This window comes from Coccinella septempunctata, chromosome 3 (assembly GCF_907165205.1).
Source record: "Coccinella septempunctata chromosome 3, icCocSept1.1, whole genome shotgun sequence".
NCBI classification, from domain to species: Eukaryota; Metazoa; Arthropoda; class Insecta; order Coleoptera; family Coccinellidae; genus Coccinella; species Coccinella septempunctata.
The window spans coordinates 26,265,852-26,337,940 of record NC_058191.1 but is presented as its reverse complement, the minus strand read 5'-3'; the positions used below and the strand labels follow the sequence as shown (position 1 = coordinate 26,337,940).

Here is a 72,089-nt window from a genome sequence, read left to right as displayed (position 1 = left end):
GGTTTCAGGTGAAAGAAAAATCTCTCTTTGTGTTCATCTATAACTATGCGTACATATTATTAGCTATTCCAGACAGATATAAATCTTATCAATCTTTGCTCTTGTAATGATTTGTTTCAGTTTTGAGTAGGAACCTCTCCATTTAATAATATTTTTGAATATCGTCAGAGGGCTGGCTGCATTGGCGTCGTTGTGAGGGAGGATGCCTTGGGGTTTAACCCTTCTCTAACAAACTTTTAATATAAGGTATCCCTAAAATTAGAGAAGAAGAAGCAAAAAAATTTTACCAAGATGGAAAAGAACTTCTAATGGAAAGAAAATTTTGATTCCTCTACCGCACTGTGGACCAGTGATCATTAGGTGGCCTGCTTAGGATCAAGATCAGGCTCAGGAGTGCGATGGTTAAGAGACAACTCAACGGTTTGGCGATGATGAGCAAATAAAAAAAGAAAGTATTCTGATTTTGTTTTGCCTTACTCCCTTCCCCCCAGACTAACGGGTGGCAATACCCTTGACTCGCTGCAAGAATATCTGAATGATTTGTTCATGAGTCAGACTGACAGATTGTTGGGAAAACGCAAACTGTACTATCGAACTTTTCCATTCGCAAATCCATAAATGAACAACATATCGCGTATTCGATGTTTGAAAAGAAAGGCATAATTTTCTTGATTTTTTCTAGAATACTAATCAGAAGTTCAGTCAACTCGTTAGATCCAAGAAAATGCACTGACACTCCAAACTATTGAGCGACGGAAGCTCTCAAATTTTAGGTTTTAAGTTTACTTTGATATACAATCACAAGGAGCTTCAAAATAGATCAAATTAACGGTCAGTTTCATGATCAAACTTAAGGTCCCTTTAATTTCAAAGCGTCCTTCAACCCTACTAAAAATGACACTAAAGGTAGCTTTAAGCTAAAAGTGACTCAATTTGATTATGAAACTGGACGTAAGGTGTATGATTTCTCGTCTTTTTCACAAAGAAATTCTCATCTTGTAGCAAATGTAATGCCGCATCCAGATATGTGGTTAAATTTGATGAGACTTCAAGGAAAACTGATTATTAATTTTATGAAAAGAGTTGAAATATTTCGTTAAAACAAGAAATAACAGTCAACATTTCGACTATGCATATGACATTTTTTTGTTGGAAATGCTTTGCACCTGTATGACCTGTAGTTTCTTCATATTTGTTCATTGCTTAGTCTTTCCAACTTGAAAATTCTTGATGTAATCGTATAATTAGGACTGATTTCAAGAAATCATCATTTAGTAGATACTAGGTTTTTTTGTAGTTTGTAGTGGTTTGCAACGGTTGTGAACTGTACAGAGCAAGCGCTATTCCATTTTAGGGTATCGAAAATCCATTTGCGCTTGCTCTGTTCAGTTCAAAACCGTTGTGAACCACTCTACGAACAAGCCTACTATGTATTAGGAAATGGCACTACCACGTCTTGCCTTATAAACAAGTAGCTCAAAAAATATTATTTTGTCTCAAACGATGAACTAGTGGTATGCAATAAATATAAAAACAGACTAGTCATAATCGCTTTCAAAAACATCAGGATCTGGTTCAGTGAGATCAGGAGTGCTCTATTCTGTGTTTTGTTGTCTTTGTCGATCTTGCTGTTGGAAATATAAAAGTTATGTTTTGGTCGATGTGCATATGCATATGCAATTGAATGTGTTCGAATATATTTTCATTCGTTCGTCTCAAAATTCTCAAATGTTCTCTACATACTAAACCATGAGTGCAAAAGTACTTCCGAAAAAAATAGTTGACTATATTTTTGGAGAAGTATAGATATAGATATAAAAAAAATTAATTCCAGTTCATCCTTCCATAAATTTCTATTTCAAAGACATTGATTCACCTTGAATTGTGGTTTTTCATTCCAATTCCAGGAAAGCATTTCCAACTATTTTTGTTCAATGAGGAAGAGAAGTAGTTACATTTCTAGGCACAAAGTTTTTCTGGATACAAATATCTCTTCATATTATGTATGTTTTATTGAAACAAACAGGGTAAATTAATGAAAGAATTGAGACTTTTGTGTCCAAGGCACTGTATAACAAATCAAATAACGAGAACAAAATGGAACAATAACATAACATGTCATCAGTCAAAAGCTATATTTCTATCCAACGGAAAAACCTCCATCAACGAAAACATATCTTATAAAACTTTGACTAATCTAACATACGTGATCTGGATAGGAAGGTATACGAGGTATATACAGCAGACGATGGTCTGCATCGCATCGCATTACTTTAGTAGACTCGGAAGGGACAGTGATGAATGCCTGTCGCATGATAGCATCAAATGCTCCATGAACCCTGATTTTTCAGACGTCTTCCACCACATATTAAATCAAAGATAAGACGCTCATTCTATTTTGTTGGGTTATCTGGGGTTTGGGTGTTTACTTTCGGACAGAACGGGTAGGTTCCTATAATAAATGATCACATAACTATGACAGCACATCTTTTAATAGATTGTTGGGAACATTGCCAATCAATACATGTTCTTGATCCAGTTTCGAACTGAGCATTGTTAATCTGAAAAGTTCATTCAATCTTTTTTAGATTGATTCTGAAATTTGTATTTGTAATGTTGATTGTATTGTATTTTGTTAGTTATTGGGTGAATTCTAATATTGTTGGTGTTAATTGCCGCATTCGAATAACAAGACAACCCAAATGACCAGGCCAATATTCGTCGTACCTAAGAATATTGGAGATACTGTTCGGGACTATCCCAACTACCCGATAATTGGAAAAAATGTGCACTACCTATCCGATCATAGTTCTTGATACTATACAATGTGTCTCCTCATTACACATAGTGAGCTAAATGGAATGAATCCTGAGAAAATTTCATATCAAGTATCAAGTAAACGTTTTGATTTGAGTATAAATCATCCGGAAGAATTCAAGAACCCATATTGTTAATTCTGAACAATATTCTGATGACTCTATTATGAATTAATTGATGTTTTTAACTGTTATAGAAAACATGTCTCCCTCATAATTCATCCATTAGCACCAAGAGAACTACTCTAAGAAAAAGGTACTTCAAAAACATCGATTCCGTCGACCTTGAAATACATAAAAAATAAACGGTTGATAAAAATACATCCTGTAGAATCCAGGGTTTTTTATGTCATGTGGACCATGATAAAATTTCCTTTCACAGTGAGATCCACTTAAAGAAATTTATGTATTTTGTCTCATCACTTACAATACATTGGTTGTATTGATAGCTGAAGGTTACCCTGTACATTTAACATAACATGAATCATCTGGTTAATCATTGTCCGATTTATAAATTTCAGGATGGTTTTAGGCTATACATACAATTTCCGATTTATTTTTTTTCTTTGAATTGGGTTGTTAATTTTAGGTCAATCTGACATATTGAATCTAATTTTATTATTTCCCTTTTTTCTGCTTGTTTTCTCTCTATTTCAGATAGAAGTTTCTGGTATCTTGGGGAAGAATTTCTGGATTTTCTTTTTCGTTGAAAAAACGATCAATTTTTGAAGTGAGAGATGTCCTTCAATATAAAATATTTCAGCTTATTTCGTGAACAATTTCATTTCTTATAATCCACTACACTCACGGAGAGAAAAGATTTTTTTACTGGGGTTTTTCCCTAAGCTCTTCTATCAACACCAAATTGTATGGAACCCCGTTTTTGCTAACCTCTGCTAAAACCAAATCTCATACACATGTTATAATTATTGTTTGCTGTTAAAGATCGCAATGCTCTGTATCGAAAGAATATAAATAAATACATCGACAAAAATCGGAGTAATCTGAAATTAACAGAAGTTGGTCAAATTTTAGGTTCAATCATTATTGTATTGTATACTAACTATAAGGAGTCTAGGTTCAATAATATTGTTCTTGCAGAATGGTGGAGGCGTCGGTTAACAGTATATATCAGATTTTCCAATCAACTTGGATTTACCAAAACTGTATCCACTATTTCAGAGGATAATCAACATGTACTCTTCTCATATGTATATTATGTATCAATAATTCAATTTATCTTCATAGCCAAAATAAATATTTGAACAAAAATTGCTTTTTCCATGCATATAACTAGATTATAAGGAATCCCTTCAATGAGTTTATATAAACGATAATTTTATTTATCACATCTTTTCGAATTCATTTCCGTTCTATAGAATGTGGAGTTTGTCAAATTCCCAAGGCCAAACGACTGCTTTTGTAATGGTGAATGGACTATAAACCGAATACAAGCAGTGTTTATATATTTCAGAACACATAATTCTAAAATTTCTAAAGGAAGATGGTTGCTTTCTGGCATCAGAAGTGGAGTATCCTATATTCAAAAATCACATTCTACCTTAAAATGACCTCCATAGTCGAGGTCAATATCAAAATTTTAGTCATCATCACATGGTAAGGGAAAAAAGCAGAAAACTCTATAAGGAACATTTTTATAAAGCGTGATCTCTATCCAAGTTATTCAGCCATTCAGATACTTCTTGAAGATCCTGTATATATCAATTTACGCTCCCCAAAAAAAAAATGGAATCACATAAAATGAGCAAGAATTGAGACTAATCGAAAGATCGGCTCGATTCGATCGACATTTCCCTGAGATATATCTCTGTTGCCCAGACAGCCATTAGGAAAATAAGTGGCCAATTTGTCCTTCTAATTCGGACACAAATAACCAGAAAATCAGGACCATTTGCGTTAGGCGAATGATGGAAGTGACCAGTTAGTTTCAGCTGACCGCCGCAATGTTTCAGTGTCGCTGATCGGGATGATGCTGGTGTACGTGGAGTGTGCGGACCATTGCTTGCAGACCAACAGGCTTAATGGCCTTAACTGGACCGTTATTTAGCTGACCAGTGTCTCCCCAGTTGTTTATGTTACACAGCTTGCATTATAATAGTTTCGAAGTTGTTATATATCGTTTAAACTGTCTCGAAAATCGCATCTATCGAAATATGATAAGAATATAGTTCGAAAGGACATCTTCGTTGGATTTTAGTTTGAAAGAATGAAGTCCACTCACAGTACAATTTGCAGGATGTAAATCTTTAAAACTGAAAATAGCTTCTCTCTATCAAGTAGATTATATCTTTGTTTCTGCTCATTATTGAATACTTTTAAAAAATTCCTTGACAAATTTTGCAAATTCTGCTGTTCGATAGAAAACGCTTGAATTGAGCAAACATTTGCTAGATGATAAATAATTCATTTCGTTTTATATATGGAATAACTGTACGAAGATCTCCAGAAGATAATATATGATTGGAGACAAACGAATCTGCTTCAATTCAATGCAAACCCAAACAAAAACTTTTCCTTGTGACTTCTGACTTGCTGATGGAGGATTAGGTACCTCAACCAAGAGAGTTCATGCATTTCCTTTGCGTGACTCTCAGTCCTTCTGTAGGATGAAGCAACATACAGTCCCTGGCCATATTATTAGACGCATTGAGTCGATGCAAAATCTCAATATTGAATTATTAAATTGAATGTATATGTTACATATACTTCATCTGTAAATGGTTTTCTCATAAAATATATCATATTCAATAAAAAATATTGATTTATTGATGATTAAACATGGAATTCTAATATTTTGCTGAGCCACCCTGTGTAGCTATGAGAGCTTCATACTATCAATGCAGAATTGCTCGGTTTGCTGCATTCGAGGATGATGATTTCTTATGTGGATTATCGAAATAACGTCCGAACCTGCAGAATGCAGGACGTCCACTGGAAGACATAGTACTGATTCATACTTAAGTACTAATATTACATCATCAGAAATAAATGCCAAATAGAACAATTTAATGAGAGTCATAGATAAAACTGACATTCTGTGGAAATGAAATTCGAATATTCTGCTTTTTCCTCGGGCAACACCAGTAAATATAAAAAAAAACCTCAGTGCGTCTAATAAACTGGCCAGGGACTGTATATGCAACATTGCGAAGTTCTCTGCAAATAAACTGGCATAAGTGCCTGTTCGAAGCTATGGAATATCCCAGTAAACACAGGACATCCATAAGAGGTCCATAATTGGTACACATGGACATGGACATCCTTTGGACATCCATTGTACATCCATTCATGGGCGTACTGTAGATATCCAATAATGGACATCCATTGTAGGTACATCCATTCATGGACTTACTGTAGATATCCGCTAATGGACATTGTACATTTATTCATGGACGTACTTTGAATAACCAATAAGGGATATCCATTGTACACTCATTCATGGACGTACTAGGAATATAATGATCTATTCTTAATTATTGAAATATTTCGTTAGCTGAAATAGATATGCATATCTTGCCGAATATCAATTATCACCAAAATCGAAGCTTAACTTCTTCCGTCATTGAACTCAAGAAATTAATAATTGAATAAAAGCTAAGTAGCTTGATGGGAGTAACAGTCGATCGTGAGAACTTTGATTTCTGCAACTAAGGAAAAGATTTTAGAATCTTTTTGTTTTGGGCTTTGTAGTGCGAGTACTTCAGGAAAAGAGGCATTTACATCGTTAATCCTACAGGATGGTTAAGAAGTGAAAGTCCAGTCTTTAAGCATAAACAGCGGTATATACTGAAATAATTAATTACGAAAAAGCCGAAGGCCAATCAAAAATACTACGAAAGAAAGCCAACTCACCATGATATGATTCCAACCGAACTCTGCATGAAGATCTTAATATCCCATACTTTGAAGATGCCATCAAGTGTAGAAGCCTACCAAGAAGATTACAGAAACATTGGCGAGCTGATCCATAATGAGTTTCTTTCAATAAGGAGAAACTTTTCCTACTATTTTTTTTTCGGGAATTCAAATTTTGATATCAAATTAATTTATAGATTGTACATTCTGATTCTATTTCTATATAGCAAAATATATCTTCAGAGCTTCTATCTGAGGTTGTATTCATGAAATTCGGTAGAACAGTATAATAACTCATAGAAAATAAGTGGTCTATTTATTTCATAATGTTTGAGGAAACAAACATATTATGATCTTATTATGCATTAAAAACTCATACTCGTGGAAATCTTGTTTATTCAATTATTACTTTAACTCTGTGAACCTTTATTCACCAAGAATCCTTCTTTCCACGAAATAGAAATTTGAAGAAAACGCCTTCAGCTCATGTTGGTATCTGTCAGATTGAAATCTTCAGTATTTCAGAATGAGAAAAAGTCAATTTCCTTCTTATGGCATGATCTAGTGGAATAACCATTTTCCGAGCGGCAAAATATCAAAAGCATTAGCCTGATATAGGCCGCTAATGACGAGTACCTTGTGCTAACAACTTTCCGTTATTATCCCAGCTAGTTGCTGAGAGAGAAAACTGGAAGTGCTCCAATAGTTATTTATGTACCAAGAACGAAAAACTATCTATCACAGTCGAGCCTGCAAATTGATAGCTGGGGCGCAGCCGAGGATAGCAAACAGGCAAGACAATATATGTAGACAGTTTTTTACCGAGGTGCATATTACATTTTTTCGTCGACCTCTCATATCTTTATGAAAGTAAGAAGTTATCCTATTTATGGCCTCATGTAGATGTTCGTAATTGCCGATTCCCTGAGCTCTGGTAAAGTGTTATTGTTATCCATATCGCTATCACTATCCATTCTTGATTATGATGAATACTAAAATTCAGATTCACTGGTAAAATCTAGCCGATTTCGTAAAGAAGTGATTTGAAAACATCAAATGACAGTTATTGTCACAGGCACTTATGTTTTAATCATATTCTGTATTCACAAAATTGATTCGCTTTGAGATCTAATATATTTCTTAGTGACGACAGCCGGACTAAAAGTAAATCAGTACGAAAGGTGAATCAGTACGAAAGGTACTCGCCTTCAAAAATAGCCGACTTTTTGGTTTAGAAATTAGTACGTAAAATGTCATTTTTTGTTCAGGTCGACGAGAAAATTATTTTTCAATCAATTCATAAGGACGCTGTTTGCTTTATTTTCATGATGCCTTCTCCTATAGACAAAGCATAGAAGAAATTCAAACTGCTTAAAAAATGAGAATTCTGAAGCCAAATGAACTCCTCAAGAAAAGTTTTATGTCAATTCTATTTGAATCCTTGTGCGCGTATGTCGTAATAATTGATACCATTTTTAGGTTACATCTATACTTAATTGGTTCCGAATCTAAAATGACAGAACCGAAATCACTTATATCTGAAGAACCTGATAGAAAATCGTGCATTGGCTTTTATCGTGCCGCTGAAGTGCGAAGCTCATCAAATATCGAAAGGAAAATCACCGGAAAAAATTAACCTTTCTTCTCGAACGAGGTTGTCAATTATTATGGGGGGATATAACCTTTCTGTTTATTGGCCTTATAATTTAATCAGCAGCTGTTGAGCGAAGAGTGACCTTTTCGATATCATTGCAATTCCATTCTAATATCACGATGACATTATTATCCAGACGCAAATGGGATCGCCCTCACGCCTGACGGCTTACCTAATCATAATAGAAAACAATTCCTTTGAAATGAAAGAAATGGATTTTCCTCACGATAAATGCCGTGAAATCTTTTCCGTAGATCCTAGAATCATTCACTTGAGTTCGGTTTCGAAATAAACTTAACTGAGTAGATCCAACAGTTTTCCTACAATTCTATCAGAATTTCATAGGTTATCTTTGAAAGGCTTAGGTTTCATTTATAGGGTAAAATAAGGTTTTCCTGGGAGAAAAATGGAGAAACCGCCGATTGCAAATGTAGATAGTTAGTTATGGTTGGTCCATCTTAAATATGAAAACAAGTCAGAAGTAAAACATCGTTGGCAGACAGTCAAAATAAACCTTGCTCCTTCTGCTGATATTAGAAATAACGAACTTTAGAATTGGAATGATGAAATGGAAGATTAATGAGGACTCATTTTTTTGACACAAATACTCTACATAAAGAATGATGTTTCATTTTGTGATTTTTTTCAGTAACATTATTGCTCTTACTTGACAAAAAACTATTTCAAAAAGCTAAGATTAAGTTTGGGCTGAAAGAATTTTATTAACAAAGAAGCTTATCAAAATCTTGATCTGAACTGTACGACAACTTTCAGGTCTTTAGGTACAATTAACAGGCTGAACTTGAACGTCTTTCTTAATCTCAATTCACTTTCATTCCATTAAAACTTGAATTGGCATGCTAAACATTATTATTTTTACTTAAACTGATATCTTTTCTTGGTAACATCAATATAACTGAATGAGCAGGTAGGGGAATGTCGGGTAGTACCGGACATAATACGAAAAAATAGTAAAATATAAATTTATTCTCGAATTTTTTCAACAAACTTAGTTTCAAATGATTATTGCACATATACTTCACATGTCCTGAAAAGGTACAAACATACACTTCATGAAATAAACATACATCGTTCAAAGAAAATAATTGGGTTGTCTCTGCTCACAACACTAGATCCAGTCTTCGTCGAAACATTCATGGCAAATGAGTTTCCTGCTCTCGTGTTCTTTCTTTTGGATGCAAATTTTAGTTTCTGATTTAAACTTTCGTTCAAATGTTTTTCACTCCTTTAGCCTCATTTTCATTTTCCTCTTCCAAGTCATTTATAATGGAGTGCAAGTGAGCACTTTTTTCAAGTATTTTTTTTTTATATTCTGTGTTCTGCAGCATTCGGAACAGGCAAAATTTCTTCGAGATTATCACAAAAATTTTTTTGATGAATTCGTTCATTTTAAAATATTCTCTTTTTGACCATTGGTTTCTAACTTTGGTGGATTGTGCTGAGCATAAAGTATTTTATTCGTTGATCTTTGTTGGAGTATTTTGGTTTTGAGATTTTCTAAAACCTAATGACTTCGGCATTCTTATAACAAAATATTGAAATTATTTTTGTCCGGTCATGCCCGACGTGCTTGTGTCCGGTGACACCCGACATGCACCTTGAAATCAATTAGCCATTTACTGGGGAGATATTTGAAGTGCAGGGTATTTGTACACGTTTTCTTCCTCACTACTCATTACCTAATGCTGGCACTATGCCTAGGAGACCATCTGAAAACCTACCAGTCAAGAGAAGACAGTCCTCAAAGTTTATTATCTCCATGTGTCAATCACAAAAAATCACAATTTAGCGTTTATCTATCTAGGTCAACTGAAGATATGTTTGTGCTTGCATATAATCAATTCGTTTGGCCATTCAAAGGAGGGAATAAAATGATAAATCCAAGAAAACGATGAATGTCCGATGAATAAACAATAAATAAATAAAAACTGCCACTTTTACCTTCATTTCTCCCTCATGTAGAGAATGAAAGAAGCTTTTACTAGAGCTTTGAGGATCAATTTCTGAAAAGTTCAGAGGAGACATTAACATAACGTGGTTTATTATACGTTAGGAATATGGATAGGTTAGTACGGAACAAAAATATGACTATGGATGGGGATAGAGAAGCGAAGAAAGTTATATTAAATAATGTATTCGATTTCAAATAACGAAGTTTGTAGTATTTTTTTCGTGCGAATGGCAACGTTGCAACATTGGGAATAGTTTGGTCAGGTACCTAGATCAGAAGCGTAAACCCTAGTTCCCAAATTTTCAGAACAATCCTATGATCCGTTCTCCGTAAACGTTTAATAGGCCACCCACCGTGGGACAGACTGTATATAATATGTTTTTTTGTTAAAGAGCATAACAATTTTATCATCAAACAATAATTAAAGCCTCTACATAAGTAATAATCGAAAACAGCCAAGGTCAAAGTTTACGGATTTAAACAAACTTCGAGCAAAACAAAACGATTTAAATAAATTGCTCGAGCACTGGCAACATAGCAAAGTGTTGACAACATGAACTGTGAGAAATTGCTGGGTTTTGTGCAAATTCCAAGGTCGTTACTGGTTACAGTTGGCATGACTGATCAGCTGTTCGTGAGGTAATTTCATACTCATCCTGAATCGATTTTCGATCAAATGATATCTCAATGAAAGAACTTCGAATTTTTCAGTTATTTAAGAGGATTTGAAAAATCTGTTTTTCATTGAAGTGAAAGTGGACTAAATTTTTCATTCTTAAAAATAGCCAAATTTTTAAGCATAAATAATTCACTCATTTCCTTGTGTAGAAAATAAAAACAAAACTTTTCAATAGTTATCTACGAAAATCATTGCTCATATATTTTAGGTTCAATTACTGGTAATAATCGCTTCGATAAACCATAAAATTTCGCCCAATATTCAACGTCCAACAATGTTCTGAATCCCATTCAAAATCATCCGTCCAAGCTTTCCGGATTGACTTCAGCAAAAATTATCGCGTCCGGAATAGCCCCACATCAAGCGTTTCAGGTTATTTAATCCTCAAATATATATAGCGTCAACCGGAATCTGTCAATCACATGTCCTTGGAAAAAGCCAAAATGAAAACACTGGAAAATTCAACCGAGCACGCTGTGACAGCTGTCGGAAATTTTCAGTGGAGGCAGAAATTACCGGAATGAAAAGTCGGGAAAGTAATACAATTTTCGCCATATTCAGACATATTTGGTCGGACAATGCCACATGAAAGATGAACAAATATCGGGGGAAGGGGCATTTGTCACACGCAGAGAATCATGACCGGTTAAACAAGGTAGTGACACGTGTAAAATATGCAGGATCACACGTATTTTGTATGAGTTACGACTGGGGATGCTTGATGGAAATGGCCATAATTTTTTCACTGTCTGCCTGGATCCTGAAGGCCGATTAGCAATGTTGATCCACAGGTTTCCACCCCCGCCTACTTCAAGCACAGTACATTATTTTCCAAGGCTCTGAATTATTGAATGGCAACTTTTTCCGAAGACTTTTCGATATAGGCGGTATAAACAGTGAGTAAAAAGTAACGCACAATATTCACACTTTTCATACCTTCGGAATTTCTGTTCTATAAAAAAAATGCTGGAACGAATCAATGTTTTCTTGAATTATACAACCTTATGAATAATTGAGGAGTTTGTCCTCTACCCTCTGCGATGAGTGGAGGGTAAATTGAGAAATAAATGAACATTTAATTCGTTCGATTATTACTACACTACGAAACAGGTTCAATTTTACAGAGTGAGTTAGAAGTATTATAACAAGAGTTGAAGAAATCACTATGCTCCAGAAGTCTTGAACTTTTCATGTATCTGGTGTCATGAGATTTTTATTGAAGGAATCGATGGACGTTTTGTTTTGTTGCTGCGTCTGATTTGGTTGTTGGTGGGCTTTTTCATCAAACCTTCTTTATTATAGGGATTGCAGTATATTCACTGCTTCCAGTAGGTATATGGATGAAAAAATGTATTCGACGCATGTTGAATATAATATGACCAATAACTGGATCTCGAAATCAATACCGGTATACAGGGTGTCCCACGGTGGGTGGCCTATAAGACGTTTACGGAAAACGGATCTTAGGATTGTTCTGAGGATTTGGGTACCACACTTCTGATCTGACAAAAATATTTTCGATGTTTCAACGTTGCCGCAGTGCCACTTATACGAAAAAAATCTAAAAATTTTCTTATTTCAAATGAGGCAACTTATTTATTATAACTTTTTTCGCACCTCTATGCCCATCTGAGTATTTTTGTATAGTACTTCTCTAATCTCTATACCCGTTCCCTATAAGGTTAAGGTTGCCCTTTAACATTTCAACTACACTTCACCCCTCATATAAAGCCTATATATCTTTTCAATTATACATGAGTTGAAACTTTACGAGCAGAGCACTAAATATAATACACAGGCTATCCTGAGTTTGTATCAGTGGAACTATTAGAACATACCCAACAAGGGCATTGGAGATCATTACAGATCTCACACCTCTTCATATTGTGATACAAATATCAGCCTTTAAGGCTATCCTAAAACTTTCCAGCCCAACAATCACAACATACAGCAACTGTACAGATACTGCATTACAAGTGCCACCTGAATGCAGCACAGAAATTGTTGTACTGAAGCTGCACAGTTTGTATTTATCAAATACTGCATTGATAAAACGCAGTATTTCACATGCTTTCTACATAGTAAAGTAAAGTAAAGTAAAGTATATATTTATTTCAATAATTATAGTGGAAACCACAAAAATGAAACATGTCAAATAATCAATTACATAATATCATCGCTTGCAAAAATTTACAAATTCCTCAAAATCATATGGTTCACAACTCAAAATAAACTGGTGAATCTCCTTCTTGAAGCTATTAAATTGTTTAATTTTCTTGAGCCTTGCAGGTAATACATTGAACATTCGCATCGACATATAGAGAGGATGTTTCTCGAAACTTGAGAGATTATGTTTGGGAAAAAACCATGGAAAAACTCGCCTAGTATTATTTTCATTCTTAAATTTATCAAAATACTGCTGATGCCTGTGTAAAAACAGTTATGTTCTATAAATATACAATCCATGTAAAGTTAAGATTTTATTTGCTTTAAATAAGGATCGACACGATTCTCGATATCTCAAGCCAAGGATAGTCCTCAAAGCCCATTTCTGTGTAACGAATATCTCATCCATATGTGAGGAGCTTCCCCAAAAAATTATACCATAAGCTGCCAACGACTGAAAGTTTGCGAAATAAATTGTCATTAAAATCTCCTTATCAACTGAAGATTTGATAACTTTCAAGCTGTATACCACGGAGTTTAACCTTTTCCTGAGATTTTCTACATGTTCATGCCATTTCAAGTTCTCATCTATTATAACTCCTAAGAATGGAACAGATTTCTTCACTTCAATTTCATGACCATCATTTTTAATGCTAATGGGTGTGTCTTGTTTCGATCTGTCTGTGTAAAAATAAGTGCATACTGTTTTCTGCACGTTTAGTACCAGTTTATTTTTCTCACACCAGTTAATTATGTCATTGAGAACAGTTTTGAGGGAGTCAATAGATGCTGGGATGCTATCACACTCAATCACAGCGTCAGCGTCATCAGCAAAGTTCAGAAATTTACAATTTCTTGGCAACACAAGATTCAGATCATTGATGTACACTAAGAATAGTAGGGGTCCCAATATACTACCCTGGGGAATACCCAAGGTTATTTCCTCGTCACTTGATGTAAAGCACACTCCTTCTCTAATCATCATTACTCTCTGTATCCTGTTCTGGAGATAACTTCGAAAAATATTCTGAATGCATTTTATAAATGCGGTATTTGTTATAAATGCGGTATTTGACATACAGTTTACTGCACAGTTTATGTTTTGTGGTGTCAAGGGCAGGTAAGATCGGCACAGTATACGTTAAGCGGCCTATTGACGAGCAACCTAGTTGACAACTTTGTTGTCAACACGACGTGTTGACAACCAAGTTGAACGTCTGTGGGCCGGTTGGTGGTTGATATTCCTTCAACCTCGTATGGTTTACAAGCTCGTTGACAACATAGTTGTCAACTAAGTTGCTCGTCTGTGGGCCGCTTTAGTGCCAACGTCTTTGTTAGTCGTTGGCCATATTGTATTAAATTTAAATGTAGAGTTAACATTGGGTTATTACATATTATGATTTGTGTATGCAAAACTATTGAACTGTGTGAAATATTGAACAAAGTACGTTTCTAGTTGTGATAATTGTATGCAAAGTGCATTTTCAAGTGATGATGAATTCAGAATTCACAACATGCAGAAGGGACTATTAAACATGGTCTAGTCTAGGAGAGAGGTATCAGAATCTCACATAGAGAGAGATAGAGGAAGGGATAACTAAATAAAAGGTAATATTCATATATTCTTAGCTTCTATTTATTTTTATTCAATTTTTTTTCATTATTTTAGACTATGCTAAATATAATACTCATTTTCTGCTTTGCAAACTTGATACTCTGTATACTGTATATATACAGGGGACCTTCTGTACAAACAGAATATGGATGCGCAATTGTAGTTTCAATACAGTTACTACAATAGATACCACTGCCGCATTTGAAGTGCACCATTGCTGTACAGTTTTTGTTCAATGCTATAATTTTGAGGTTGACTTTGACATCAAGAATTGATATGTACAGGGTGGGCAAAATTGGTGATACCTGAACTACATCTTTTTAACCCAACGAGATGAAGAAAAATGAATGTGTAGTGCGATACTCACAGCCTGTATATCGTCGGTGACTATGTTTGTAAACAAATACCGATATATAACTAGCAGACTAGTCGATTCAGATCAGTGTACTAATCAAACGGTAGAATAATGAAAGCCACTACAAATGTACCATTCATGTCATCTTTTTTTGAGAAACTAATAATGCCATCAACTGCATTCCTCTATCTTCTTTTGTTTTTGAGTTAAAGGCCAAAATTTAAATTTGGGCGATTTCAACTTTGGTCATTATTTCCGTTTCTGTTTGTGCTAGGATGTTGAAATAAAGACATTATACAGACACTTTTTTGATAGCAATGCAGTGGCGTACTATGATTTTTTCCTACAGGTTCATTTGCTGAGCTATAACATGAAGTTGTGTTTTATCTTATGAAAACAGTGAAAGAATCGTCATTTTTTTACCGTTTCAGAAATATATTATACTTCACCCTCAGTCTTTCCAAGTCATTTTAAACTACTGTTTCCATAGGAAAAAATACATCTTTATGTTATAGCTTAGCAAATATACCTGTTGGAAAAAATCATAGTACGCCAATGGATTGCTATCGAAAAAGTGTCTGTATAATGTTTTCATTTCAATATCCTAGCTCAAACAGAAACGGAGATAATGACCAAAGTTGAAATTTTAATTTCGACCTATAACTCGAAAACAAAAGAAGATAGAGTAATGCAGTTGATGGCATTATTAGTTTCTCGAAAAAAGACGACTGTAATGTGCCATGCATTTTCCTATATCTCGTTGGGTTGAAAAAGTTGTAATTCAGGTATCACCAATTTTGCTCACCCTGTATATTAGAAGTGCTGCTATGGCATAGGAGAAAAAAGTATAATGTAAGCATACTGAGAGGTCTAAATTGCGTTTTTATCGATTCAGTCAAAAAGTTTTTATTCCATTTGAAGATATAGTTTTTGAGGTGAAATGCCTTTTGTTCTTGCAATCCTTCGGGAATTAAATTCAGTTTCAATTTCTTGAGGGGTTTTTCGCGATATTCGAAAAGACAGCTACCCAATTGCATTGACAATTTAAACTCAGTAGCAAGGGTGCATGCACGGCAAGGGAGTAGTGTACAAAAAAAAAGTCAGCTAGAATCAATCAGATAGTATAAGTAAAGTCCCCTGAGACTTGCCAATTATCCCCACCAAACTCGGACTCTGTATGCGCCACCACTCAGTAAAAAATGATTCGGTATCTATTTCCGAAAATATTCGCCAAACTACGCAAACATTTTGGGAAAGTCTTCAAAATATTACTTCAGAGTACTTATTTATAACACGATCGGATTTGGAATTTTTAAAGGGGCCAAAAAACATTGGACGAGTTCAGAACATAGATGGTTGGTAATTGAGGTTTCATTTTCGATAAATCATTCAGGGAAAGCCATTCAAATACTCATAGAATAATAGGAAGAGCGAGGATTTCAGAAACTATCATAATACCTGCCAACATCCCAACCACCCCTCCAATGACTAAATTGACATCGGTGTGAAATGCCACCGCTAATTCGCCACAAGAGGGGCGGAACAACGGGTGGTGATTTCCACCCCCAGTTTGCCTCCACAGCGACGTGTCTAATAACACAAATGAACCACCTCCGTTGAGTCAACTCCATCTGATTTAATTCTCAGATAGCGTCTAATATGATATACGTAAATGTATTCCGCAGCTTTGTGAAGTAGAAATCATAACTGGATTATGTTCCTCCTGCCAGACTGATAGAGATGTTGTTTGGGTAAAGTTCCTGTTAAACTGTCTAGGTGATACAGACTTGAATTGATTATCTGATTCTCACCTTCTGACGAATCATTGCTCGATGTTTGAAAGCTGTTGCCTCAGTTCAGTTCTATACATTTAATCCTTTATCAGCTCATACAAGATGGGTTAGAAATCGGAAATGACATTCCTGAAGCAGTTGCTATAGTGCATGGTTATTCAAACGTAATACTAGATATTGAATTGGGCCAACAATATGGAAAGCATAAATGATTGAAAGTTGAATCCAACAGAAAATTTCATACCAAAAATTATTTCAAGAAAGCATGAAACATAATGAACGAATCCATAAAAAAAACTATCAAGTACCTTCTAATGAGAACCTGCTAAACTTTTCCGAACCATCAAACAGATCAAGCGAGGATAAAATAAGAAGATGAATACGCAATGAATACTTCAGCATTGACGAGAAATATCGGTCTGAGTATTTGTTGAATACCGAGCATATAAGAATAGGTAACTTAAATAAAGATTCAGAAATAATTCATAGTGAAGCTAAAGAATTATCACGAAGTTCGGAAATAAAAAAAAAACCTAAGTTATCGCCAGATCCACTCGACAATCAAAAATGCTTATTTCAGAGATTCACAAAATTTCACTCCTTGAGAATTTGGTATACAGGGTGTCCTCAGCTCAGACCTCAACTGTCGATAAGTCATCAGCGAAATTTAGTCAAGTTTTTACTTTCGATAGTTTTCGTTGAAATACCTACATAAAACATTCTGTATCTTTCAAAAAAATACAGTTACCCATCTTATCCGGGACACCCTGTATACAGGGTGTTTTCACAGGTGAGGCTTTTTTTCAAAAGGTAGAGCTCATCAAATTGTCTGTATAAAATATACAAGATGGCTCAGATAAAACTCTTATCAAATTGCCTGTATAAAATATACAAGATGGCTCAGATAAAACTCTTATGGTAAATATCCACCTGAGATAAAATCTCGGGAGAAAGTTTCGAGATTAATCTCACGGAGTTGTTCATCTGCGCACTTGAGACACGTTCAGTCTCGGAGACTAGTACTAACTTGTATCGGAAAGTGTTTGAGTCTGCTCTCGAGACTATTTTGTCGCAGGTGTACCATTAGAAGTTGAACAAAATTTCATTGAATTTCAAGTACGGGACTGCGCAAGGTGACTCTGGCATCGGAAAAACGAAACAAAACATAAACACATGGCTGGACAACAATGGTTCAGTACCAAGTTCATCAGATTAGATGCATCAAGTCACTTTTGAGTGAATCATAATTACTGTATCGTGCAATTTAAAGTGAAAAAAAAAATATAGAAAATCGAGGCAATTTCTTGAAAGTGCTTATGTTAGTTATGTTGAAAAAGTGCTATGACGTTTCCCCATAAAATCCCATTTTTACTACGATTGTTGGAATGTTCGAACAAGAAGATTGTGATGCCCAATGTGAAAAAATTCGTGAATAATTTGGACGAATATTACAGGTGAGATTTTGAAGTATTATTCTATTTTTCACACTTGTTTCCTAAGTCTCTTCTGTCAGTTGGTATCGAAATGAGCCATTTCATAAAATCGTGTAAGTTACTTAAAATTATAAGAACAATTCGGCAATCCTATATTTTCATTATTTTCATTAGAAAAAATCGAACGAAATCACATGGTCGAATCAGGAGATATGTTTTTCCATTACTTTGCGATAACTCAGCTAACAAACAGTCTTGGGTCGTATTAGGATATATTTCAATAATCATTTCAATGTTTTTTCAACTTTGTCATTTCGAAAGTTTTGTATAGGTGAAACGCTTCATTTTGACCATTTCTACCTTCTGTTGAAAAAAAAAGCCTCACTTTCAAATGAACCCTGTATTAAGGATAAGAAGAAACTAAACATTTAAAATGCAGTGGAGAATGCAACAATATTCTAAGGTCTCTCAAAATGTCCACCATGCATGTCAAAAACTGGATAATCGCTTTGCAAAATTCGCCACCATATTCTATAGGAAATTCTCAGTTGAAATTCATCCACAACTAGATACTCAAGTGTATTCATTTTTCAACTTATTCAAAACCAACCATTAGAAGAACAAATGACGAAAGAGCGTGTACATATCTGTTTCACCAACTACCTGATCTTGATGGCGTGATCGCAGACGATTAACGTGGTCATTAGCAAGAAAAAGGATCCGTATTTTCAGAGGACGAACAATACGCCAAGATCTCACTGCACGCTAACATTTGGGGCTTGCACCAGATAACTCTTTTCGTGCAATCAGGAGGATACCAGATAATTAACCGACTGAGATAAATTGGATAAAGGGTGTTATTTATGATCACAATTTAATTAACACCACCAAGTGTTGGAGAGTTCGAATATTCAGTAAGAATATCACAGCTGGAGAACTGATTTCATAACTAATACCTTATTTTACAAAGCTTGATCTTAGAAACGTGATCTTGATCAACATAGATTGGTTTTCAATCAAGAACTCAGACGTAAGAATTCAGAATATCATTGTTGATTCAAATTGTGATCCATATACGTTAATTTTGTACTATTTTTCCTTCAGGAAAGGCAATAGCGCAATACAGGCTGTATTTGAAGGTGAGTAATGAAAATGGAAAGTTAGGATTGCCGAATTGTTCTCATTATTTTTCAGTAACTTACACGAATTTAGAAATGGCTTATTTCGATACAAACTGATAGAAGAGACTTAGGACACAAGTGTAAAAAATAGAATAATACTTCAAAATCTCACCAATAAAATTCGTCTGAATTATTCACGAATTTTTTCACAATAGGCATCACAATCTTCTTGTTCGAACATTCCAGCAATCGTCGTGAAAATGGGATAAAATAGGGAAACATTATATCACTTTTTTTAAATAATTAACATAATTATTAATTTTCTAATTAATATGTTTAATTAACTTATGCACTGTCAAGAAACTGCCTCGATTTTCAAAATTTTTTTCTTCACCCCGAATTGCACGATACAACAATTATGATTCTCTCAAAATGAATTGATGCATCTAATCCGATGAACTTGGTACTGAACCATTCATTGGCCAGCTACATGTTTATGTTTAATTTCGTTTTTGCGATGACGGAGCCACCTTCCACAGTCTCGTACTTCAATGAAATTTTGTCGAGCTTCTAGGGGCTGTATCTCAGCCATCTTGGATATTTTATATAGACAATTTTTGGTTGAACGACTTATTTTGGTGAGTTCTACCTTCTGTCAAAAAAAAAGCCTCACCTTCGAAAACACCTTGTATTTAGGATATCTTCCTTTCGGGTAGTGAGTAGAAATCCACTATTTTACTTCAACTCTCTATTGTACTGGCCGAGCTTTAGAGCATTTACATATACAACTGTATAAAATTTTGAATTTTAAGGGCCCTGTTTATGGATATGTAAATGACGATAATTAAATGATCAGAGCTGCCCCAAACCATTGTGCTGAGTTCTGTTCAACAAACTCGAAACTATTCGTTTCTCAACTTCACACAGCCGGTATTGAGCTCGATATGATTGATGCATCTAAATCATCATCAGGTTCTCAACGTAGACGATAACGTCCCCTTGTAGGCTTTTACTTTTTAGGAGGCAGTGGAAGTACCAGTCTCAAGCTGGAACAAAAATCTTTTAGGGCCGACTGCACCGTACACATTTCTAAGTGGAGCTTAGCCAAGCTCCACTTATATTTTAAGGGAAAGTTGAAGTGCACCGTAGAAAAGTAAGTGGCGCTTGACTATATACTAAGCCATAGCACGGTATAAGATTTCGTGTGCGACGTTGCAATCCACCATAGAATAGGTCATATTTTCCATTTAAGATAAAGAAAAATGAGTTTTTATATGAAATTCTCTGTTCAGTCTGCTCATACCGACAAATTCAAACTATAGATAGATAGTTATTAGTATAATAATATAGCTTAGGGAAAAACCTCAGTAAAAAAACCCTGTCTCCCCGTGAGAAGTGTAGTGATGACAAATTTGTTTACAGAATAAGCTTTAAATACTGAAGGGCTTCCTTTCCATTGACATAAAAGTTTCCTCTTTTCATTTCGAAATAATATCTGAAACAAAGAAACAAAGCAGAAAACGAGAAAAATGGCGAAAAATAAAGCCTTCATCCAAACTTATTTCAAGACTTGATGATGACTGAAGAAAAAAATAAAGAATCATATAGGTAGATACCTTGTTTTTCAATTGCATTGGGAGGAATATCAACTCTGCGTCAAAAATCTTCTGCTGATCTTGGTGGAGGATCACCCTCGTCGTTAGAAATGCCTTCAGTACTCAAAATAATAATAGCCAAATCTTGCTTTTGACTGGGAGGGCCTTTCGACCAGGTCCAGTCTTCCAAGTGATGATTCTTCTATTCTTCAGTTTCAAATTCCAGTTGGTTTTCGACATAAGGCAAGAATTGCATCACACTCTCTTTACTCAATCTAAATTTCTTGAAAAATGTAAAATCATCCAAAGTGTAGAAAAGTGCTACACTTTTTATGCAAACGAAAGGACGTTATTAGTTACAGGAATATTTCCAGAATTACATTATTTACGAATCTGTAAATCGGTCACTGATAGATCGATCGTACGCTACAGATTTGTAACTTGTAACGGATGAAAAGCAGAATACAACCATTTGTGAATGTGCAATCGTAAAACATTGTATTAACTTCTGAATGCTTTTCTGAATGCTCACATAAGTGATTGAAAACAAATAGATACCAGCCGTCAATCAAGCATTGTGAAACCGGGCATTAATGAAATTATTGAGAGTTGTAAAGGTAAATTATCTACGGATAGAAAAAAACTAGTGGTTGACATATACGGGCGATTTATTCATTATTCAAAATTCTGTGCAATGAAAAACAATAAACCAAAACTTAATATTGGATGAATAATAAATCTTGTTTTAAGTGTTCTTTCAGGAAATAACTGAGAGAAAACCTTTTAATAGGAATTATCATGATATTCAGATTGAGCCCCATTTGAATTTTTTTTTCGGGACCACAATATTTCATTGATGATAAATTATTATTACTGTGATCCTTATCACTCAAAAAAACAGGATTAAGTAACTCCAATTAAGACGAAACGCATACTCGGTAATCTATTCACTTCACCCTAATAGCGCGATTTTTCCAAGTGCCATCCTTAAGCCCCTAATGAAGACCTCCAGCTCTCAATTTCCACTTAATTGCGCATTTTTTATCCAGGACGATTTGTTAAAGCGCCAGTTCTTAATGAACACAATCAGGTAAGAAACAGGGGGTAGGAAAGCTCCCAACGAAGTGAGATGTTGTTCTGTTGGCAGTAAATCCCGCCAAATTGCTCTGGCGTGCACCTGTGCGTTCCCAGCGCCGCGGTGCCGAACAAATGACAAGCGATTTACGCGGTAATCGAGGCCTCCTAAGATAAGTCCGTCAAACCCTCCAACTGCGCCAGGATAATACCAAGTTTTGCATGAAATTGTTCAGACTATAAAGTAAGATTAATGATGGAGGATGAGGAAAAGAATAGTTCCGAAATGGTGATTGGGGTGCGACAGCAGGCTTTAGGCATTATTCATGACCTGTATGACAGTTGATATACTTGCAAATGTACAAGGCATGAAAAATTTGATATTATGAGGTGACTGATATGACATTGTCCAGCTTTCAGCTACATCCTTCGAATAGGTGCAAGTCCAAGATTTAAAGAGAATATAATATGGAACTTCTAATATTTTTAAAATTTCATTATCTGAGGCGAAAATAGAAGCGAAATTAGATGGAATTGAATGGCTGAATGGCAGCTCTATAACAGTAAAAACTAGGGAAAAGGGAAAGCACGTTTTCGCGTCGATTTTCCAAAGATGGGTGAAGGCCAAAGCCGCATCCATCTATCTCCTTTTGTTTCCAAGTTATAAGCAAAAACTCATTTTTAGGCTTTTTGAATTGGTGTTTCTATTTCGTAAAGTTTCTGTGATATCGAAAAACAAATGTTATATTTAACACTTTTTCATGCAGTGGCGGTTACTTTCATTTTTTCAAATATAAGCCCTATGTTATTTTTACATATTCCAGTTTCATATTTTTTCTGATTCACAATCTATAATATACGTCGTGTCGTGTCGTGATTTTTATTCCAATAAAAAAACTCAAAAACTAGTTTGGTCAAGTTGGCAGGTCATTTCCATTGATAATATGACAACGAACTTTATGCTTATATGATGTCAGGTTATGAGTGACTTTGAAGATCATTTTCATTCCGGATACTCAAGAAGATGATCGGAAAATTTGGAAATTACGTGAATTTCCATGACTACATCATTTTCACCTATGCTATGCTACTAGCACAGCCGTCTTTATTTGTCACGGTGTTTGAAAAGACTGTGGTACTGGTATTTAGATTATCTACTAGTTGAAAAGGTTTCAAAATATATCTATTCATTTGAATTCAGTTGCATGCACAAAATTTCCTGATAGTGGTGCATTTCATTTCTGAAGATTTTTTTTTTATATATCCGGATTGGGAGTGATCTTCAAAGTCTCTAATAATAAGAATGAGGTTTATTCTTTGAAATCTACAAGGTTGCTACAATATTAATATCTGAATAATAAACCTAAGGAAATTCACCAAAGGCAAAGCCTTTGTGTTGAGACATTTAAGGAACAATGAAAATGTAAACTTGACCAAACTACTTTTTGATTTTTTTTATTGGAAGAACACTTAGAAACACGACGTTCATTATAAATTCTGAATCAGAAAAAATATGGCAGGCACCATTCTGTACATAAAGAGGAAAAAATTGCGGTCATGCTAAATCTCAAAGAAAGAATCAAAACAAACATAATTAATAGATTATTCAATAAACCTATTGGAAATATTATTTCAATTGTATTTCTCGTTCATTTTGTCATAAGCATTTTTCAGATGTAGGTATCGTTAAGTAGAGAAATCGGAGTGCCGCATAGTGTTTCCCTATATATCCTGATAAAGCATGGACTCTAAAAGCAAACAGGATAAGCATAACATTTTCCTGATGATCATGGTGTGCCCTACGAGTTGTTGGGTAATACACTTTCAATTTTTCTTGTCATACCATCTAGTTTTCATTACTCTCTTGTGACAAACCATAACAAAGCCCTTCGTTTCCGATAAAATAATTTTCTGAAAGCCATGGTCGTTCAAACTATTTTGATATACAGATACAGAGATCAATTCATGTTCATCACATCTCTGGTGGATCTGTCGAGCTCGAGAATTTCATTCACCGTCTAGATAACTACCTTGTTTAGGTGACTAGCTTCTTTTTGTATCTGGCTCTTGAGACATCCTTTATTTGGGTTATTTCCAGAGCACCTCCCTGTATCATTCCAAGAAATTTCATCGAGCGATGGAATTATATTTCTCGCTTCTATAGTTTGAAGAACTCTTCCTTTTCTTTCTTTTCTCAAATGAATATATCCTTCAAAATTTTAGAGTACTCACTTACTCAAAACGAAAAGCTAAAATTGGGTATGTGAGCTAGTACCTACGTACTAGGTACACAAACAAGAACAAAAAAAATCTGCAATTGGGATTTTTTTCCCAAACCCCTCAAATGATGGAATTGAAGTTTGTATAAAGTACAAGAGATACGCAAAAAAAGTCGAATGAACAAAATGAAATGATATTCTCTTGAATTATTTGTAAAAAGAAGTGAAATCCAACCAAAACAAATGTTGCCACGACGAGACCGTCTTGCACTCCCAAAAATTATCAGATCTCATTAGTTGGGGAGCCGAAGAGGGAAATTTGGGATTTACTCGAGCGTATCAGATTATTATAAGGGGAGATACTTTGGACCCTGTAGAGTACTTCTACCAAAAATTAGACCTGTATATAAGGGCAATTGTCTAGGACAGCCTGTCAGAATAGTAAAAAGCAATCAATCATTGTACATACTCCAGGGTGTCCGATTAGGATATATGTGGCTAATTAAATGTTAAAAATTATATATTATTCTACTCTGACAATTTAAGCATGACGAAAATGTGTGGGAGGGCGCCAAACTTCCAGGAAAAAGTCCACGTGTACACTCTCGAACGCGGTGGATTTTTTCTTATTTTGCAGCTAATAATTCAAGAATTACAGAAAAAGTTCAATATGGCAGTTTCGACTTACTGAAAAAGTTCACGAAAATCAGCTTTTTTGAATTATCTCTTCTCCTGGACTTCAAATCGTTTTCGCATTCATTGTAAAACTTGTAGAGCATAAGTTTTTCTATAAATTTTGTCCGAAGCAATTTTTTCTACTTTTGAATGTATGCTAAGCTCCTCGCCCTTATCGCCCTCTAACTCGAAAATGGTTATGAGTATGTAAAATTGCTCCAGACAAAAGTTGTATAAAATTTTATTATCTATGACTTCCATAATGAATACAGAAACGATAAGAGGACGGGAGATATTTAAGAAAAATTTCTTGGTAACATCTTCAAACTGTCAGATTAAGAGAACCCCCATGATTAGTTTCAGATTATTGGGTCAACAACGTCTGCACTACCGGGATTAACCATCTGTATGAAAATCTGACACGCTCGAGTATATACATACAAGTAACGATTTTTTTGCATTTTCAAAGGACCGCTGTAACCTTGCGTCACTTCCAAATTGTCAGTCTCTTGAAAAGTATTTTCCTTTAGGTCCAATCAACATATCCTCTAAAAATATAACACGCACGAAAAAAAACATTTTTTTTCGTAAGGCGAGTTCCAACACGCAAACTGTTTTTCATTTTATTTATTATCAGAGACACCAAGGGCATATACAGTATGTTAATCTGACACGATCAAGTATGTACATTTGACGATTTTATTTACATCTTCGAAAACTTTCAGACACTTTCCCCACCGCTGACTGTGTTCATCATAGAATCTTTTTTCCATTTTACCACCTAATCTTCAAAATCGACTAGGTTTCCACGACGCTCGAGTAAATCCCGATATAGCATCGTCGGCTCCCCAATCAGATGTATAGCCAGGCTTTCAACTCTAAACGCCCTAAATCTAATCTAAATACTAGGTTACTGTTTATTTTATACTGTTGAAAAAAATTGGTACTCACTGTTAATTTATTGAATGTTATGCAATAGTTCTCGCCCTAAAGAAACGGCCAAGCCACATATTTTGACTGAGGTGTAAAGTTAGGGCGTGTAGAGTTAGAGGATTGGCGATACCTGAGATCTGACTTTTTGAGAGTTCAAGCCGGTCTCGTCTCAACAATATTTTATTCGCAAATGTTTTTGTTAGAACATAGTATTTCTGGAGAAATAATTTTAATGGAACAGTCAAACATCCAAGATTCATCGCATGCTTTCTGTTATGTTGCTCACTAATATAATATTAGAGAACAAGAATAAATTGACATGCTTTCAAAAGAATTCGTCTTCGTATACTGTGTACAGGGTGGGCAAAATTGGTGATCCTGAATTACAACTTTTTCAACCCAACGAGATAGAGGAAAAACATTCCACATTACGGTCGTCTTTTTTCGAGAAACTTATAATGCCATAAACTGCATTACTCTGGGCCTGTTCCGATATTGCTGCTAGTACTGGCCCGCAATCGAATAACAATAGAACTCGAACGACTGGGCCAATAGGCATCGTTTCTGAAATACTGACAGTACTGTTCAGGAATATCGGAACAGACGGTCTGTCTTCTATTGTTGTCGAGTTATAGGTCAAAATTAAAATTTCAACTTTGGTCATTATCTCCGTTTCTTTTCAAGCTATTATGTTGAAATGAAAACATTACATACAGACACTTTTTTGATAGCAATTCAGTGGCGTACTCTGATTTTTTCTAACAGGTATATTTGCTGAGCTATAACATAAAGATGTATGTTTTATTTTAAAACACTAGTTTGAAATGACTTAGAAAGACTGAGAGTGATGAGTATAATATTTTTCTGAAACGGTAAAAAAATGGCAATTCTTTCTAAGTCATTTTAAACTACTATTTTCATAAGAAAATGCACATATTTATGTAATAGCTCAGCAATTAAACCTGTAGAAAAAAATCATAGTATGCCGTATGCCATTGGATTGCTATCAAAAAAGTGTCTGTATTGTGTCTTCATTTCAACATCCTAGCACAAACTGAAACGGAAATAATGACCAGAGTTGAAATCGCCCAAATTTAAATTTTGGCCTATAACAAAGGAATGCAGTTGATGGCATTATTAGTTTCTCGAAAAAAGACGACAAGTTGTAGTTCAGGTATCGCCAATTTTGTCCACCCTGTACATATGGAGCCGGATATTTTCTTCATAGTCTAATCAAATAAGAAAGATAATATCAACGATAGATAAGAGAAGCTTAGCCTCTGAACGTTACATTCAAGCATAGGATACCAGCCTTAACAATTAGATAGCCTATTCGACGACTATAAGGATATTTTGTAGCAGACTCGGAGCCTCTAAATTCCCCTATATTACCGGAAATGATCACTTTTCTCAATTCATTGCGATATATTGAAATGAGGAAATTGCAGAATTCAGATCTTGCATCCCGAGCAACATATTATATATTCGGTTCTTCGTTCCCCTATATCCAGTTGGCTTCAAATCGAACACCCCAATCTTAATAAGTCTATATAAGGTACGAAAATTCCATATGCTTCCCCCAAAATGAAAGTTCATGAAGCTCATAACTCGGCGGTATTATATGGACCGTGAACACATGTGTGAGAAAAAAGATTTCCATTTTCTAGTTTAATCTACCCTGGCGATTTAAATCTCGAGCACGTACATGAAACGGACAGCAGCTGCTATTCGATATTACGATTCAAAAATATTTGACGAGAGTCGAGCGGAGATATTATGTATAGGGTGGTCTGTTGTTGGTTCAACACAAGTTGGATTTCTCGTATTATTATTAACAAAGGGTTTGAATATTCTAACCCTTTGTTCTCTAGAATTACGCGATGAACTATATTATTACTCTTCAGCTTTATCGGTAATCAAAATAGTAAATATTAATTGATTGATTAAACAATAACTATCATTTTGATTCGAAAATATTTTTGATTTAAACTCATAATCAGTAAAACTCCATTATCCCCTCTATCCAATTACGTGGATTAAAATTAACTTTCCGAGATTATTCTGGGGTATATAAGTAGATAGCCAAAATCAAACATCTGTAATTTTTTTCATTGATATAAAATGAGATGAGGAATACTGAGCAGCCACTTCACCTAGTCATAAACTCACAATCATCAGTTGAAGTTTGAAATGTTTGTTATATGCTGTTGAAAATTGAGTCCCCTCCGATCTTGAAATTCTCGAATATGGTTCAATGGTTAGTGGTACACCATGATACTGGTGGACAGTCTCTCGTTCTGGTCCACCCTGAAAGGTCTGCTCTAGTAATCTTGTACTCTCTCAGTTGGTATGAACTGCTCATTTTACTTACTTCGTACTCTCATTGATATATTCTTATATTCATTAATCTTACTCGACATACATATTAGTTCTCAAGCTTTCTGCTCTTCTCGAAATCAACGATTAGTGGTTTTGCTCATTAGTACTCTCGATTTGTACCTTTCATAATTTATCAATTGTATCTTCTATTTTTCTGATGGATGTTCTAATCGTGCTCACTTGAAAGCAGTCCATTTTTGTAAATGTTGTATTCATTGATGAATTCTTGCACTCTTCAAGACCAACGTTATTTATATTGATTATAATATTCTTGCTCTTCTCATATCAATTATAATATTCTTGCTCTTCTCATTCAACTTATAATATAATTGCTCTGTTTATATTTAAATTATAATTATTGGTCGACTCATTCCAGACTTGGACAATTCAGTTTTCACCTCTTGGCCTCATTATTACAACTCAGCTTTCTCATTAAAATTCATTATTCTAACCTTCAGTTTTTCTGATATAGAGGAATATAGAGGCTCTCGCAATCAATTTTCATTGAGTGCTCTGTCACTGTAAACGTTGTGTTAATTTCGAATTTATCGAACTTTCTCAAAATCTAGGTGACTTCTCATTTGAACTACTTTGGATTATCTCTGTTTTTAGTTGAATAATGTCCCTTTGAGTCTATAGATGTTGTTAGTATTTGTATTTATTACTGTATTAGCTTCATGCAGGTGATTATTTCATTTTATGATTGTGAGCGATATACAGTAAATGTTTCTAGATTACCATCTCCAACTCAATTATCTGGTAATACAGTTCACTACTCTTTTTTACAGAATCTGAACACCCCGATCATTGAACTTATGTAGAAGAATATATGTATTATTCCATGAGAATTTTTATATGAATTTCCTAGGATATTTCAATGGTGAATAGAGTTTCAAGACTTTTCAAAAGATCAGCAGAAAAAATATAGTAGGTACATAAAACAATACCAGAAACAATAAAATAAATTTTAAATATACCAATAAAATTTATCTTTTTTATATAATAGTTTGAAATCTTAATTCACCTATATTTTTACAAAGTACGTCAAATCTAAGCACCATTCAGTGTTCTGAAACAATTTGGAGGTTCACTAATACGTAAGTATTAGTATATTACATTATTTCAGCTAAAGCTAGTAAGAAAGTAATGAAAAAAGGGTTTGTATAAGATATTGAAAATCACTTTTCTGGAGGGTATCCTTTTTTTTTTCAGATGCTTCATGACTCCACCAAAATGAGTATTACCTATAATGAATGGTTTTATGCTTTTCACCTCCTTCAATGAAGGTAGTTAACCATTTATAAGGCAGGTAAGTATATAAAAATGAGTTGCCCGCGATAATACTCTATTTTCTTCCATATCCATTCTGAAAAGACATGAAATCTCTGTGACAACGAAACCTTTCCGTTCAAATTCAAACGGACCAACGCTATATGAACCCTCAGATTCTCATACAAAATTATGTACACGGTTTACAGCCTCATAACCATGCCGTATAAGTCCCTGAGCTGCGTGTCAATCTTATTCCTATAACATTCATATTTTATTGCATTTCCCGGCTATATTTCCCTTATTTCCGAGGAACCTCGCAAAGCTCGCATCAATTTCTAAGAAGTTTTTTAGAACGATTCGAATGCGTAGTTATTCCAAATTCACGTTTTTTGTTTTTTTTTTCTCGACGTGCTCCCTCTCCATATGTATTTCCTCTTTTTGTGATCGAAATCTGAACAGAAATTTGAAATGTATGATTCATCTGATTTCTATATTTCAAAACGCTAGTTTACATATCAAGACGGCGCCAAATGAAGACAATTACTCAGATCACGGTTAAAAGCTAATAAAAATAGTGAACTTAAAAATACTCAGTGCAATACGAAAGTTGTATCCTCGTTAAAGTGAATCAATTGCAATGGGTCCTTTCATATAAAATTCATGCCTCATACAAGCAGCAAGCCGAAAATCCATTGTTTGCTGCATGAAACCTGCAGCAAAAAAATTCCAGATAACGATATCCAAACAACAATTTTTGAAATGCAGGCCAGCATTGAAAACCAATATTTGAAGAAAATCTTAGGAAAAATTTAAGAGAAATAAACAAAATATTACAGGAACATGTTGATACTCTAAAGGAAAAAGTAAATGCAATTGGACCAAAAAACAGGTAAACAACATAAAAAATTATGTTTATATATAATTCAGAAAAGGATTCATGCAAACAAGGCAAAGAAGGGAAAAAAGTCCAAAGGCCACAGAACAAGAAGAATGACATTAGAATAACCCATCTAATACCAGAAGACGTAAAGAAAACAACTACCAAGAAAGGAGAACCACAGAATCACAGAGAAATAAACACAAGAGAAAATAAATGTAAACAAACCTAAACGACAAAATTGAATCCGTGATATAAAGAACAGAGTAGAATTGATCTGACACTGACTTTCTGCGGTGAAAGATACAGTTTATCCCGCCCTCATGCGTCTGCTATCGAAACTAAAAATAATTTTGGCGCGAAATTCAAATCTTAAAGCTCATTTACTGGAATTACCTCAAAAAAATTAAGTATGAGGTGGAAATACTTTTCCAATTCCCGGTTTTGGAAGAGTATTTCTACAGATATTTTTCACAATAACTTATTTTAGTGAAAACTTCTTTCATGCATATTGTATGCATATATGTATTAATCAGAAAAAAATCGATGGGGTCAAAAGAAGAAATCTGCAAAAACGAATTTTGTCCTAGTGTAATTGTATTCTCAAGATTTAACTTTGCAAAGGGCACAAATTTTTAGACTAAATGAATCAAAGTTAATAGACAATATTCAAAAAAATCAATATTTCTCGGAGATTGAAAAAGAACATAAGAATACAGGTGAATTTAAAAACACAAAATTTAACAAAAAAACTAACTGCATCACAGAACCTTGGAAGTCCAATAATGAATTGAAAAATTATGGAATTGAAAGGTATACACTAGCTAGCTCATATTGCAGAAAATCTGGAAGACACAGGGGAAGTACAATATATATATGACGGAGAGGTATTTACAAAATTCGATTTCAAGCGTCATCAGCAATGTTTTTCACCACAAAAAGCAATTTTCTTTCTTTGACTGAATAGCTATTAATCACAGAAATACAAGGAATTCTTTATTGAACTGATATTCTAACCTTTTTGGAATGTCAATATTCACAATAAATAGGTTGAGAACACTTCATGAAAGCAAAAACTCAAATGCTATCAATATTCATTTATTCTTTTCGTATATCATTTCATATAATCTGCTAGTATTGTCCTTGAGCAGGATATCTGGTTTGGCGAACTCAATCAATCTTCCAGAGTCAATCACCATTATTTTATCATAGTCCAACACTGTACTTATACGGTGAGCTATGGTTAGGACAGTGCAGTCTTTGAACTGCTTCCTTATCACTTGTTGTATCATTAGATCAGTTCTGAAACAGAAATTTTCATCTGTTATGTCGATATGTGGAAAAATAAAGAGGTCTTTGAGAAAAGGTTAGACTGACACATTAGAGGTAAGTATTATTGAACTATGTATTTCAACTGAAGGTACCTACGTTATGATCTCATTTAAACGTAAAAATTTAACATAGAAATTTCTTTGTTCGAGCATGTTTTCACCAATTATTTAATGCCCAAGATATGAATTTTATTGGGTGCGTTACTTCCTTACCTACATTTTAATTATCAACATAAAAATGAGAACAATACATGCTTATATCGCTTGAAAAAAAATCATTACCTAATTTCCATGTGAAAGTGGAAATTATTAGTGACCAAGTGATCAACATATTATCTTATTTTGAATTCCTTTAAATTATAGCTGATGTAAACTGGTTCGAAATTTAAATTACATAATGATACTTACTCAGCATCCATATTCGAGGTCGCTTCATCAATGAGGATAATTTTATTTCTTCTTATGATGCTTCTTGCAAGACATATCAACTGCTTTTGACCTATACTCAAATTTGAACCCAGTCCTATAATTTGATCATTAAGGTCATTGATTTCAGACGAACTTGAGGACCAGCCAACTTCTTTCAAAGCTTGGTACAAAAGGTGGTCGTCCATTTGTTCAAAAGGATCTAGATTGTATCTGAGGGTTCCCGTAAATAGGACGGGATCCTGTGGTATCACTGATATACGCGAGCGTATTATACACGCAGGAATATCTTGTATGTCGTATGAATCTATGAGTATCTTTCCTTCCACATTGGCTAGTTTCAATATAGAAGCAATTAATGACGTTTTGCCTCCACCAGTTCTACCCACAATGCCGATCTGGAAAAAAACCGAATTTTAAATTGTTGGATTGTTGGAATAGAAGTAGTGAACAAAAAGTAAACTTAGATTTTCTCGATACCTTCTCGCCTGATTGAATAGTGAAGGTCAAATCTTTCAGAGCTGGTTGTGAATCTCCATTGTACTGCACTTGTACACCCTTAAAACTTATATTCCCTAACGTAGGCCACTCTTCATCTATGCCGTCAGAAACTATCGAAGTAGATTCTTGAGGTAGATCTTCATACTCCTTTATACGTTCCACTGCGACCAGATGATTGTTGGCTTGAACGCATTGTACGATGCAGAATTGTAAGTATGTGGTGAATGCCATAGCTTGTGTTATTGCGAGTCCGATTTGACTGCCATTGAGTCGTATTCCTTGAAAAAAATGTCTTGATTTGATCTTGATCTGATCTGTTTGGGCATGCTTGGAGGAATGGACTCAGACACACTATACACTTATTCGTCTGTAATATGGAGGCCTTAGCTAGAACAGACTAAAATCAGCACTCACGACTATATCACCTGCTCTCATTTCCATCTATAGTGAGAGGATAGCGGAAGATGCAATTAGAAATCACATACATATTCCCAATCCTACGATCTGAACGCAGTGATTATTATCAAGGAATACGATCCTACTGGTATATCTGATACATTGATATATCAATCAATGTATTTTGTCTGTTTTCACGTATGGAGCTGAGGCACTTACTTTGACCAAAAAAAACATATCTGCAGAATAAATGTCATACATTGGAAAATGGAAAGGTCAATGCTCAGAAATACCAAACCGAACATGCATAAGAGATGCAGTAGGGGCTATCCTGCAGCTAAAGTGTAACTGTACGGGCATGTGGCTAGAATGAGCAATGGGAGGTGGACAAAGAGGCTTGTTGAGTAGAGACATGAGGCCATTAGAAGCAGAGTGGGCCTCTATTTGTAGGTCGACAGATGATATCAGAAGAGTAGCTGGAAACTAAATTCAGATGGCACAAGACATTGACATGACATTGTTTTTAGCGACCCTTTCTTTATAACTAGTCACCATCCGTCAGAGTGTTTTGGAGATATTTCAGTGACACCAAAATCCAACCCAGTTGGGGTTGATGACTCTACATTCAACTTGGACTAAAAAAATTATGTTAGCAAGTCCATCACTCAGATGAATTGGACGTGTTGAGAATTTCCAGGTGCATCTAATCTCGATTGATCAGTGTTATTATGTGTAAAGGCTGTGCCATTTTTGTGCATGCTAATTTCAGAGGTCTATTTCAACTGCAGTGAAACCAAATTGTGAGAACGCTTCAAAGCGTACAAGAGGCCAAAGTGAATGGAGAAAAATGCTGATTTTACCGTGAAGGCATGAAATTAGATCAGGAGACCAAGAGTAGATGAATTTTTCACGAAAATTGTCTTAAAATGAGACTTATTCTTATTAATTTGCTAATCTGAATTGAGTCTACAGTTTTGTAATGTACACTCACTTTCTTCCATGAAAAAACAACTGACCGTCACGATGGAGATAAAAATGGTTGTAATGAACTCTACAGCGAAACTAAATGCATGGGTTATGGTACAAAACATGTAACAGCTACTGGTGTATCTATTCTGATGTTTGGAATATTCGCTTTCCATAACATCCTGTGCATCCACTGCCCTGATGGTGGATAAACCTTCAATTGAAGACCTCACCTGTGTTAGTAACGGTCCCATAACTAAAAGAAAGTGTTTTTAACTGTTTCGATTACGAAGATCATGAAGAACTCACGATTTCCTTCAATTCTCTTCATATTTTTGGATGTATACACGAAAACTTTTATGGAATGGCTGAATATGGCAGTGAAAGCAAGTACAACGATTATAAGATACGGATTTACATAGCCAATGAGGAGTATCCTGGCGACTATTCCAAGTACTACCTGTAATGAAGAATTTATTTAATTCATCATTGAATGATCATGAATTGAGTTATTCAAAGGTCGTCATAAGCATGAGATCATGATTACAATTGATGCTCAGATGGACTTCGATACATTTTCATGTTGATAGTTTATTCTCTTCGAAGAGTTGAAGGTTGATTCCTGTTGGAAATACATCAGAAATTCGTTTCAAAATTCAACAATTCGTTGAAAGGTATATCTTTTCACCAACAGAGAAGTGAAATATCGTCGTGGATGGTGTCAATTCATTTGGTTTCAATGTGAGTTTTGGAGTGCTCCAAGGATAAGTTTTGTTACTCAACTTCTCATGTGGACAATATTGTCACTTCAACCGACAACAAAGACTTCGCATATGGACACTTAATTAGCAAGTGACACACTCGAGAACCGTTGAATGTCACTATTCAGGGTTATTCTTTGACTCGTACCTACGAATATTTTAGCAGTAAATTCTTGAGGTTAGAAGAAACCCTTTTTTCCTTTACCATTCTTCCCGAATCGGTTCGGTTTTAAAGATACAGGTTGCTGAAAAATCATAAAAAATGTTATTTTTAGTTCTATATCAGAAACGGTGTTATCGAATGTAATGAGTTTCGGAATATAGTTTTTCATTTATTCGATTAATCTTTTTCGAACACAAGATATCACCCACGACTTCCAGTTTTCTCATTATGACCATTACGTACAATAAAAATATCAAAAATTCAAAGCACGCATCACTTCAAACTAAGTTGAACGCTGTCTAATGAATATTTAAACGTTTTGTAAAATAAAATGAGAAATATGAAGTATTCTTCGTATTTTCTCGTATAACGCACCGTTTTCGAGTAATTTGATGATTGATTAAAAAATTAAAAAGTATCTGTGAAATTTGAAAAATTTGGTACCTACTTTGACTGAATACAACTCTGTTTCAAAGATCCACAGATGTGTAGTGTCATAGATTTAGCCAGTTATTCTGAAAATAATTTGGTTTTTACAGAGGTGGCACAGCTCATTATGAAAAGAAAAATCATATCTTTTCTTTTTATCAGGGCCGAATCGAAAAAAAAACAATTTCTTTTGAGCAAATCTTCTTGTGAAATATTTGTATGAATCAAAGACTCACCCTGTATATATTCAACCAAATCGATTCCTTGACCGAAAATCTCAATCTAGTGCATCAACCTATGCAGTGGCGGCCCGTCAGGGACGGCAGGGTCGGCAGTGCCGACCCAAAATTTCGCGAGCAGCAAAAATGTGAATTCTCACTTGTGTAAAATAATAATGTATTAGAAATTCTCCAAACATTACATAGCTCTCAATAAATTTTATAAAAATATAAGGTATATGATATCTGATATCAATGGAATATGGTACTTCTTTGAAATACGCTGTTTCAATTAAAATCCCTACTCGGTCCGTAGACAAAATACGCTCATCTCTAATCGAGCTCGATAGCGCCGCAGATGCCTTCTCTAGCGACCGAGTGACCGACCGTTCGTTCTGTTCATTCTGGTACGGCATGCCGAATCTGAATTGTAAACGTATCGAAGGAGCGCTAATATCAATGAGTCAAATTACTTCAAACTTGAATAATTTTTGTTGGAATTTCATTCGGATAACAAATAAAATTAAATAAGCCTCTTATTTAATGTTTTTTCCGCCAATATCCGATAGCTTCAGTTTCACATAACAAATTACAAGAGATCGCTGTTATTTGAAACGAATTTTTATCGTATTTGTTAATTTTTATAAACGTGAGTGCTGAATATATAATACTAATGAAATTCCGACAATTTTTCAAGAACTTTTCAAAGAATAAAGACCAAAACAAAAAAAGATGAAAGTTGATATTGTTGGCTCAATACTTCGCACGGTGTAGGGCATATAGGTCCGGCAGGCAGCGACCCTGCCGACCCTAGAATGCCTCTCTTCGGTAACTCGAAGAATGATCGTTCGGGATATCTCGATTCTATCGTTTGCGCTCGAGGTGATGTTAATTTCTCGCAATTCTCAATTTCGTTAGAATGCACTTTTGTTTGTTTTTCAATTTTATTTTATGGATAAGCATTTTTTTTTTAAATATTTTTATTTGTTATATATATTTTCGGTTCTTATTTTCATATTTGTTCCGAAATTATGTTTATTTTTCAAGTGGTATGCAGAGCTAAAATAGTTATTTCTCAATCATTTTTTATTTTCCGGATAATCTTCAGAGATTATTGAAACAGAAACAATTTTGGCGAAACTCCACTATGAAAAACTAACGCACCGAGTGCAGTACCCCATGGTGATGTAGAAACCTGCATAATACATAGGTATAGAAAATATTTAAAATAAAATATATATATAGATATATATATATCTGCCGACCCACGACAAATATGCTCGAGCCGCCACTGAACCTATGGCATCCACGCATCTTCACTATAGACGTGAGTGTCTGTTGCGTGAAGACAAAAGTACCTTCACCCACCTGAAGATACATTTTTGTGGAAATCAAATAATCTCTCTTAGGTTCAATTATGGATTTTTATCAAGCATCAACCACATCAATACAATACCCAAACATTCATTGCAATCTCAAATTCCATTTCCAGAAACAAGTAGGTACAAATGATTGCCTGCTCAGACAGTTAACTGCCTGTATGGAAAATCAGGGAAGATTATGTTGATTTTATTCTGCATTTCCTATACCTATCTCTGAAATTTTTCGAGATTTTCCTCATCTTTTGAAAAAATTACACATGAAGGCTTACAAAAACTGTTTATTTCTGAAGAATGCAATGTGTCACTCATCAAGATTTATTTCTCAAAGTTGATCGCCGAAAGGAAACCAAATGTTATTTCATAAGGACCATTAGAATTTGATGTACAGGGGGTTCGAATGGAACTCTCAAATTTGGATTTCTGGAACAGGCGGAGTCGGATGTTTTTAATTGGAATGTTTTCCACATATGATATATTTTGTGATAAGTTTGGTTTTCTTTGAAGTAAATTATCCATTTGTTTCTATTCTCGTCCCCTATTCCCATAACATTTTAAACACTAGGTATCAGAGAGTTGGAAATATTTTCGAATGGAAATATACTCTATCTGTACAATTCCATCATTAACCAAATAAAGAAAGATAGGAAATATGAGTATTAATGAGTAGATCACTTGGATTTTCTTGTCATACTATCAATAAAAAACAAGCCTATTCTTAGTAGGGGAAATTCCAGATATACTGAAAGAGTAGTACGAAAAATCTGGCTTATATGCTCATGACATATTTCATTGAGGTGAGTTTTGAATTTCTGAATGTTTAACTTACTATGCATGATTCTAGTATGGTCCGCGGTAGAACCTCATCAACAGCCCCCAAATCTTTCGAGAACCTGCTCAGAATTTGTCCAATATCGACCATCTCGAAGAAACTCATTTTACCGTAGATCACCTTGTGGAGCATCCTGTTGTGTAACGTTCTAGAACTCTTCATCACCATCATCGTGTAAAACACAGCGCGAAACACTGAACATACTAGCAGAGTACCAAGAATGGCCACGAAAATAAAAAGATACAGGTATCTACCGGAAACAACAAGCACTGGCTGCGCTAATGTCACGTTAAGTCGTGAATCTTTGATTTCTTCGCAATGTGTCCAATAACTGATGAAAAGGAAGATGGAGGACTCCGCAGCTTGTGTGATGATGAAAATGAAGAACACCAAGGCAATCACGAACGTACCGTTTCCACTAGTTAAGTAGGCGAATAAATCGGATTCTTCACTTTTTCTCCTGCTCAGAGGTTCACTTTTTTTTCCAGGATTCTCAGACTTCTGAAATGAGAGAAAAAATTTAAACTTGAACAACATACAGGCTGGATTTTGGCATTGGCATACCTTCAAAGATATAAAAGTTATAAAAAAATATTTAAAAGCTAAATGAGGCATCATAGAGACTAAGGGAGTACCTTTTTCTCCAAACGATGATTGGATATACGCCAATAGCATGATTTTAAAAACTTACTTGATTTGTTTACCATATACATGTATGTATGCAGTATCGGAAAAAGGAAAGGAGCTTTTTCTCTGGTATCAAATATTTAATAATCTTGTAAACTAATCGTGAAATTTGAAACATATTGAAAAATATCTTTGGCAACTTTCTTAAAAGGAAGAAAACTCCATGTGTCAAATTTTTGTGAACAATACAATATATTGAAGTTCAATTCAGCTACAGAAGTGAATCTAGGGATCCATGGAAGATACACCTCAGATGAAGATCCATAAAATATGATGAAATTTTGAATAATTCCATAGTTCTTTAATCCTTACCCAGAACAGACACATAGGCAAATATAAAACTAACCTTTGAATATAGGACACCATTGAGTTCTTTCACAGTCTCATTGGTTGAAACATATGGTTTTGAATAATCTTGAAGAATGCACCCTTCTTTTTCTAATTGCTCAAAAGTACTGTATTTCTCCAGTCTTCCCTACAACAGTAATAGTTTTCCTCCTACTCCACTGAAAATCCAAATGTCTCCTCAAATTCATTCTTGAGCGTTTATGTTTATTATATTTGATCTTCTCTTCTCAAATGATATAATTCCATGTAGAATTCAAAGAGTGAACAAATTTCTATTATAAGATTAACTCAAAGCTTGAAGCATATTGATATTGTAATGAAATATATTTTTTTCGCTGACCTCTTAATAATGGCACTGTTTAACGTACACGAAATTAGCTGTTAATGAACCCTTTTATTGGTTAATTTCCCATTAATGCATTATTGTCATGGGCAATCGAACATAGAAGTATTCAGCAGCTTCCCAAATATTTATTTTATTTGTATGTCGTATTGATTTTCGTAATACCTAGCGGATGAACTGAGGAGAGATGAATTGTGGAGGTTGGAGAATTATGATGGTTAGAGAGTAATCAATATATCTATTTACTACAACTCCAGCTTCCACCAGATCCACACATTCTTTAACAGATATTATAGGGATATTATCAAATACTGTTATTCCTTCATTATAAGGAACGATACCAATGTGATTTACTCAAAATGTCATAACTCGAATATGCTCTCTATGGACTTCTCGAATTGTTCGATCGGTCGCATAAAAATCAACATTCCGATATGAACATAGAAAATTTAAGAGGTGTCAAAGACTAGGTATCGATAGAAAATTTCTGCAATCAAGAATTCACCACATTCAATTCAAAATGTGGTCGACAGAAAAATCTTGTAATCAACTCGTTTATTAATTGAGCGATTAATGATCTCAAACATTAACGTGCGAGCGAAGCGATCTCAATCATTAATCGCATTCATTAATAACCTAGTTGATTAAATAACTATTTTCTTCATAAAAAAAGACAACATATTGTAGCGGCTCCTAATATGGTATTCTATATGAGTCTGAGTATATCTTCCGATGCAATAGTAAATCTCTATACTTTATTCCTTTTATATGACAAGTTCATATAAATACGTTTAAGATAGCTCTTCATCTCATAGCTTGAATACTAAGAATGTAGAGCAAAACTTAATAATTGATTAAAGTGAGTCTTTTATGAAAGATCCTTCAGAAAAGTTATGAATAATAGTCTACAGGAGTTATTGAAGGTATGTGGGATTTTTTTTGTGGTTCTTTTTTGTGATTTGGTGAGCCTTTAAACATAATTTTAGGTGTTCAAAAATAAGGCATATTTTTTTTCTCAATTAACTTCAGATTTTTCATGGTTGGTTTGATATCTTATTATCATGTGAGAAATCAATATCAATTTTAATTTTTTTGGAATAAAAATTTTCTTGTACCGCTACGTTTTCACACATCATAAGGGGAAGCAATTTTTTTTGCCGAAAAAAAAAGAAAAATGTTAATTCAGTTCATCGTTATAGAATTAATATTGTTCTCTTCTTCAATACTTTTGTTTTTTTCAAGAAGATATTGTTCATTTTTAATTCATAATTTATTTTTGCTGACATAATTTCCAAGAATGTATTTATGTTGATATAAAGTTAAGTGAGTAGATATATAATGTAATAAACGTTATTTCGTAAATCAATTAGAAAACTCATTTACTTCATAATAATGAAGATTTGACCAAAATAGATAATTAGCCAAAATATCATTTTTCCTCATCGTTAATTGTTTTCGAGTTAGAAGATTGTGGAAGAAGAAGTACAAAAAATAATTGTTCTTTTACACTTACCGACTTAATAATTAAAATATGATCACATTTCTTGAGATGATTCAAATTGTGAGTAACCAATAGTCTACATTTATTCCTCAAGAACTCCAAGATACATTGCTCCATTACGTTATTTGCAACATTGACATCCACAGAAGAAAGGGGATCATCGAAAATATAAATATCCGCCTTTCTATAGATGGCGCGAGCTAGATTTATTCTCGATTTCTGTCCACCACTCAAACATAAACCACATTCACCAACGATAGTCCTATCGTATTCTGGCAACAAATCTAAATCTGTTTTCAATCCACATACCCTTATAACTTCAGAATAACGTCCCTGTTCCAATGGCTGACCAAAAAGGATATTTTGTCTGATAGTACCAGGAATGAACCATGGTTCTTGCGACGCGTACGATATCGATCCATTAATGTGAATATGTCCAGAAATGCTGGTTTCACCTGTTAAAATGAGAAGAATAAGTTGTATGTGGCTGGTGAATCCAGAAGTAGTATCCAAACAGGGACGTATCAGTGAATACCATAGATCTCTGGTTTCAACTAACGCTTGATGAAAAATGCTAGGTAGCTAGGTACCTACTTCATAGTTTGGCGTTATTCTCTCTGACCACCAGAGGTTCTAAGTTTAGGATGATTTGCATCTGGCATGGCGCATGACATTTACAGGATGGGAAAATTCATACATAGTAAATTGAATGCTCAATTCTCATCAAAGAACTCAGGCTTGTTTGTTTCAAATTAATAAATTATTTCTCATACTCACCTAAAATCGACAAAAGAAGTGTTGTTCTTCCACTTCCCACACCACCAGTGATTCCATATAGCATAGAATCTTCAATTTTGATGTTAATATTCCGCAGTATACAATTCAGCTCCTGTTTTCTCAACAACGTGTCTTCGTCAGTTTGAAGTGATTCGGCACCCTTTGAAAGACTCTGGTTGGTGTGCCACATCGTAGCAAAATCTTGAAGTACTACTCTATTTTCACTTTGTCCACCATTTTTGATAGGGGGTTTTGCAATTTCTTCTCGCAGTAGGAATTCATTAACTCGCTGGAGAACTTGGTGAAGCTCAGTAGCTTTAGTTACTGATAAGGGAAACATGAGTGTTATGGCGAAATTGAATGAATAATAATACATGATCAACTTGAACACCTAAAATGTGAATCAATAAATATATGATCGATAAGCCAATCATAATAAATACTTTAGGCGCAGTGATTTCTTCCTTCAGGATCACCATTGATAGCAGTGCCAAAAATATGGCTGTCACATTCACAAATGCCTGCAAGGAATATAAGATTCCTTTGAAATAAGACACCTTCTTCACTATTTTCATTTCAACTTCTCTAGCAGTAGTCACGAGGCGACAAAACGGCTCTTCCCAACCATACATTTTTATAACTTTTATGCTTGAAAGTATTTCGTTCATCAATTTAATTCTAACGTCAGTCTTCTTAGCTATGATATTTCTGTAACTCCCAATCCATTTTGCGAAGTAGCCTGTTGTGGGAATACAAAAATTAGAGCTAGTTTTAAAGTTTTAAAGTCTCTTCAACTTCAAAGTCTCTTTAATTTGCAGAACATCCCTGTGCAGAACAGGGATGAACATCAAGATGTTTTCAATAGCTTTTATAAAAAGACGGGGATGTCCCATAATTTCTTTAACAGACATAACTAGGTACTCACTTTGTAGGAACATATAAATAATAAACCATGTTGCTCCGGCCAAACCAGAAACGCCTACGTCATAGTAAAGCAAATTCAAAATACTGATAAGAAATAAAGGGGAACCCCAAACATAGTAAACATAGTTCGCGGTTCTATCGAATCGACTCAAATCATTCGATATCAAATTAAGTGCATTATTTTGGGAACTGAGCTTCATCCGCAATATCTGTAAAAAATAAGATATAAGATATTGTATTTCAATACATTACACTTATTGTATCAATGAATTCACAGAGAAGATAAAGAAGATAGTGGATTTCACTGACAATAGTGATTATTATATTTTCTTGGAGCTGAACTATTGTTCTTTAAAAGAATGATATCACCAGGTAGGGGACTTCAATCTTGCCTTGTTGGCGGCTGGTTGACGCTAGAGTATTTTGATATTGTATAGAACTCGCCAGGAAGTTCTGTATCTGTTCTCATCGAGGTGAGAGTTGTGTTGCTCTGACAAGATCAAATAAGGTCGAAACTATGGTCAGCATCTACTCTTCCTCTGTGAAGCAGCCTTTCCTTCGACATTCATAAGAATCATCCTCATTCGGTTTTCATTTTAATTAGTACTCTTTATAACGTCGAAAGTTTTCTGAATTGAAGAACTTATCAAAAAAAAAATTGATTTTACTCACTTTTTTGTGTATACATGTGCTACAAGCTATCCTTATTTTCATTGCGGTCATACTACTAGAAAACTTATACTGAACAGAAACAATAGTACTCATCAGGTTGAAAATAACCAGTAGCGAAATATACCAATATGCTTCTGACCTCGTAATCGCAGTTGACGAACTGAAGTAACTCAGTATATTTCCTAATAAAAGAGGTTGAATGATTCTTGGAACCAAGGATAAAATTAAAAGACTAGAGTCCATCAATATGTCCATCCAAAAAAGTCTAAGTAAAACTATACAAATATTTGGCTTCCTCTCGCTTATCTTACATTCTTCCACATGGTGTATCCATAAGCTGCAAAAGTAATTTTATTCGAAATTTCATTCTACATGTCCAAAGTGTTATATTCAGAAATTTCATCAAGCGAAAACAAAAATGTCCTCTTTTGAATGTTACAATAGAAACCTCTCATGTAGTACATTTTTGATATGTACAGCGTGCCAAATAAATAAATAACGTCGCCAATAATTCTTGTACGAAGAATTATTTAAGGAAAATCCTGGCACCCTTCGATTTTCAATTTTAAAAGCAATTTATCGTATGTTTTTTTGAATTTTATATATCTCACCCCCTACGCCCCGCACCCCTCCACTTAATTTTTTCGAATAGGAATATATGGATTGTTATACATCAAATGAAAGGTAAGTTGATTACCTATTCAGCAATATTGCTTGAAGTAGAATTGGTTGTGCCATTTTTTCATTGAAAAATTATGAAATAATTTACAATTTGTGAATGGAGAGTACTGCAATCAGACCAAACTCAAAAAAGCGAACAATAACTTGCTTTTGAAATTAAAAATCGACGGATGCCAGGATTTTTCTTATAATTCTTCGTACAAGAATTATTGACGAGTTATGTTACTTTTTTAGCAAGCTGTACACTTGATTGAATAGTTTGCAAAATTCAAATATTCGAATGCAAAAATGGTACTTCACCTTTCAAGTTTGTCGCCTAGTACTTCACTTCGATGACAATCCAATGGCTGGTATAAATTATTTGCATTCCATGATCGTCCTTTCCTGAAGGTACCTAATGTATACCTACAAAAAACGACTAAGTTCAATACAGGTGTATATGTTTGGAATAGGAGCCCATTATGACCGATTCCTCAGGAAAATATTTTGTCAAAATAAGTTTTGTCCTTGTTCTTTTCAAGCCTCGAAATATCTTTCGAAATCGGAGCTCAAATTTCATATGGATACACAAAAATATTTTTTCGAAAACAGGCTATTCTCAAGACTCGTACAATCTACTATAGTTAACACCGGAATATTCCAAATAATTTATTGTATCGTTTTAAAATCAAAGATTAGTACAGTTAGATAGATTAAAGATGTTCTCATGGATGTTTATTGTTTTAGTTCCGAAGTCTTCAAGATCTTTTGCATCAGATATTCATAAGTATTATCTGAAAATTGGGATATAACGAAAAACGAAAGTATTTGATTCTAGAGGCACAGAAAATTGGAATGTTTCAGAAGTCAAAATATTAAAAAAAAAAAATTAATTCTTTCAGAGAATCGTATTCTAATAAAACATATTGTGCAAAATTGTCGTACTGGCGTAAACGATTTGTCCATGAAAAATCGGTGCGCGGTGTCCCAAACGAATTACTGTTTGGTATTCAAAACCCATTATGAGTTTGAAGAATCAGTTTTGTACGTTGTATGATAAATTACAATTACAGTCCTAGGCAATATCAAGCAAAGCAGTGCCAATTTAACAGTTAATTTTAGACCATTCTGCTTGAACCAAAAAATTTCCTTTTTTGCCCTGCGATTCAATCACTAATAAAGAGATTAGAAGAATGAAAGTAAATATGTAGCATGTTTTTGGTGTGCCAAATGTTCAAGTCGAATTGTGATTACCAGGCTCAGAAAATAGGATCATTTCTGGTATTTTCTGGGTCGTTTATGATTTACTCTTCTAATAACATTAATTCAGCTGTAATTCCTCTGCAAATAGAATGAGGCTGAGAGGATCAACCGAAAACAGTTATTTTTTGAAGTTCGTGAAAAAACTCCAACTTGTGAAGAAATACGACAATGATTTATCATAGCTAATTCAATTGGTAAAACTGCAAAACTGTTGCACACGGAGTGCATATTTAGAACTCCTTATAGTTACTCCAAAAGATCTGAATCTAGATATGTCATTCACTATTACGGCAAATTTCATTGGTAAATATATGGAGAACACAGTTATTTTATATTTTAGAGTCAGTACAACAATTTCGAAAGATCCCAAAGTAGTGCTATATTAGAAATATCGAAAAACACATTATCACCAACATTCAGACAGAAAAACTAAATCAGAATAGGCATTCCGACTACTTAATTTGCAGGAATTCCGTTACTATAATTTTTTTGCTGTAATTTTTGTAGGAATCGAAACGATTGGGGTGGAAATCTCTTCGGATTTCTGAGGCACAAGTAGAATGTAGTTGCAACTAACAAAATCTGAATTTGCCTATGTTAATGTATGCTATTGAATGTGCATGATCTGAATCATGGGTAAGCAAAAATTAAAACTATATTATTGTGTGGACAGCCTTATTTTCACGAATACAATATATGAAACATCTAATCAAGCTTGGAAGCATTATTGATATTTATGAATTTGTGGAAAAGGAAAAACTTACGTGAAAAATAATACTGAAAATAAGCCAGCCCTCGTTCTAGGATGTACACTAGCATTATCACTATCCTCCTTCATTATAGCACAAGTACATCATTACTCTGCCTCAGTATTAAATCTTGTTAAAGTCGGTCTTACGCTAGACGAGAGAAACAGGACGTCAACATCAATCCATTTACGAATGTAAAATGTACATATTATTACAATGACTTGGCTGTGTTATCAGTCTGTGGAATGAAATGAGATAAATGGTTTTTCTAGGTTTATTGGCTGATAATCAAACTATTAACGATTATAATCAGTAAATATGAAATTAACGTATTGCTATTGTATGAATGATTTATGACCATTGTTGTGTTGTTTTAAACGTCAATGGTACAAAACTTTTTCATTGAGAAATTTTTCTTACTCGGTTATAAAGAAGTCCCGAAAGGTATGGAGAATTCATTTAACGAAGCGGAATTTTGATATTTTCCTTGAAAATTATTACCGCACTGACATTCGCACAAAATTAAATTGACAAGGTCGGTTTTCTTTCAAAGTATATGTTCCGAATTTTTATTTTATTTGTCTCGTTTTCTTCAGGTTTTGGTCATATACAAATCTTTCCATGATGAAAACTCACATATATAACCTATTGATTCAATTGAGATTGTGGAATGAAATAAAAAAATATATCATCAGCAACGGCGTAGGATATATATGGTAATTTTTCCTAGAGCAGCCCTTTCTAAAGTGAAAAATATACAGGAGGATCAAGTTCGAGAAGATAGAACATTCTCAGCCCTAAACATCTTAATATCATCAGAGTGAAGATCAGATACTTTTTCTTGTCTGCCATTGATTTTCAGGATTATTCTTTGGCAAATATACAGGGTTTGGCGTAATGAATGGATAATATGATACCTTCGGGTAGAGGACGTTAGGGGGTTTAGAAAAATATGTTTTATGTCCAGTAAAAGTTCCGCGATTTTCGAGATATTCGATATTTGCGAAAATTAAAAAAAAAACACCCTTTTCCACTCTTTCAGGTGACAAAAGCCCAAATGAAGGAATTTTCGCAATTTACTATTTCCATCATAGATGCGCTATCGAATATAATTCATGATTTTCGAGGCGCATGCATAGTCTTTTCTCAAACAAAGATCTAACTCAAATTTCTAGTTTTGCCTATTTTTTTCCAAGTTCAACCTAGCGTGTTGTAAAAAAAATATGATTACCCGAATCAATAAAAATCGTGCCTGTTTCACTGAGATTTTGAAATGATATAACCGCTATATTTGCAGCATTTAATACGAAGTGAATTTTAGTTTATTGTAAAGTTTTTTTAATTATTTTTAGCAACTGAAATGAGTCATGCAAGGAGAATGAAGCAATCATTGATTAGAAGGTGTAGAACATCTAGTAGAGCTCCTGATGGCCAATTTGAATATATATATATATATATATATATTTCTGGGCTTAACAATATGCTATATGTACATATTAATAAGATACAGCCTAATGCCGTCTACCCAGTCCTCTTCTCCAAGCCTCTCGATCCTGTGCCGTTTCCACATTCAGCTGTCTCTGCTCCATAGACTTGCGTATTCCCTCGTTCCAAGAGCGCCTCGGCCTTCCTCGCTTCCTCCGCCCTGGCGGGACCCATTCAAATATCCGCTTAGGCCATCGCTGTTCAGGCATTCTAATTAAGTGACCAAACCACCTCAGACCTTTTATTTCGATACGATCCAACACAGTTTCTCTGGCATGCAACCGATCCCTAATGGCCTCATTAGTCACATGTTGCAGCCTTGATACTCTTGCACTCCGCCGCAGGTAGTCCATTTCGACTGCATTCAATCTGCTACTAAAGACTGGTAAAGGATCTCGGAGGCAATATGATTAGTCGATGGTCATAGGGCAATAAAACTCTGGGTAATGTTCACTGTTTTCCGACGAAAAGGTCGGAGGCTCTAGGAATAGAGTTCAGCTCTGCCAGCAAATCCTACTCTCACGTCCTCGAAGGCAGGTCGCCGCGTAGTAGCTGGGTACAGATCGTGCAACTTATGCATGTGATGTAGCTTACGAGAGAGGGTGAAAGGCGAATTTCTGGCGCCTGAAAACTGGAACCGATCGACTAAGGGAGCACTCCCCAACAGAAAAGCCTGGTCCTCCAAGAATGGGGGTTTGGGCGTGGGGCTAGCAACCCAATACCAGTAAAATTGACAATTTTGCTACTTTCGGATTCAACAAGCCTCGGAATAGAACTGGAAATATACGGCGAAGACTGGCGAGTAAACAATTTGAATACCCTTTGTAAAACTCAATTCAATATCACGATATTTTTTTTCCAAGTTACAAAAATGCTGAAAAATTCTTCATTACTTGAAATAAACTCGAAAATATTGATTTCACAACTGTCGGGTTTGATAATGAAAAAAAAACGATACAAAATAACGATTTTAAAATATCGTTTGTTTAATTTAGTTTCACAAAAGATGTTTGAAGTGGTTATCATTAGCTCTAATACACCTTCTAATGAATGATTGCTTTATTCTGCTTGCCTGTCAACAATTTCAAAATAAGTATCATTTTAATGAATTAAATTTCACCAAAAGTTGTTCAATGTGGCTACCATAGCTCTAATGCATGCTCTACACCTCCTTATGAATGATTGCTTTATTCTACTTGCATTTCTCATTTGAGTTGCCGAAAGATTTAAAAACAAGGTTTACATTGATCTAGGCCGCGACTGATAGTAATAGGAATTTATTTTGTATCAAATGCTGGGAATACAGAAAGTTATACCATTCCGGAATCTCAATGAAACAAGCATGTTCTTTCCTATTTTGGATTTCAGGTAACCATATTATTTTTCACACCACGCTAGGTTGAACTTGGAAAAAAATAAGCTGAAGAGAAAATTTGAGTTAGATCTTTATTTGAAAAAAGACTTTGAGTACGCCCCGAAAATCATAAATTACATTGGATAGCGCATCTATCCAAGAATACTATCCAAAAAGCAGATTGCGAAAATTCCTTCGTTTGGGGTCTTGTCACCTAAGAGTGTCAAAGGGTGTACCTAAGTTTTTTTGATTTTCGAAAATGTCGAATAACTCGGAAACCGAGGAACTTGTAATAAACATAAAACATATTTTGCTAAACCGCCCTAACTTCATCTACCTGCAAGCACCACATTATCCATTCATTACGCCACACCCTGAAATGAAAATTATTATTTGTCTAGAATTCGAAATTTGTGACCTAACTGCACATTTAAATATCGATCGATCTTAAATTACCCATCAGCTTTGAAATGCTGATAAGTTGATTCATTAGATAAGTTGAACCTATCAATTATCAACTTCTTCGTGTTTTCATGTCTTCCGTTTGTATATGATCTATGTTTGTTTCAGATTCTCTATTGTTGCAGACTTTCCGTACGTGGTACGTCCTATGATGTTGAAAGAGATCTATAGAAAACGCTTTCAGTTTGTGCAATCAACTATTAGAAATCTCGACTCCGAATATGGAAGTAGAAGTGATATTCTTAATCACGAAGTATTTCTTTTATTTCTTTTTTTCCTGGATATTTCCATGGAGATCTTTTTTTCTAGGCCCAATTATTGTGAATGAACATCCAAATCATTATGAGATTACTATGAACAAGTATCTTCTGGAAAAAAATTCTCTTTGTAAACTCTAAAGTCTAAAAGTTAGTATAGAAGATTGATATTCTAGATGATTGTCTACTTCACTACTGGTAGTGTCTAACCGAAAATTCAAATTTCCTTCGGGGGAGTGAAACAAGAAACACTAATTTCCACCACCTTTCACTTATCTCATGAACATATCTGCAACTTTTAATTTCCGCAAGAATAGAGGAAAGAAATAAATCTTTCTGCAATTAACTTCTAACAGTTTTAATTATCTGCAGTCAGAATTTATGCTACATGGAGTCCCCGAAATAAATTATTCGTTCCCAAATATAAAGGGTTTATCGTTCCACTTTAATTAGAGAAAACCTTAATTTGAAACAACTTTTAGTCTATTCTGCCACCTCGGCTCCAGATAAGGATAATTTATTCTTGATAATCATGAGAAAGTTCTGTTCATATTCTTCGGATTTCCGTCAGTGAAAGCTTCATTTATGGGTCTCAGAACAGGAAATTGCGAAGGGGTGAAGAATTCTTAATGAATTAGTCCCACATTGGAATATATCACAATTTCCAGGATAGAAGTATTTGAATTTATCCCCATATGTTACCAGAGTATTGTTGAAAAACTAAAAATCAAACACAGCAATGTGTCTAAATCCTGACTCCATGTCATATATTTCTCAAAGTCTCAATATAGATATGAGTAAACCGTGAATTTGCGATAGACAAATTTACAGATCTAATTATGAATCAGATTCCGCTATAGATTACCTTGACAAGCCTTCATTTATCCAAAAAACTCATTTGGTTTTGAGCCGTGAAACTAGATTTTCAAAAAGCATGAAAACCTTTTTTCTTTGCTCAATATTTTGCCAAATACATTTTGAATCTTTCTCATCTAAGATAGGCAATAGCACATTGAATAACAATTTAGAATGAGTTTGACATTTGTGAAGAGTAGTTATCGGAATAATAAATAGATGAAAACACAAACACCTTCTTCTTTTTTAAATTTTTCAAATTAAATCTTGGATTAATTCTGTAAGATTAACAAAAAAATATTACTTTAATTTTTGGCATTCATAATATGTTTTTGTGTTTCGAATTTTATAGTTTGCTTTTTTTGATAATATATTTGTTATTTTGACTTATGTAATTTTATATCTGAATCATGTTTGTAATAACATTTGAGTTTTTCATTATTATATATTTCAGATTCAGTATTCCTGATACAATATTTTTTGGAGATAGATTTCGCTTTATCGAGCGCTCTGGTCAATTTGTTTTCATTCCGTTATTTCCTGCTAATTTTTCTTTATCTATAGCATATTGTATAAGCAATTATATTATTTATTGTATTCCGTTCCCCATTTACTATTTCTTATTATGCAAATATCGTTTCATGGAAAAAGCTATCTTGTTCAGTTCGATTGGTTTCGAAAAGACCTACCGTATTATTCTGTATCATGCTCGTGTTGTTTACTTCCTGGAAATAAATGCTAAAATTGAAAATATCAACATTTTTTAATTTGTCCCCTTTGGAATGAAATTCAGCTGGCAACTATGCCTAGACGACCAAATGTGGAACAGTGCAAGTAAACTCGTTTATTTGAGCCCCACTAATTTTTAATAATTATTCTCCAATATCAAAAATAAATAAAAAAATAGAAGAAACGAACCAAATAAGTGTAAAAATTTCTGCTGGTTCTATTGAAAGTTCCTGCTATCTGAATTTCCAGATGATTTTTGTGCCATGACAGAGAAGTAAGTAGGTAGTGACCTATCAAATTTGACCTGCAAATACGTCTTCATCCTACACTAAAATAAATATAGGTACTAAAGTAAATAGGTACTATTTATTCAAACATGACTACATGTTCATGTAAAAATATATCATCACCATCAAAAAGTACATACCCCGTCAAAACAATCAAAAGTGTAGACAAACACGAGAAAAGAAACAACGATAAATCAAAAACCAACACGAAACATTATCTCATCTGAAGAATTGATTGAGAGTAAACACTATCTTCTCTAGGAGTAATTTTTTGATAGCTCTATTGAATTCCCTCGGTGATAAAATCTTGACATCCTGTGGAAGACCATTGAAGAGCTTCAGGCAGTTCGGACCCTGCTGTTCCCCCTTGATTCTAAGTCGTGGAATAGAAAACTTGCTCGTGTCATATCCATAGTATCTGGAATTTCTTGGAAATTTTTCATATTTCACGCAAGCAAGTATAAACACTGCTGTTACGGTGATTAATTTTTCACCTCTGAAGACATCTCTGCAACTGTTAAAAAAAAAGAAACAGAACACGATCTTCTATCAGAGAGAAAGTGAGAAAGAAGTACAGCATGGCTTCAATATTAGTTGTAAGTTGCTTTCGTCATCTTTCTGATCATCTTGAATAAATAATAAGCTCAAATAACTCTATCAAAAACGATTCAAATTCAAATATGCTTGCTTACACCAACAAATCATATTTTCCACTACAGTCTTCTCAGCATTATTCGAATTGATCTCAAATTAAATATCCCTATTGTAGTTATACAAATTTTTTCTGCCGAATAAGGTTCAGTGATCACCTTCCCAGATTTAATTCTGAGATTCTCAATCATCTTGTAATGAGATAGGATTTTCGGTGTATAGGTAAGCACTGAGTGGAAGAGGTAAGAGGGGAAAATCAGCTGCTTGTTCATTCATGGGACTTTCGTTCCATTGATTTATTTCGAAAACTGATGCAAACGTGCAATAACAACGTCATATTTTGACTGACAGCATTATCGAGAAGTCTTAGTTTTCCTCCGGTATGCTAAAAAGATGGCAACCATAACTAGCCACATTTTCAATAATCACTCAATTAGGTATAAAGATTATAAAAATGGATCCAATCAAAAGGTTGATGTACCTTTGGATTTGAGTGGAAGTGCATGAATGACAAAGCTGCTTTGTCATCCTCTGAACTCCGTATTGTGATTAATAATTGATTTTCTGTTAGGATTATGATTGTATTTTTTGATGTTGAATAAAGTTATTCTTATTTTTATACTTACATTACTTACACATTATTATGAATTTCAAAACATTTGAAAAAATAACATATTTCATTAGAGGGAAAAGTGACTTTTCATGGCTCGCCTTCAATAACCTGCCCACAAGTTCGGCGGGCAAATACAGGCCCGCTATGAAAAGTGACTCTTCCTTGAGAAATAATAGACTTTTTCTCGAAATCGGTGGATCCAATGGACGTAAAACTATTATACTATAGTAATAAAAATTTCGGAATATCATAATTTTTTATGCAATATCTTTTGCGCATTCTGACGAAAAAAATATGGTTATTGAGTTAAATTAAGCTAAGAGATTTCATTATATTACTGACCCATCTTATCCACCTTTTTGTATTCAGACCTATTCTCAACATGTAAATTTAGCACTTGCGAAGCCCCCAAGATAACTGTTCCACTCCTCATTCAACGTAACAAATCGCTTTCAATAGAGGGAGAGCCAAAGATACAGACACCCAATACTATCAAAACAGCTTGAGATAACAGGGCGAATACAAAATGATCTCTGGGTTGAATTCTCCAAACAATACGACTGGGTGAGTTCTCACGTAGAATAATATGACCCTCTGTCTTCGGCGAAACAGATTTCTTGGGAGGTGAACTACTTCCATAATTACGAGGATGCTGTCTTAGGTGCTCAGAGCCCTGCAGTTATGCCCGAGTTTATTTGCCTTGGTATCCGTGATCCCATTGTTCTCCTCAAACTGTATCCAAAATTAGATTATTAATCTCACCTTCACAATTGTTTCGATAAGCCTAATGCCTCGTCAAACTATTTTTCTTCTCAATGATCAAACTACAATCCACACTACAGCAGATGAGGTTATTGTAATGAAGATAGTTTCAATTTTAAATCATATTACCTATAGAATAATCTGGTGAATTGACGAAATTCTTCTTCCTTCATTATTTCTTAGTTAGTTTTTCCATATGCCATATTTTCAAATTCGATAACAAATTGAATTAACAATTGAATTCAATTCAATACATAAATGTGTGATCTTTATATGACCTAACTGCATATACGTTTATGTGGTTTCTACAGAATAACCATAAGGACAAGTTGAACGAAGGGTGAAAAAAAGGTTAAAAGAAATGCAGATAAACAATCTATTGGATCAACACTAATGCCGCTCGAAAAACAGAGTCTCTAAGGAGAAACACAATGGGTTGTTTCAGGGTAGGAGAAGGGAATTTTCAACATTTGTTCTAGTTCCGCTGCGTTTTAGAGATTGTTGGTACTTTTGTCTCTTTGTTATAATTATCCTTCTTGTCCTTGTATTTTATTAATAATTATTTTGATTTTCTTACGTCACAAAAAAGTTCTAGAGGAAGGAAAATAGTATTGCTGCAAAAAAAATCTCACTCGATGATTTCAAAAACCTGTCAGGTTATATGATTCAAACTAAGATGTCTAAAAATATGGAGAGTAGAGAGAAGGAGAACGATCGCCGTACTAAAAATGTGTCTCCAAAAACGGGGAAAATAGGTGTCGCTGCGATTACAGCGGGTATCGATAAGGAGTGGGGATTCAAGCGTCAATTTGAAATGAACGGCCTTCATTTTATTTAAGGTTATGTGTCATCGTGGTTTTTCTGATGATTTTTCAAATACCTTTCTTCAAATCTATATTGAATATGAGTTCTCTGAATTATATGCAATAAAATGCAAGTCGAAATCAATGAAATTCAAAAGAAATCACTGATCAAAAAAATTGTACCTACTTTTGTTTATCATTGTTTATTGAAAGCAGCTATGTTATTTGGTTTACTAATCTTCAAAATTATATAAATCCGTAGTGAGGAGCAGTACACATCAAGACAACAAAAGGTAGCAGTCTCAGATTTATCACTTAGGTATTAGAGTAGATTCTTTTGCCAATCTGAGAACCGATATAAACCATATATTATGTTATGCCAACAAAATTCTTCAAGAATATTTACTTCTGAACCATGTAGTTTTATTGGTTAAATATTCTTATTCAGAAGAGTCAACTTCTCACGAGGGATGACAATTTCGATTTCGTTTATAATGAATCCATCATCTTTTTGATATCTTCATCGCAAAAGTGCTCTTGACACACAAATTGATTGGGAGTTGATTCTTGAGATAAGGTTTTTTCCAATTTTCTCTCAAAAATGCTCTCGGAAATTTTATCTCTTTTCCTTTTCTTTCCGATGCCAAAACACTCTTATACTAGCGCACGCTTCAACATTTCACCATGGTCATATGTTGTTCTCTTATCAAAAATCGACAATAATAATATTCCTATCATCTGTCACCAGGGAAACAGTTCACTCAGCCAACGAGCCAACTACAATTTGATTTGTGTAAACAAAATTTCGCACTCTCGTGATGGCCAGCGCGACTGTTGGCAAAAACATGAACTACTACTATTGGTACATATTTTAGGGGACAAAAAATCTGTGGTCTCAAAGCAGCGATCGTTCTCCTTCTCTCTACTCTCCATATCTAAAAACATGGTGTATGCACTCGTCAATTTTTGAATGCAATGACATTAGACCCGATTTGTTTTGTGGCGGCGCCACCATGTTCTTTCTACCCCTGTTTTATTAAAGAATGTCTAATGATACTCTCTCGTTATATTTTGTTCTCTGTTGATATCTATCACAAATTACAGTAATCTGTGATCCCGATCGATCAACGAATCTGCAGATATTTCATCACCATCGAAGGATTCGAAAGAGTACTTGCCATTGCTCAAGTATTCATGAGGAGGATAATTCAACATAATTTCAATAAAACACAGTTAATTGGAGAAATATCCAATATATTCAATTGACGGAAATGGAATTTTCACTATACATGCTCACAATCCACATTACGTATTTTCGATACATTTCCTTTGATTAAATATCGCTGAAGTTGTCATAAAACTCTTAGCTGTATCTGTCCCGAATCTTCGTTCATCTGATTTGGTTCTGCCTTATTCCAACAACAAAGGGTGATAGTCCAACAACACCGAATTCTTAGCTGTAGTTCTTGATGGCCCATACAGAAAAATGAACTTACTGAACGACATGTTGAATAAATGAATGTTGTACACCCTTTCTCGAAACGAATACATTTTTACACACCAATAATCGTTTATAAATACAGCACATTCGCAAGTCGTAGGAATATATTCAAATTATTTTCAGATATCAATTGACAGCTGTCAATTTCTAAATAGCGCTACAGTGGGAAAAACGAAACTTATCCCTTATTTTCAAAGATGGAAAAACAAAATCTAATCAGTGCATACACCATGTTTTCAGACATCTTAATTCAAACATCAAAGTGTGATATTTTGTCAAATATCTATAGTGAAGGGTAGAGGCTGTGAAGAAAAATTTTGAAAAATCTAAAAGCCTGTTTCTCGAAAACGAAGCGTTTGCGGACCAATATTTATGAACTTTTATAAATGATATGATCCAAGTTATCACCAATCTTCCTCCTTGCATTAGAAACATCATGTATCCTTTTTTGTTTTATGGGCGTATTTTTAGTACTTTTTATCTCGTGGTTAGCTGAGATCTCCGATACTTATTCGACTTGCTTATAAGTCTTGAGTATAATACTAAAACTTGCTTCAGTTGAGTTATTTATACCTCACGTTTGATTGAACATTTAGTGACCCAACATGACAATAATATCGGCTGTGTAGTTGAGGTCATCAAACTCAAATTGAACTAGATTTTCGTCAAGTATTGGGCATACTCATGCAAGAGTCTGGATTAATTTTAGTCAAACGTTTTGAGTTTGATGATATTGAGATTGAATAAAAAAACAAAAAACAAGATGGATGAATTCCGATGTAGAATCTCATAGTTAATTCATAGCTGAAGTTAACAGTTCGATGCCCACGTATAATGTAATTCAAAAGAAGTTATCCCTTGGGTGAAAGTTTCTAACAACTTCAAACTCTGCTCGGTTTTCTCACGGGTGCATTCTTCGTTATCCTGCAGGATGTGGCACTAAAAGATTTCAGAATTCCTGAGACGGGTATAAGAGAATAAATATTTTGTTTAATTAGTAAGTTTGTTGGTGAACTCATTAATTTGAGATTATTATTAGTCTAGATGTCCATATCAGACCAACTTTTCGAATGAAGTAGTTGAATTTCTTATTCCGCAATGTTTCATTCGGATGGAACTTCTTCAGGAAACTTAGATCTGTGTTTGACTTTTATTCTCATAACATAACACGGAAAGTTCTTGCCTGAATTTTCCAGACATGAATTAATGAAAATATAATATGATTATCTGGAAAAGTTTTTTGGAAGAATTTTACACCTTATAGAGAATTCAAATATTGACCATCCTGTGAATTTCAATGAATGTCGATAATAATAATATTTATATCATTTAATAATATTCATTAAAAATGTGTAGGTACCTGCCTACTGAGATAACACTTAAAATTTTGACGAACATGAAACTGAAATATAAATGATTCATATGGTTCCTCATACTGACAATAGTTAAAATACAGGGTGCTTCACGAAAAGTAAACATTGGACAAATGAATAGAATCAAAGGAGATTTTCATCTCATCACAGCCATCCTAGTAGGAACAAACATAAACTTCATGATAAAAAAATAAGAACACAAAGTTAAAAATAAAAACAGTCATGGCAAACTATCAGTATTTGGAAAGAACCTTGAGAAAATAATCAAATCCAGGATGATGAAAATACTGAGCCACACAATTCACACATTCCAATTTGGTTTCAAACAGAAAACATCGACTATCCACCCACTGATCATACTCACTCAGTAAAGTAAAGGAAAAGAGGGAAATCATGATGCAGCAGTATTTATGGACATTCAAAACATTCAAAAAGCATTTGACAATGTCTGGCACGCTGGACTGATTTACAAATTGCATAGTCTGGGCTGTCCTACTTATCTCTTAAGATTGATTAGTGCATTTCTTACAGACAGGACAATTCAAGTAAAAGTCAGGAACTCACTTTCTAACGAATTCACCCCTAGACAAGGACTTCCCCAAGGCTTCCATTTATCACCATATCCGTACAACCTGTATTGCTCGGACATCTTACCGCAAGATCTTATAAAAAAAAATAAGTTATATTTTACAGTTTGCAGACGACGCCACACTGATCGCTCATGCTAAAAGTATTCAAGATGAAATAAACAGATTGGAACAATTGAAGAACAGGTTGGTTGTATGGTTGAGAAAGTGGAGTATAGAATTCAACTCGAAAAAAATCGAAATTTATACTTTTTCACCATAAAGCAGCCCAAATATATCCTTGAACAACACCACCTTAAAACCAAGCACAAACTGCAGATATCTTGGAATGACAATTGACCACAAACTTAATTTTAAAATGCATCCACTAAAGAAGCAACAATCTATAGAGCTAGCCATTTCAGAAAACTAACATACTGTAATGAAGGTATTGGGATAGAAACAGCCAGCAAAATATATAAGATGATCTGCTGACCTCTCATAGAATATGGACACCAAATCCTGGGACAATGCAATAAAGGTGCCATCAAAATGATAGAAGTATACGAAAGATTACTGAAATAAGACATCCGAACAATCCACTACATTAACCAGCCAACGAATTTCCTCACGAAAAGACAAAAATAAAACCTATAGCAGAATACAGATACAAAACAAGAAATTTATCAGTCAGCAACACAACATTAATACAATAGAACCATTAATACATAGCATATCCCACCTTGAAAGACCTCAAAAAAAACTACCAGAACAATCAATATTCCAATATTTACTTAGCCTACTTTAATATTCTACTTATTATATATTTCACAGACTCGCATACTCACTACATACATATTGTATGTAGTGTATATACTGTAAAACATAAATTGTACAGGGGCAGGAAGACCTCGGTCGATAGCCCTATAAAAAGTTTTCAATATTATTCTCTCTCTCTCTCTCTCTTTAATAAAACAAACATAAGATATAATAATAAGGATAAATTCAGATGCATACCACCCGACGATATGAATATCGACAAGTGTTACGATCTGAATTGAGCTAGCCAATTTGCCATCGTCAAGGCCCCAAATGGAGTACGTTCCACCGAAGAAAAGCAGATGCTGACCATGGTTTCGGCCTCATTTGGCCTCATCAGAGCAACATAGCATTTTTCTACGGTGGAGAACGTTTGGAATTGATGGAACTTTATTCAATGTTGTCATGTTCTACCGGGTATTATTTACCCAGAGCGCCATCCAACATGAAACGGTATCCGATTCAATCCCCTCCAGATAGAAACTAAGACGAAGACAATAGCATATGTCCCATATTTTTCCTAATTCAGTACGCCGATTCGCCTTTGCGAACGTCGGACGCATGATGAACTGGGAAGTCTGAGAAGCGCTCGGGTCGCGGCAGAGTACGATGCCAGCGGTACAATAATGAAGAATGAAGGGTGGTATGCATCTGAATTTATCCTTATTATTTTATTCATTGCCTCCCCGTTTAGGCGTGATCATTCTTCATTATAAGATATACTGATAAACGTTACGACCTTAGCAGACAACATAGTATTATCACTTAAGTATCCCAGAGTATTCTTACCTATATGCTTAGATTTGAGCTGGACAACCACACTATAGCTAAAGTTGTCACCCTCATTACATCAGGACAATTCCCCTAAAATTTTTTGTCCGAGTATTTCTCATGATGTGTTTAACCTTCTTTGAGACTGGTCCACAATCACAAGCAGTGCTCCTAGAAATTTGTCCAAGTCCAGTGCGGAGAAGAAGGTTTAGGCGACACCATAATTTTTGAGGTAGCTGCATTCTTTGTAACGCTTCAGCAGAGTTATCCATGGTTTGAAAATTTGTTGTTCTTTCAATCTCTAGGTTAAACCGATCTGTGAGTTATGATGGGTTTACGCAGATTTACTAAGATATAGGACCTAAGAAAGGAACCACTATAGTGGGCAGATGGCGATCACAAAAACGCCATCTTATATTCACTTTCAGAGAGAAAAAAATATCACTAATTATTTGAGTTTTTCACATCTTTGAGAAGTTTTTCTTTTTATTGCAAATAGTTTTATTGGAGAAAGGTTTTTATTCGTGTAAATGATTCAGGGTAAGTTCTGAAAATCAAACAAAGTTGTTCATGATCTGAACACTTACTTATATTTATTGTTTTCAGCTACAGGTAATCAATGGATCATTTTTTCATTATTCCTCCCTCCTCTTTCTCCTCATATAGTCATATATCTCTCATTATTATGTGTTTTTTTCTAGCGTCGAGCATTCCTGGTAGGTGCTGTGGTGGTACCTTTTTTTCAAAAATCTCATTATAAAAATCATATTGAGAATAAGAAATGCGTTGGTAAAATCCACATAAACTTACTGGGTTGGGAAAAGTGATTTTCACATATTTGATTCTCATTTTTCTGAAAATCATATATCTCTGTTTTTAGTTCAATTATGCATTTTCATCAAGTATCGGCCACATCAATCCAATATACGTAAACTTTTCGTTCATTTTCTTCATGAAAATTATAAAAGCTGATACCCTTGGCAGTAACAGATATATTCATCAGGGCGAATGGCAAGAGTTCATTCTGAGAGGAGATGAGAGAAGGGAACATTCCCATTTTCCTGAAAGAACATTGATCACAAAAATGAATTATTTATCTAATATACGATGTTTCTGTATCAAATGCGAAATTACATTTAAGAAATTAATTCAAGGAAATTACAGGAATAATCCAAATCTTCCTAATACTCCAATGTAACGAAAACATAATACACTCTGAAAAGACAATGGGTTTTCTCGGATTGCGAGGGAAGCTGAGGAAGGAAACCGAGGTTTTATCTTAGGAAAATTGCACTGGCATAAATCTCGAATTCGATTCGAGTTACCTTAGTTAGCAGTTTCAAAGCGGGTAATCACACTTTTGTTTTCGACTGTTCTCAACGATTATTAGCTTGTTATTCCCCTAATAGTCCCACTGTATCTCTCCGGAGTTTCCCCTTCGTCTCACTCCCCCTATCTTTCATTCCGAGGATTTATCGCAGCTCTCGAAGAATAAGAAACTTAAACTCTTGTTTGTAATGTCGATGTTACAGTTTTCGGTTGAACTGGGATAGATTCATATCTTGAATTAAGAAACTTCGATTGGGTTTGTGTAATAATTTTAGGAAACTCCTTTCAGGACGAAGAAAATTGATTTGTTTTGCTTCAGAAAGTCCTTATCTCATCTGAATATATTTAAAGGAACTTATTTCCACTTGGCCCAAATATGTATCTATTCCATTATGAATTTTTCTCCTCGTCACACTGGAGAGAAGATCGTAGGAAATATTTTCACGGTAATCAACACTTGAATGCATGGAGATAATTGAAATCAGATATCTGTTTTCTCATTTTTATGACCTATCATAGAAGAAAACCCAAATAATATCAAAGAACACCCTTTGTATCATAAATTCATTATAAATGCCATATTACTTCTAGTATTATTGTATTATATGGATATGTATATTTGTAGAAAAGCCACGTATATTTCGGGAACTGATCCACGACGTCATAGAACACCGTGAAAAGGTCGGAGCTTAATAAAATTCTGAGTTTGAAGTCGGAATTTAACTGACGATTAATTACCTTATTAGGTACAACAATAATGTTCATTTACCGTCTGGCTTTCAGAAGCATGTACGTCCCATAACGAAAATGGATGAAACACAACTACCTAACAAAATAGGAAAATACGTCAACTTCAAAATTGAGGGGAACAAATTCTGGTAACTTTCACCATATTGTAGGTTGAACTACAACATAAGATAGCCACCCCCACGACTATTTGAATAGGTAACATACGAGGATGTATTGATATCTAGCTAGCCTAGACCAGTTCCATGCATAAAACAAATATTCCGTTACCATAGCAACGAACAATAACTCATTAGAAGTGTCAGTGTGAAGTTTGAGGTCAAAAAAGTAAACCAGTTACGCAATAAAATAAAAAAAAAGATGTCCACCGATATTGTGAAAATCGAAAAATTGGAGTATCGAGCCATCATCTGCATTTAAAAGGGTTAAGCATATCTTCGTGAATCTGCTTACCAAGAGGTAAGCAGATTCGCATATGCTTACCTCTTGGTAAGCAGATTCACGAAGATATGCTTAATACCCTTGGTGATCAATGTCCTTCGTATCCGACCTTGAAAAATTGGACTGCAAGCTTCAAAAGAGATAAATTTTCTATTGAAAATGATGACTGATCGGGAAAGCCAGTTTCTGTGTCAGTCCCCGAAAATATCGATGCAGTTCATGACATGATTTTATTAGACCGTCGAACAGATATCTGAAGCACTGAATATTAAATACGAAAGCGTTCATCATATAGTTCACGTCAATTGTGGCATGATAAAAATTGCTGCAAAATGGACCCCCAAATGTTTGAATGTTGACCAAAAGCGTGCAAGGGTAGAAGCATCGTGTTCGATCTGTGCTCGATTTGAAAACGATGTAGACTTCTTAAACCGAATTATTACTATGGATGAGACTTGGTTATATTTCTACGATCCAGAAACAAAGCAGCAATTATTGATGGAATGGCGACACTGTGGTTCTCCAAGACCTAAGAAGTTTCGTGTCCAAAAATCTACTGGAAAATCTACTGATTTTTTGGATAAGGGTTAAATAATAACCGATTAGATTACTATTCGACATTACTAACCACTCTACGAGAAAAAATTAAACAGAAAAGACGAGGAAAGCTATCCAAATATGTTTCGTTTTTGCAGGACAACGCCCCTGCACACAAATCTCATGTTGCCATGCAAAAAATTCGTGATTTAGGGTTTGAATTACTTGAACACCCCCCTTATTCACCAGATTTGGCTCCATCTGACTATCATCTCTTTCCTCAACTGAAAAAAACTTTAAAAGGTCGAACATTTTCTTCCAACGAGGAGGCAATGAAAGCTGTGAAGGTCTGGTTTGCAGATCGAGAAAAAACAATTTTTTTTGAAAGTCTAGAGACGTTGCAGGTTCGCTGTAATAAATGTTTCCAATTAAGAGGAGAATATGTTGAGTAATAAAATATTTTGACATCGAAATATTTTTGGTTCTATAGTAGGCTAAGAATTTTTCAATATATCCTCGTATGTGCCCATTGTCACATCATTCTTGAAGTTTCCTCCCCATATAGACTCGTGCAGCAAAAGATTCTAGTTTTTTCACTGTACTGGCTTTCCAAATTATTTAGCGTCTCATATACTGGCATTAAGGATATTACATTTACCTACCTAGTTAACGAAGCTCAATATTTTCCACCCCCTCGGAGATTTTTCAAGGCAACACGTTATTTAAAAGGGAAAAATTGGCAGGATTCACTTATCTCAATCGATATATACGATTTTTTTCTACCAATTATGTTTGATCCTGGATTTCAAAAATTTCATTCTCCCATCCATTTGGTTCATGCCTTCAGTTTGCAAATATAATGTGTTAAAGTTATTTTAACCAACACCATAAGCGTTTATTTGAGCATTTTTCATTTAACTTCCGCAATACAATGAAAACATTAATTCAACCCTATCTTTTGCACCCTTTATGTACCGGAAAGTTCAATTTTAAGAGCACGTAAAAATCGAAAAAATTAGTATTGGCGCCACGAAGTCGTTGTTACGAAAGAACTTCAAACTCTATCAGATATCTGCAGTCAAATCACCAATTATATCGGAATTGTTAATTTATGCCGAAATTTAACGAGGGAAATTTTAATTATTATTCCACCAACTCAACCGATTTAGCGAACTTTCGAAGCACTAGTTGGCAGACAGTTAAATGGCGTGTCCTCCCAGTCCTTAACATTGACATCCTTACAAATTGAAGTTGTTGGAAATTTAAGAGGATTTCCAGCAATCATACAGTTGAGGTTACTCTTAATTAGTTCATTGATCGTGTTTGCAACAAGCAGAGAACCTCGCTATACTGCTTTCCATTCTTTATACTGGTCAGGACAGAAAAGATGATTAGAAATCTTGTAGAAATCAACCAATTGAAGCTGATTCTTCACTTATGGAGATATTGAGAAAAGTTCGCTTTTTAACAAACAGGAAGAAAATTTTACACCTTTTTTATGAGTGTGACTATTGTAATTGATTATACTAGTGAAAAACAAGCATTAGGTTATATGCTAGTAGTAAATTTTATTCAGTACTTTGCCCAGATTAAACTTGATTTGTTTTCGATCGACATATCATCATGTTCATGGTCATGTTCATTTGGAATATCATTATTGCATTGCATCCTGTTGAACAAACTTTCTCCATTCGGATATTGCCCTGCTTACTTGAAATTGATTGGTTCTTACTTGAGTGATAGAATCAATTATGTGTTCTATAATGGTTTTGTGTCTTTTGAATATATCTCAGAAGCTGGAGTTCCGCAGGGGTGTGATCTTGGTCCATTACTATTTGTGGTGTTGATAAACGATCTGTGCATGGCATTGGCGTATGCTGATGATTTGAAGCTGTGCTTGAGGATACGTAGTGCAAACGATTTGAGGCTGCTTCAATCAAGTTTCCAATTGGGTTCGGATTGGTGTTTGAGGAATGGACTAACCTTGAATTTGTAAAATGCTTTTAGATGTCATTCACAAGAAGATTGGAGCCCTTTGTTGGTAGTATCTTCATTGGTGACCATTTCCTTAACCGTGTGGATCAAATACGTGATCTTGGCGTTCTGTTTGATGCTCAATTTTGTATCAAACCACATAAGTAATGTATTTATTAAATCAAAAAACCATACAGGTGTTGATCCAGTCACAATAGGAGATCTATAAATTAACATATCTCAAATTAATCCTTCAAAATCATTTTCCTGAAGGAATTCACCCATTTCATAATAACTTTTATTTATAAGAAAATGTTTGAGTTTATGAAATGAAAGAATATTGGGATTCTTGGACTAACTTTTTTTATTGTTCTTCAATACAACGCCGACGTTTCGAAACGACTTGTTTCTTTTTCAAGGCTAGTATTCTGAACAATATCGTCGATATAAATTTAAGTTTGGTTTCATATTTCAAAGTTAGTCCAAGAATCCCAATATTCTTTCATTTCATCTAACTAATGGACGATAACCTAAGAACAGTTTGAGTTTATGTTTTTGTAATCTACTAGGAATTGATTTAAAATTTTTTGGCAACTTATTCCACACAGTTAGTAAGCTGTAAGTTACATTTTTTGTAAATAGCTGTAGTTTGGTTTATCCTCTTGTAGATAATTTTTTCCTCTTGCATAATGATGTTGAAGTTTTAGATCTTTGAACTCTTGATAGTTGTTTATAATGAACATCACTGACTCGTAGATATACAGACTGTACAATGTCATTAGTTTTTAATTCCTGAATACATTTTTGCATGTTTCATGTTGTCTCATTCCGAAGATAATTCTCAAGCATCTTTTTTGTAAAAGGAATATCCGTTTTGCTTCTGTAAAACATATTGGGGAACTCAGTGCCTCCGCTTATAAAATGCTGCATTTTGTCTTTAGGTGCTCTGAGGAGTTTGACGACCTGGAGGTATTGAGAAGTCTTTACTTCACACTTGTTATCAGCAGGTTGGAGTGTGGTGGTCTCATTTGGTTTTCCATGTATGACTGTCAACTGAGTCTTCTGGAGCGAACTCATAGAAGGTTTTTCAAGTATGTCTCTTTTCGGCAAACAGGCCAACCCTGAACGTGGAGCTAATCTTTCTTCAATTATGAGAAAAAGATATGCTAATGACATCGTTGGCCGAAAGACATGGATACCAGTGTGCTAGGTTCGCCTAAAGGCTGCTCAAGGGTCATTACGACTCGTCCTACTTGCTATCACTATTACAATACATTAAAAGAAATAATTGCAAAGAAAGTTCCCTCTATTCCTCTTCACGAAGAAATGGGTTTCAGTAATTGGTTGAGGAACAATGGAAAGACATTTATTCTTATGCTGTTATAAGTCTTCGGTGTCCAAAGTTGCGGACTTGCGAAATAAAAAGTACAGAAAACTCTGCCCAGCTTCATTTCTGTAACTAATGAGGTAATGCAAAAATGGATTGTTTTTTCGGTAGTGAACAAAGCTATTATGCAGGCTATCAATATCAACCATATAAAATTGAAGATTTTACATTAGCCACCCCTATTATTATTGTGAATCCTACAGGACAAGATATCAATTAATATAGTATGTGTATAAGATTTTCCTTCAGTATTAAAAAAAACTCATTCCATAGACATATTTAACGAAATTATTTGAAATAGGTATATATAATATGATATCATGACTAATTGGAAACATCTCAACTACAGAATTCTGGAATGAAAATTTGAATATCCAATGCAAATTACATAGGTACATGAAATATATTTGATTCTAAAATTTATAAATTACTTGTGTCGTGAAATTTTTTCGATAAATAACATTTTTTTGTTGATATGGATTTAAGTTTCATTTGTTTAATGACTGGATTGAAATTAATAAACACTTTAATCAAAATAGTTATGCAAATTGTACATAAAATATGACGTATTATGACTTTGTTCATAAAAATAAGTCATTGGAAATTGAATGTGCATTGTGATAAAATGGTAATTTCATCAGTATCGTAGAATTTGGGAAGAATCAACCAGTCACTCTTCCATGTCGTACACCTCGTGATACTCTCCATGATTTAGTTGATATTGATGTATAGCACCTTCTCTTTAAGCAAAATATGGCAATATGTCGACAGGATACCAGAGCTCTGCACAGCTATGTAAGCTGTGGTCTCGCTATTGTTTCAATCGTCGTTAGTTTGATGTTCTTGTTCATGTGGCTTCTTCTTGCTATGAGCGGATAAAGTCTGCTCATTGCTGCCTTCGTTTTTCCAACCGCACATTCAATGTGCTTTTCTCAAGTCAGTCTTCTGTCTAATGTCACTCTTAGGTATTTGCTTTTTTTTTCCATTCAACTTCTTCTTTATCCACTCCGAGGTTTTCGTCCATCTTCAACCTTCTCTTTTGTAGTAATATTGCTTGTGACTTTCTTCCATTTATTTGAATTTTCCATTTTATACACCATTCCAGTATCTCGTCTATGGATTCTTGTAGGCTCTTCTGTATGATGTCTATGCCTGACTGCTACTCCTATGTCGTCTGCATATAGGGCTAGCATAATTTTATTATTCTTAGGAATATCGTGTATGTAGGTGGTGTAGAGCAAAGGTCCAAGTACCGATCCTTATGAAAATCCTGCTTCGAAGTATCTAATTTGGGAGATTTCTTCGTCTATTTTTACATGCAAGTTCCCATTTCTCAGATACTTCCTAATTATCTTGGTCGAGTATCCTGCTGTTTTTATTTTGTTAATTAGACCTTCTTGCCATTCTTTGTCAAGAGCTCTGTCAATATCCATTAGAACTAGTCCTGTGGCTTGTTTAGTCTGCATTTCCTCCGTATTCTATAAGTCTTAGTAGTTATAGTTCTAGAATAGTTGTAGAATCTAGAACGACTATGCGACAGCATATTTATACCTATCCATACAGCTTCCAGATTCTAGATTTTGTATTTTTATGCGGCTGGACACTTTGAACTACATATCTTCAAATTCCGTATCAATAAAGTTTTAAAGTTGTGTCCACAAATATGTTAATCATAAATTTATATATAACACACATATCCTATCACTCAGGAGAGACATTTATGTTAAATCTTTTCATTTGAGCACATCCTTATCATGCAATTTTCAATCGAATGTTTGAAGGAATGGAATTCCACCATTCTTCCTGTAACGAAGAGCTCATTCGTATTTCTATCAGATTTTCAAAATAATTCTTCCTGATATAACCCGCAAGCGGGAGGCCAAAATATTGTATTCAAAAATTTCCGCGAGAGCGCCCTAGGGACACATGTAAATTTCTGTACTGGCAAATCGGATGTGAAAACTGCATGATTTGCAGAGACGTGCCGAAAATATCGACGGGAAAGAAACAGGATATATCCAAACAGAATATTAATATCCATAAGGATGAGATTTCCGATATCTCACGTATCAAGTGAACATGAATATTTTTCGTTTATGATTGGAGAGGGTGAATAAAAAAACTATCTGTCTTTAAATTGGGAATTACCCTACTGCAAATATCATGAATTTGTTGTGAGGGAGCTCGAAGACAACGTTTTCCGTCAGATGAAAGGCAAAATTTGAATAAATATTCCAGTATTCCATATTTCTCCATAGAAAATGTTTTCCTTGAATTTATAATTTTGTATCGACTTGATTGAAATCGTCAGGAAATTCATCCTTGCAGGTTGAAATAAATAGTCAAAAAAAGGTAATTTCTGTTCGAATTAAGCAATTATAAGATTCAAATTTTGATACCCTTATGGTAAAAAGAACTTTTTGGAAACTTGTTTCCATGAATGAGAGCATCATTTTGCCCAAGTTTTCTGACTTTTTTTAGTCGTATATTGTGGTCAAAAGATTGGGTGGGCTCATTGGATGAAAATTAGAATGGCGGAAATCAAGGGCAATATCATCAGCGTATATGAACTTCTGAGACGAAAGTAGCAGGGATATCATACAGATGCTCAAACTGATCCTTGGGGAAGACCTTTCTCAAAATTTTGAAACAACTACTACTATCATCAACAAAAACGCGAAAGCCTTTAAATGTCAGCATATGCTAATAAGACAGATTGTATATTGTTTCAAAATGAGAGATCGAAAGTAAAGCCTCCTGATTGTATTATACTAGATGAAAGTCAGGTTGGAATGACAAATTGTGTTAAGTTGGCGTTTATATTGATTCTTATCTGAAATGGAAAAATCATGTGGACTACTTGAATAAAAAACTAAATTCTACCATATATGCTATCAATGTGTTGAAAAAGTCAGTTGATGTATCCATCCCGAAAATGATTTATTTCTCTAACTTTCAGTCAATCTTATCGTATGGTTTTGTGTGCTGGGGAGGCAGTTCTTGCACATCATGCCTGTTTCTAAAACAAAAAATGGCTTTAAGATCTATGCTTAACATGACATACAGGCGGACATTCAGGGGTTTGTTCCGGAGTAATAATATGCATACTTTTACTGGACTCTATGTTTATAATTATAATTGTATCAAATTCCTCGTACAACACAAAGATTTGTTCGATAGATTCAAAAATAAGAATAGAAGAACAAGACAAATGGATCAATACCTATATCCTATACACAGCTTGACGTTTACGGAGAATAATACAATGTATATGTGCATCAGACTGTATAATGCTCTACCAAAGTATTTTCGTTTCATAAATAATGATAATAAATAATAAATGATCAAAAATTTGTGTTCATTTATAATGGAGTGTGAACCGTATAATTTGCAAGAATATCTCGACTATTGCAAATGTTACAGAGATGGTTAAGTTGAGTTGATTGAATTGAATTTATTTGTGAAATTTTTTCTATGTATTACATAACTATGTGTACTGTGAAATGAATAAACCTCTATCTATCTATCTATGTTTTGATAAAGTAACCATTTTTCCACATTCCTGAAAAATACTCGGAAAAATATAAAGTTTAAAAATCACCATCTCGTTATACTATATTGTATGTAGTAGGCAATACCACAAATGCTATTCGTTTTCTGAATTCATCATTGAAACCTGATTCAGTAAGGGTTGTGAGAATTAAAAGCTGAACAAAACAATTCTTATTTATATTGAAGTACCCCTGGCAATATAGTAGAGTTTCAATTCTAAAAAGAGCCAACCAACCCCTACAAAGTTTTGGGGGAACTCAAAAAAAAAAAATTTAGATTCAATATAAGGCTTTCCACGTTTTGAAACTCCTAGGACTCTGGCTCGTGGAATTCGATCGGAAAATTGCCAGTAACCTTAATTTTAATTGCTGATTTCAATTTATCCATGTTGAATGCATTAGAGAGATTGTCCACAGCTATGGTTGGTGTCATAAGTTCGTGAAATTATATTCACTTTATATTTTTGATTCTTTATCTTAAGAGGAGGACCTGAAGGATAAGCCTAACCTAGATTCCTTAAAACAACCCATCTCTCAAACGTGTGAAGTTTATGTTTTGAACTACAGGGTATACCAATACGACTGGCATTTATTTAATTTTCACAAATTTTATTAGATAGAAAATTTCGATGAACCTCGATAAAGCTGCAGATTTATCTTCACCTACAAATCTAGAGATGGTAATTGTCATTATGTTCAAGATGAACGTGGCCTTTACCAAAGAATTCTATAATTTGGTGATTCTTTTCGATAAGACGAGAATCTCATGCTAGCCCATGCTTGCTCAGTACCTTCCTTCGCCGGAGGTAGTTCTATAGTTTGGAAAGATATTATGTCGAATGTTCAGGGAACAATGAATGGTGAGAGACTGAGTGGCATAGGTTCCAATTTTTTCGAAATTTCAAAAATGTCAAATATATCGAAAACCGAAGGACTTTTACAGACCAAAAAACTAATTTTTCTGAATAACCACAACGTCCTCTTTCCGTAGGTACCATATTATTATTACACCACACCCTGTGTACTCCATTCTTGATGAAGAAAAACATATATTCGGGGATGTATGTACGAGTATATGTTGAAAAATTCTTAGCCTACTATAGAACCAAACAAAATTTCAATGTCAAAATACTTTATTAGTCAACATATTCTCCTATCAATTGGATACATTTATTACAGCGAACCTGCAACGCGCAACGTCTCTAGACCTTCCAAAAAAATTTTTCTTTTTGATCTGCAAACCAGACCTCCACAGCTTTTATTACCTCCTCGTTAGAAGAAACTGAAAAAACAGTTGAGGATAGAGATGATAGTCGGATGGAGCCAAATCTGGTGAATAAGGGGGTTGTTCTAATAATTCAAACCCTTAATCACGAATTTTTTACATGGCAACATGAGATTTGTGTGCAGGGAGTTGTCCAGCAAAAACAAAACACCTTTGAATAGCTTTCTGCGTCTTTTCTCTTTAATTTTTTTCCGTAGAGTGGTCAGTAATGTCGAATAGTGATATCCGGTTATTGTTCTACCCTTATCCAAAAAATCAATCATGATTACTCCATAGCAGTCCCAAAAAACTGAAACAAGAACTTTTCCAGCAGATTTTTTGACACGAAACTTCTTAGGTCTTGGAGAACCAGAGTGTCGCCTTTCCATCGATTGTTTTGCTTTGTTTCTGGATCGTATACAAATGTACCCAAATCTCATCCATAGTACCTAACAATTCGGTTCAAGAAGTCTACATCGTTTTCATATCGAGCACAGATCGAACGCGATGCTTCTACCATTGCACGCTTTTGGTCAACATTACCACATTTGGGGATCCATTTTGCATTAATTTTCCTCATGTCCAAATTGACTTGAATTATATGATAACCGCGTTCATATGAAATATTCAATGCTTCATATATCTGTTTCAGCCCAATTCGACGGTCTGATAGAATGTCATGAATTTCATCGATATTTTCGGGGACTGACACAGAAACTGGCCTTTCCGAGCGGTCATCACCTTCAATGAAAAATTTACCTCTTTTGAAGCTTGCAGTCCAATTTTTCACGGTCGCATACGAAGGACATTGATCACCAAGAGTATTGAGCATATTTTCGTAAATCTGCTCTTTTAAATACAGGTACTTGCTGATGGCTCGATACTAAAATTTTTCGATTTTCACTGTTTCGGTGGACATCTTCTTTCTTTTAATTTATTGCGTAACTCTGGTTTACCTTTTTGAACTCAAACTTCACACTCACACTTCGTATGAGTTATTGTTCGTTGCTATGGTAACGCAATATTTTTTTATGCATGGAACTGGCCTAGGCTAAAGATATCAGCTGAATTTTTGAATCTATGAATATCTATATAGATATTGAAATTGACCTTCTAACATCTAAATCTATTTCTTCCTATTCATCAATTTTCTGGCCCTGTTTCCCTTTAGCGGGTGGTAATATTTTTTGTTCACTTCAAGTCCTATCCTAGGTATTTTGACTTATAATAAAAGAGGTGGTATTCCTAAATCGATATGAAATTTCGATCTGATAAGGTAAAAACATGAAAACTCGCAGGAGATCGGTACCATACTTAAAAAAACATTCAATTTTCGCTCGCAACCATACCACGGCTAGTCAGGAAAGCATTAAAAACTCCCAAATTCCACTAATGATAGTTATTTATAAAAGTGAGCATGGGAACAGGCAGCTGTGGACATTAGAGTTTTATCTTTTGCCTTTTGGCAGTCTCGTTCCATTCAAAAGCGCCTCATCAACGCCCTGAATGTCTTCATTCTTTGCTAAAATACGCCACTGATAACGTTCGAATAAACTCTATGTGGGGTCATGATATATTAGAATTCGGAGTCGGAAAATGTGTTAGGACGTATAAGAGTATCAAGGAAAATTGGTGAGTGAAGCTCGAGCTTCCGTGTTTTCGCTACATTATGTATTTCACTGATGAGATGCTAGAAGGATCTGTATGAGGCGGAACGCACAAATTTTAACATCAAACTGAA

At 34.5% G+C, this 72,089-nt stretch overlaps 2 protein-coding genes across 2 annotated transcripts; both read right to left on the bottom strand.

Annotated features, from left to right (window-relative positions):
- Positions 1-31,586: 31,586 nt before the first annotated feature.
- Positions 31,587-46,371, bottom strand: LOC123310385 (probable multidrug resistance-associated protein lethal(2)03659). The gene is made up of 15 exons (XM_044893853.1): positions 46,251-46,371; positions 45,846-46,068; positions 44,140-44,244; positions 43,159-43,495; positions 42,488-42,695; positions 42,006-42,301; positions 41,563-41,953; positions 40,798-41,240; positions 38,940-39,068; positions 37,904-38,407; positions 34,434-34,584; positions 34,150-34,380; positions 32,742-33,040; positions 32,244-32,659; positions 31,587-31,806 (listed from the first exon to the last, which is right to left on the bottom strand). Exons 2-15 carry the CDS (start codon positions 45,917-45,919, stop codon positions 31,599-31,601), a joined length of 3,792 nt encoding a protein of 1,263 aa, XP_044749788.1. The 5' UTR covers positions 45,920-46,068; positions 46,251-46,371; the 3' UTR covers positions 31,587-31,598.
- A 970-nt stretch (positions 46,372-47,341) lies between these two features.
- LOC123310384 lies at positions 47,342-47,668 on the bottom strand. The gene has a single exon (XM_044893852.1). It carries the CDS (start codon positions 47,666-47,668, stop codon positions 47,342-47,344), a length of 327 nt encoding a protein of 108 aa, XP_044749787.1.
- Positions 47,669-72,089: the final 24,421 nt, after the last annotated feature.

Bases quoted from the DNA above. Each gene is read 5' to 3' on its own strand.
- LOC123310384 (XM_044893852.1), bottom strand. From the start codon at position 47,668: ATGGACTACCTGCGGCGGAGTGCAAGAGTATCAAGGCTGCAACATGTG.
- LOC123310385 (XM_044893853.1), bottom strand. From the start codon at position 45,919: ATGAAGGAGGATAGTGATAATGCTAGTGTACATCCTAGAACGAGGGCT. The intron at 34,585-37,903 runs GTAAGTTAAACA...TCTTCATTACAG, and splicing joins CCATACTAGAATCATGCATA to GTAGTACTTGGAATAGTCGC. The intron at 34,381-34,433 runs GTGAGTTCTTCA...ACTTTCTTTTAG, and splicing joins GAAGAGAATTGAAGGAAATC to TTATGGGACCGTTACTAACA.